The 70,572-nt window shown below is 35.8% G+C and overlaps 1 protein-coding gene, 1 long non-coding RNA gene and 1 other non-coding gene across 3 annotated transcripts; 2 read left to right on the top strand and 1 right to left on the bottom strand.

Annotated features, from left to right (window-relative positions):
• The first annotated feature begins 12,773 nt into the window (after positions 1–12,773).
• LOC145045768 (uncharacterized) lies at positions 12,774–14,091 on the top strand. Its single transcript, XR_013681881.1, has 4 exons — positions 12,774–12,885; positions 13,012–13,067; positions 13,779–13,820; positions 13,907–14,091. It is a non-coding gene; the product is annotated as an uncharacterized LOC145045768 (long non-coding RNA).
• Positions 14,092–14,246: 155 nt separating this feature from the next.
• PDX1.2 (pyridoxine biosynthesis 1.2) lies at positions 14,247–15,454 on the bottom strand. Its single transcript, XM_078994089.1, has one exon. The coding sequence runs from the start codon at positions 15,317–15,319 to the stop codon at positions 14,387–14,389; it is 933 nt and encodes a 310-aa protein (XP_078850215.1). The 5' UTR covers positions 15,320–15,454; the 3' UTR covers positions 14,247–14,386.
• Positions 15,455–32,817: 17,363 nt separating this feature from the next.
• On the top strand, positions 32,818–32,924 carry LOC144998996 (small nucleolar RNA R71). The gene has a single exon (XR_013660526.1). It is a non-coding gene; the product is annotated as a small nucleolar RNA R71 (small nucleolar RNA).
• The last annotated feature ends 37,648 nt before the right edge of the window (positions 32,925–70,572 follow it).

Genomic DNA, 70,572 nt, shown 5'->3' with positions numbered 1-70,572 from the left:
GGGTGTACTCCCTTCGATCGTATCCGAAATCTCGGACGTGTTCGACACGTGTCGCATGCGAGGAATAAGGCGACGTGGGCAATCCGATGCCTATTCTTTGAGTATGTTGGACGTACTCCTTGTATGTGGGGCGTACTTCTTTTTTTCAAACTTCAAAAATTCATATCTTTTGCATACGAGCTTCGTTTTTGACATTCTTTATATCCACGCGTAGGTGAGACCATGCACTACAACTTTCGTTTAAACTCTGTCGGTTAATTTTGAATTTATTTTTAAAGCTATATTTTTAACAGGCCGGGACAAAAAAAATCCATTAAAATTTCATAATTTCTTCATCCGACGTCCGTTTTTGTCTGTATTTTTACCACTGGATTTCTTTTGATAAGATCTCTGATTATCGTTTAGTTTGTTTTGGCCAAATATTGATCAAACTAAATTCCGAGTTTCAGGTTGTATACTGCTATGTCGAGACTTAGAAAAATCATAAATTCTTCATACGAAGTCAGATTTAGACTATCTTTTTATGGATACTCTCGGTTTAACATATACTATAACTTTTATTTAGATAGTTCAGGCTAAAAGGCATTTTATTGAAAAATCACTTTTTACGTTAAACAATGTTTTGTGGGTTTTGTCGTTGATTTTCGATAGGTCATTACTTCTTTGTTATAACTCGAATTTGGGCGTTCTTTTTGTTTTTGGAATCCTTGACACGATTTCAACCACTATATTCATCCCAAATAAGTTTATTTAATATTTCATTTTTGAGGGTCGATTATGTAAATGCACATAGTATACGAAAATTTCTCTTTATTATTTTAAAAAGAACTACTAATTGATCTATACTATTACATAGATTTGAAATAACGGGTTGTTACACTTCAATCATACTTGTGAGTTTGATTTTTGGTTTCTATTTGTTTGAATATGCAAAGATGTGCTAACTGTAACAACTAAAGTACTTGAGATTGAGTCAATGTTTTGATTTATCCATTTGATTGTAACAGGTGTTGATTTATCTTTTGATTTTTAGTTTTTTTTTTTTTCTTATTTTATGTATTTGATTGTAGATGGTTGCTAATGTCATATTAGACATTGTTTAGAATGAGGATATCCACTCAATATTTCAAGTTATTGTTGTGTAACACCCTGAATTCAGAAGACCTAGAAAGGAAAGAAAACCTCAAGATGAGGAAATGACTCGTCAAGTAGATGGGTGACTCGACGAGTAGGAGCGCGAATTTGGTCGCGAGATAAGTGACCTACTCGATGAGTTTGATAGATCTCTTTAAAGCCCTATTTATGAAGCTTATGGACCAAGAATGATTTCTTGTGGGATTTGGACGTCCCCAAGATAGAACCTTTCATGTCTAGGAGTATTTAGAGTAGTAAAGGCATAAAGGTGGAAGCATTATGCCAATAGAACTCCCCATGCAAAGTTTAAGTGGTTATTATGGCCTTTTAAGAAAAAAAAAGGGCCATGCAAGGGTGCAAAGGTAGCAACTTTGTGTGATATCCCGACCCTAGGAGGCCAGATCTGGGTCTTGGACGCCTTGAGCTTGTCTGAAATCGTCTGAATAATGTTGGACATAGAGAGAATCGGCGAGTCAGTTGTGGGACTCAGCGAGTCAGGCCAGTTCTTGCCTCAAAACCCTTATGTTAAGGTATGAATAGAGTTTAGAAAGGGACTCGATCGGCCCGAGTCCATGATGGTCATGAAGTTTATCGTACTCGACGAGTTCAAGGAAGAACTTGGCGAGTTTAAGGCAATCTCCTTAGTTTATGCAGATGGACTTGACGAGTTGTTCATACAACTCGGCGAGTCACAGACTAGACACATCATATGTGGGTGATGAACTCGATGAGTTTAAGGATGAACTCGACGAGTCGGTTGAAGATGGTCCCGATAGTATGGTTGAAGGATAACTCATCGTTTTCTTGCTAGACTCAACGAGTTGAGTCGAGGGATGTATTGGGTTGTAGGGGTATGGATTCGACGAGTTGGTAGAACAACTCAGCGAGTCAAGTCAACTGGAGGTTGACTTTGACCATTGACTTTGACCAAGTTTTACCAAGGTTGACTTTTGGATTATTATGGTCTAAATGTTGTTTGGGTATTGATAGTTCGGGAAGCCAAAGGGTCAGCAGTTCAGAAGGGTCGGTTAGCAGTCAGAAGTGTTCAATGAATCTTCAGCAGTGCAAGGTCAGTCTCCTCACTGTGTGCATGGGTCTACGGCCATAATATCGGTCCATTGTGTTCATGTTTATGTTTATGCTTATATATAGAAGGAAGACCCGGGGGTTAGCCCTAAGCACTTATCTATATATGTTTCGGGTTACGACCTGATGTCGGGCGAGGCCCGAGGAATGTTAGGATGCTAGAGGTCTTGGTGATTCTTGCATGTATCGGTATGATAGGATCCGGACCGTGGGTCCGATGTAGGGGTAAGACCGAAGTACGTTAGATAATAGTATGTTTCTGGGTCGGGGGTCCGATGATTGGGTATTCCCGAGGAAGATTCTTATGTAGTGCGTTAGATTATACTTGTTGTCTTTGTGATACTTGTATGTGCCTGGTAGGGAGGTGAGTGTGGGCGAGGTCATGTATCTTATCACTTGCTGCGTATGGATGGGGTTCCATATCTCAATATTAGCAGAACAGGGGCGAGGCCCGTGGTAAAAAGGATGTGAATGTGGGCGGGGGCTTGTATCTCACTACTAGTAGGAGTGTGGACGGGGTTCCACTACTTCGGTAGCAGACCAGGGGCGGGGCCCAAGTTAGGCGAGGCGTTAGATCATGGTATGGTTAGGGAATGTTTATGTATGTTTCAGTATTTTATTTGATCGTATGTATGTGTATGGCGGGCGAGGCCCAGAGATAGGAGGGGCCTAAGGGGTAACAGATCTGTATACCGAGCGGGGCTCGATGCCAGGTGGGACCTAATGTTAGGCGGGGCCTGATGATAGACGGGGTTCGATGGCGGGAGAGGCCCAAAGCAGCGGCCGGGGGCCCAGTATGTGATTATGTGCTCACGGTTGTATATGGCATGTTTGGATCAGTAGATATGCATTCTATGTGGTAGGTTGGGGAACACACTAAGCATTGTGCTTACGGTTTTCAGTTTTGGTTTCAGGTACTCTCGATAGAGGAGGGAAGGGATCGGGATGATCGCATGGCACACACCAAGAAGTTTAGCCTAGGATGTTTGCTCTGATAAAATGAACAGGTGTTTTGAAAAGATACTCTGATTGGTCAGAAAACCCTTGTAGTATGATTGAAATGCTTTAATATTTATGGGTTAGTAATGTCTTTAAAAGAAATTTTTGGGATGTTACATGTTGTAAGCAACGCATAATAATTGATAATGAAGTTGTTGCAAATGATATGTTAGAAGAAGAAATTAGAGAAGAACATGATGAAGAAACTTTTGAAGTTCCTTCAACTTTTCTCTACTCTAATAAATGAAGGTTTTTTTTGTCACTTGTTACACTCTCATTTAATTTGTCAAACGTTATTTTGTGGTTATTTTGAGTTTTTTTTCCCCATGTCATTTTATAAGTTTTTCTATTATTTTAAATTTCACATAATATTTTAATGTAATAATTGCAATAAATATACTAATAAATGGATATCAATGTTATTAATGAGCTTACTTATTAATTTCAAAATTCTCAAAATTAAACCTCGTTAGTTTTTTTGTTTATTTATTTATATTATTTGTTTAAATTTATAAAGATAAAAAACATTTTCTTTATAATAATTAATTATTTTCTTATTTTCTTATAAATTCAAAGATCTCAAATATTTAAAGCTTTATATATATATATATATATATATATATATATATATATATATATATATATATATATATATATATATATATATATATATATATAACACCAGTGTATTACATAGATCTCACAACTAGTTTTACTATTATAGAGGAAACAAATATGACTATGATAGTATTTGGAATGTTTCTTATTTTCTTTTGTCTTTTGTAACAAATGATTATGGTTTTGTATTTAAAATATTTTACTTATGAATTTTTTTAGTTTAAAGTGATGTTTGTTGGTTTAGATTTATAAAGTTGATTTTTGGTTTAAAATTTAAAAGTTGTTTCTTGCTTTTTTAAGAAGATTTGTTAGTTATAATGATGTTAGAAAAACAAATTAATAAACATTAAAAACAAAGCAAAAAAAAGATTATATTAAATAAATAAATAATTAGTTACACCGAAGGTTTTACAATGCTTATGAATATGACTTTACTTTTGGTTCATGGCCGTGTGAAATATAGAAAGAAATGAGCATCACATATTTTAATAAATAAAGTAAAATACTAAATAATTCTGAATGGCAAATATGTTTATAAGTATATTAAATAAGTTTAAAAAAACGCTATTTATATCTATCTATCTATCTTATAAAGCTTGCATTTTTTTTTCTGAACCTCATGCATTTGAAACCCTCAAGACAATTTTTCCTTGAACCTCATATATTTAGAACTCCTAAGACTATTCAACTTATACAAATTAATTTCTGATTAATTGAAATACTATGATTTGTGACTCTTAAAATTCTTCAAATCATGCTATTTAATTGATAAGTTAAATGGAATATTTAGCCCATATAATAAATTTGTAGATTACCTATTGCATGTATGTCAACACAAAATTATAGATTATATTTATAGGGTTTGAAGAGTTATGTGTGACATCCCCAAAATCTCGGCCAGAAAAGATCGATTTTCGTTTATGCTTTTAAAATAAATTCAGAGTAAATCATTTTGATTTGAAAGAGTTGCGGAATTTGTTCCCAAAAACAAAACATGATAAAACAATGTTTACCAAAGCATTTCATAAAAGAAATGTAGTTTTCATTATATAATCAAAACTCGGGGTGTCATGTTCCGATATAGACCAACAAGCATAAACGGTAACATTACAAGTCATTCAACAAATATTTACATATACAGACTTGTAAACAAAACAACTTGATGGTTCATCCATCTTACGCCCTTGCGCCGCTTCCTGTAATACAAATAAAACTGAGTGGGTCAGGCTTGGGAGCCTGGTGAGCATATAGGGTTTTCAACCCACAATAAATAATTAAATTAATTATTATCAACCAACAATAACCCAGTTACCCATTCCTGTTATTCTCACTTTATGTCCCTAAAATAACTAATACAAGGGACCTAATCTAAGAATATTTTCATCGGGGTGACAACACATGCTGCGGGGGGTCCTCAGCAATATAAGTCAAATAAGGCAACCATGAGGGAGATGGAATACAGAGAATGAACACCCAAGTTCATTAACACCTACAAGTTATGAGCCTGATAGCGTTCCACAGAACTGTCTAGAAAAGTCCGTGGTCGTCATCTAAATTCCGCTAGATGACTGGATCAAAACAACAATGAGGCCTCTCATCTGTTTATTACACACCAACTATCTACCCATGTTCTACCCAACATATTAGTAGATAAAAACATACATTTTTATACATATTTTCAAAACTTGTATAGCATGCTTGATCAATACATTTTCCATATATGATATAACAGATGAGGCACAAACACACATAACACGTATTTCATATAGAAATAATCATATCTGTAAGATAGGAGAAAGTGAATATACATTCACACACATCACAACAAAATATACACATAACACGTATCTCGTATAAAATACTTCATAGTTATACGTTAGGAGAAAGTAACAACACATTCACACGTATAAACGACAATAAACTTAGTACACTCAAACCATACTTGTATTATTATTGCGTTTATGAAAGGTAGTATACACTCACTTGATCAGAAGATGATCAGACAGCACTACGGCTCTAAGAGTAGTACTTCTTCGGTGAAACCGGGATCACTTCACACACCGGGTTTCTCGCGGACAGAGCTTCGACTCGGAAACTCTTTTTCTTCTCGGGATCTTCGGGCTTCGGGATTTGCTTCAGGTGTTGGGATGATACCGGGGCTTCGGGGGGGGGGGGGGGTAAAATAGGGCTTAGAGAAGGTATCGGGAGTGAGAGAGCAAGGGAGGAGCAACCAAAATCGGCTGACCCTTGATAATTATTTATAGGGTGAAATTTTAGGGTTCACGTCGTGAGTTTTAAGGCTCACGTCGTGGGGATTGATCGTCACTGCATGCGTCACTCATCCACTTGTGTCTGACAGCTCCGGAAGGTCAAATCTCAAAATTCACGTCGTGAACACAGTGTTCACGTCATGAACTCTGACATAGTACCGGGTTTCGTGCCCCGAACTTCAGAAATTCATAACTTTCGCATACGAACTCCGTTTTCGATGTTCTTTATATCGCCGCGAAGGTGAGATTATGATCTACAACTCTCGTTTAGACTCCATTGGCTAATTTTGACTTTATTTTTAATATATTATAAATATATTACTTTTAGTAGGTCGGGACAGGAAAACTCCGTTCGAAATTCATAACTCCTTCATCTGAACTCCGTTTTCGTCTGTCTTTTTATCGTTGGACTAATATTGATGAGATCATCAATTCTCATTGAGAAAGTTTTGGCTAAATATCACTCGACCTCAATCTCGAGTTTCGGGCTGCATACTACTAATGCTGAAACTTCGAAAAATCATAACTTCCTCATACGAAGTCAGATTTAGACGTTCTTTTTATGCATGCTCTCGGTTTAACGTATTCTATGACTTTCATTTAGATCGCTAAGGATAAATATCGATCTAACGTAAATTCACTATTTACATCGGCTGTGTCGTGCCGGTTATGTCGCGAAACTTCGATAGGTCGTAATTTCTTCGTTATAACTCAGATTTCAGCATTCTTTATATCTTCGGAAACCTTGTTTCAACTACTACAACATTATCTAAAGATATCAAGTTTATTATACACTTAAATTTTGATGCTTATTTTTATTCTTAATTAATCAAACCACATAATTAAGCAATTAAGCACAAAACACATAATACTCAAATAATACACTTCTATAATTTCAAAACGGGTTACAAAGGTTAACCTAGACCATTACATTGCTAAAAATAGCAAGCCCGGAAACACAGGCGTTACATTATGTGAGTGGTTCCATGGATGTAAGAAATCAATTGCAACTTTTCCAAATATAAATTCATGTAAATTCAAACTGAGTGCATGTAAAGTTTTAGATATCAACCAAGGTTCAAATTTAGGTATGTTTGTAAAGGTATACTTGAGATCATTTTTAAGTTTATGTGTTATGCATATTTTTATAATCACGGGATGATGAAGTGGGATTGATAATTACTTCTCACGAGCTTTTGATAAATCAACCATCAAGCTATTTATCAGATATAGAAATTAACTTTGTTAACATGTATGTATCTTTATGTTGTCTCTTTTTTTTTATGTTAAAAAAATATATTTTATGCACAAGAAAACATTATTCAACATGTATTTTATGCTATGTATATACTATGTTAGTTTCTATCGCTTATTTTGTTGTAAATAACATTGGTGAAGCTTTTTTAGAACTGATTTTGATTAAAGGGGTTTACAATTATTATTACAAATTATTGGTGATAATGACGAATTAGAATGAATGATTTTTAATATGATATAACTTTATTGTTGAAAACCATTAATTATGTTTGTTATATAAATGAATTATTTATGTTCTACCAAAAATTATATGGATGTACCCAATTTTAAATGTTTTTATAGTAATAAAAACAAATTATCTTATTACATTTGTCAATTTTCTTTTTCTCTATTCGTTCTTTATCGTAAAGGAAAAGTAAAATAAATAAATTATTAATATTTCCATAAGAAAATATAAGTGATAAAAATATACCTCAAGTGTAAACACTCTTCTTCCCCTAACCTACTATTAACACACACACAGATATATATATATATATATATATATATATATATATATATATATATATATATATATATATATATATATATATATATATATATATATTGGTCGTAGTAGCTAACAATTATTATAATTTTAAAATTCAAATCGCCATTTATTTTGACCGTTTATTCTCTTCCAATATTTCATAGCTTTAAGGAAAAAATAAGAGTACAATTAAAAAGTATGATAGTTTTTTGTAAATATAATAATAAATTTTTTCAAACAAGTAGTTTTAATTAGTAAAAAATAATAATCGTTTAAAATAACGTAAAACTAAATAATAGATTATATTATATTAAAAAAATTATTGTTATTTATAATAATAATAATAATAATAATAAAGGAAATAAAAAATATTTAAATAAATTATTTATAAATTAGTTAAAAATACCTATAGTTTAAAATATTTTTAAATCAAAAACATAATTCAGTTTGATTTGGACACAACTTTTTATATCTTTCTTATCCTATACATAAATTATTACAATATTAGTTACAACTAGTATAAAAATCATTATTTCAATGATAAATACTTATAATATTGTTTTTATACCATATAATTGTTAATATTTATATTATATTATTGGGCACAAATCAAGAGTTTAAAACTCCCACTACAACTCAATAACTTTTTTTTTATTTAAATGACATTATGATTTCATATTTGATGTAATTTGCCTTTATATTTTCCACTACATTCAAATGTTTTTTAAACTAATGGTTATTAATTTGCAATCTTTTTTTATTTTCTGTTTATTTATTATATGTATTATAGCTATATTAGTAGTATATAAGTAAGTTTTGATTAAAAAATCATATGTTTGAAATGATTTATAATTCAAAATGAAAGAGTTGAAAAAAATAGGTTTTATTGCATTAGTGGTTATTTCAACACAATTTTTTATAACAATGTTTCTATATATCAAATGTATGTTGATTTCTAAATATTTATTTTAAATGATTTATAAGTGTTTAATAAGTTTTGTTTGATGTAAATGTTATAATGTTGTAGTATTTTTATTTTATTAAAAGCTATAATATTTTTAATGTTATTTGTTTTATATACAAATTGGTATATATTTTATATATAATTTTCAAAACATAAGATATTCTATAAAATCATCAAAAGTTGTAGCATTTTTTTATACTACTTTGTTTTCTTATACATAGAAATCAATATAAGTTTGATATATAATTTACACCACATAAAACGGTCTATAAAATCATGAACTAATAGTGAAAATAACTAATGATATAAATTTATTAAAATTAATAAAATCATTATGCTAATATAAAGTTTGTTTTGCTATTGATATTGGTTTTACATGTATAAATATTAAATCATAATTTTTTAAATGTTATTATTTTTATTATATATTTATATCCACGAGCAAAGCACGAGGATTCAGCTAGTCATATTATACTTATAAAATATGTATTTTTGTTTTTACCACATCAATTTGAAATTTTTAACTTTTCATATTTCCATATAATATACTTTCTAACTTAAATATGTTATGAATTAGAAATATTATCATAAATGGAAGACTACTTGAATTATCAATAACTTTAATATAGTGTTAAATATAATAAACGTAAAAGAACACAAATCTAAAAGTAAATTTTACTAAAACATCATAAAAACTATTTTTTGTAATAACTAAAGTTCAGTTAAATTGTTTTTAAATTAATTTATAATAAGAATAGTTAAAATAACATAAAGTTATAAATTAAATTATATTACATCACACACAATGATTGATAATTTAAATAATCATCATGATAAAATTAAAATATCGTCAATTTTTTTTTTGAAAGTTAATAAATCATAACATTAGTTGATTAAAATAGATGAGAAGTATAATCAATTTTATACATACATAAAAGGTGAGTAGATACCATTAAATAATTCTATTTTGATAAGTGTCATATTATATATTGTTCAAATTAATTATAATGTTACATTAACTAAATACCTAAATGTGATAATAATTATTTTTTAGTTAATATAAATGACATAAATATTTTCAATAACATATGATTACTAAAAGGTTAACTATATAATCCATGACTTTTCAGTTTCTCTTTAATAATGATATATACAAATTTCGCAACTTTTTTAACAAATTTGGTGAAAAAATTTTTGAAAAAAAAATCGACTTTTTATTATTTTTTCAGCGAAATTGTTAAAAAAACCTGCGATTTTTTGATGTGTAAAATAAAAAAAAAAAAGTTTTGTGATCTCTAAGTATTTTTGTATGCATTTTTATGATTTTTAGGGTTTTTTGTTTTCCATAGAACCTAAACCTATATATATATATATATATATATATATATATATATATAGATATATATATATATATATATAGGGTAAACTGAACCAAAATACTTCAGTTGTTAATTTAAATATAAGATTAAAGTGTCAACTTAAATATAAATTTCAGTTCCACTTAAAAAAACTAAGAATATTTTGTAAATAGTTAAAAGTGATAAATTGTTGTGATAAATGCAAAAACTAAATTGTAATATCAATTCGACTAAAATATTTTCTAAAGATATTTTTATAATCGTTATTAGTCTTCAAATAAGTAGCTTAGAATAATTTACAATAGCAGTAGTTAAAAACAACTTTATATAAATGATTATATTGTTATATTTAAAATAAAAAACAATGTTTGATGTTTTAAATAATTATAATGATAGAATTAAAACATTAAGCAAATAATTTTTAAAAAATTAATAAACAATAACATAAATTATAAATAACATTAAACCATATATTATATTTAATTTTATTCATGTGCAAATCGCGGGTAGAAGTTATTCAAACGATTAAGATTGTACAATTATAATAGATGTATTATAGAGTTATTATACCAAATTTAATAACAACGTTATTGTTATTATACATATATTATATATTATCATATCATTCAAAATAATCAATATATTATAGAGTTATTATACCAAATTTAATAACAACGTTATTGTTATATTTAAAAAAAACATATATTTGTAAAGACTTCAGATATATAGGTGTTTCTACGCAACGTGCGGGCATTCGCCTAGTTGCATACTAATCACTGACTGCTATCATTTTTTCTGACATGAAAGTTCTATTATAACCTTGTGTGAATTTTAAAATTATATTGGACAAAATTGCAAAAATAGTCCCTATGGTATGCATTTTTTTGGGAATTTAGTCCGAACCACAATTTTTTTGGATTTGTGGTCCTTTTGAGCTAGTTTCGTTGAGTTTTTGGTCTCTCCAAATAGTGAAATGATTGTAATACCCTTGGGGTATTTATTTTTTATTTTTCTTTCATGTCTTTTTAAATCTAATACTAATTTATTTATTTTAATAATAAAAAAAGAACCCCCCCCCCCACACACACACACTCTCTCTCTCTCTCGATCTATCTCTCTCCACCGTATACCCAGATGTATATTTTTTTCTTCATCTTCTTCCTATTTCCTTTGCATATTTCTTTATCCTCATGTTGCAGTAGGATTAGCAAAAATTAGAGAGATTTTAAATACTAACACCCCAAACACCAAAAGAAATAAAACCCCAAATCATCTTCATTGGGGAGACGAATATCACAGATTCAGGTTCTAGAAAGAACATCGAAAGCTACGAAAAGACCCAGAAGAAACTCAATTTTTGATCCGGGTCCAAATCTTTCTAGAATGGTCACTTATGCTCCCTCCATGGGTGTGGAGGGTTTACGCCTAGCAGTGACGATGACATACCAGAAGCACACATTTTGATGGAATTTGGTGGGCAGGTCGTTTACCGATGGAGGAAGAGTAACAAAAGATCCAAAATCATTAGTATAGTCTCTCAAGCTCTCCCTCTCTTTCCCCCGTTTTTTCTTTCTTTCTCTATCTCTTTCTCTCTCTCTCTCTCTCTCTCTCTCTCTCTTTCTCTCTCTCTCACACACACACAGATCCATTCCCACACATCCTTCACTACAATATGAACCTCCCTAATTTGTATTTTTGTGTGGCAACAAAAGAAAATCGCATCCCATTGTTCCTAAATTGAGAATCGACTGTAGCCCTTGTAGGTATTTGTGCTCTGATATCATCAATCGATTTTTTTTTTGGATTCTATATGTTTATTTTTAATCTGATTTTAGCATTTTTCTCATTCTTGGTGTTCTTGAGTCTTTTTCCATATTTTACACAAAAACTTAATGTTAGTTTAGATGGATTATTATGGGTGGAATCATCTAAACAATCGATTTGAGTGTCTTTAATTGAAATTGTTTTGAAAATCAACTTTCTGGGCCATTCTTATTGGTTGTTCTTCATGTGGTGAAATTGGATTGGACGAATAATCAAATGGTTTACTGCGTTTTTCTTGATGTTGTATGCTCCGACAGATTTAAACTTCCAAAAGTATGTTTGGGAAAATCGATGTTACGAATTAATGATATGTTGGATGATTAAAGGAGGAAATTGTTGTGGAGATTTGAGATTTGATACATTGGAACATGAGGATGAAGAAATACGTAGAAGAAATAGGAAGAAGACGAAGAAAAAAGTGTACATGTGGGTATACGGTGTGGAGAGAGAGAGAGAGGGCCCCTTCTTATTTTATTATTCTTAAAATAAATAAATAAGTATTAGATTTAAAAAGAATTGAAAGAAAAATAGAAAATAAATACTCCAAAGGTATTATAGTCATTTCACTATTTGGAGAGACAAAATTAGCAACGAAACTAATTCAAAACGACCACCAATACAAAAAAAAATCATGATGTGAACTAAAACTTAAAAAAAAATCATACCAAAGGGACCATTTTTGCAATTTTGTCATTGTTATATTACATAAAAAATAAATCGTACTATCCTCGTATAAATAGTCCCAACCTTACCTTCCAAAAACCATCAAAGATTTCTTCCGCTTCGCGCATTTCTACGGATCAGAGCAAACCCTAACCCTAGATTCGATAATGTCGTCCAAGCAAGGTACCCCCAATTGTTCTCAGTTCTCATAGGCGATCTAATTTTCATGAATTTTCAGTTTTGTTGAAATCGTGTTTGTTAATTTTTGTTATGGTTGAATTTATGGAACAATTTATTCGTATTGAGCAGGTGGAAAAGCGAAGCCATTAAAGCAACCAAAGTCTGAAAAGAAGGAATACGATGAGGTATTATTTATCATCATGAGCAACTCATTTTTCCTCTATTTTGTTTGTTCATAATTCTTTACTTTGTCGATCGACGATCGTCATTTTGATTGCTCGAAAAAAAATATATCTAACATGATTAGTTCTTGTGTGATGGTTGTAGTTTAATATCTCAATCGATAGGTCATTGTAGCTTAAGTTCTCTTATTAGTTGTGTTTTGATGGCGATTTTTTGTTTTCTAAGCTTAATCGTGCCTTGTTTATGATGCTATTAAGATCCGTTTCCCTGCTTAAGTTGTAGATTGGCCTTATGATCTTATCTAGTCAGCAATCATATGATGTTTCAAACTTTTGTTCTTGAGCTAAACTCAAATAATTTTATAAGAAAAAGGTTTATCCTCGAGGCAAATCTGTAGCTGCCATCAAAATTCACCAAAGTTTTTTTTTTTTTTTTCATATTAATGCTTATCAGCTTATGTGCATCCCTCTAGTCGTATTGTTGGTCTTGCATTGAATTGGGGAAACTTAGGTTTAGAAAATATAGAAAATATAAAATCGGTTAAACTCAACTCTATAGTGTTGTGATACAAAAACAATATCTGCGAATTGAACATAAGCATACAATTTGCAAAACTTATTTGCTTAGAGCTTCAACTATGGTACCAAATTGTTAATTCCTTTCAATTCATCTGGGCAGAATCCTAACCTTGCTAATTCGTTTTGTTACTCCAGGTTGATAAGGCCAACATTCAAAAGAAGAAAGATGAGGAAAAGGTGCATCATTTTCTGTTTTTTTTTTTCTTTTTGTTGAAAGTACATTAAAATCTAGGTTGCTAAAATGTGATATGCATTTTGATCAGGCACTTAAGGAGCTTAGAGCTAAAGCTCAAAAGGGAGCTTTGGGAGGTACTGGTCTCAAGAAGAGTGGAAAGAAATGATACCAAGTGATTGTTATGTGCACTGATTTCTGTATCAAGTTTTCTGTGATTGTTCTTGTAGAAATTTAAGTGGAACAATATATTGGTATTCTTGTTTTCTGGTTCTACTTGTTTGTGTTCAATATGCAACTTTTTTTTCTTTGTTTTCAATTTGAAAGATGTAGCAAGTTTAAATGGGTTGATCCACATTATGATTCAAAAACAATAACATATTACAGAAATCAAATTGGATAAGCAATATGTGAAACAGTCTAGGAAAAACTTCACCAAGGATTATTCATATTTCTTATTTCTATTCTCATCAATCAAAGATTGTACATATCAATTCACCATTTTTCAGTCTACAGATTTTAGCATCTTTCTCCCTTTATATCAAAATAAAAGTGAACAAGTATAAAGGATTTAGTAGCGACTGCCAGTGTTCTCATTAAGATTCAAACCTGTCATTGCATCAGAAGTGGTTGCGATGGAATCATTTAGCCCAGAGCTAACCTTCGCTAATATATGAGCATCATTGTAGTTTCTAACAGCTTGCACGATTGCCCTGACGCTCTTATAAGGATCAGAACAATCGAACACTTCAGATCCCACAAACACACCATCGCACCCAAGCTGCATCATCAGGGCGGCATCTGCAGGTGTTGTAATACCTCCGGCAGCAAAATGAACCACCGGAAGCCTACCCATTTGCTTCGTTTGCGCCAAGATGTCGTAAGGTGCGCCTAATTCTTTCGCGAATGTGAATACTTCATCTTCATCCATGTTTGTTAAAACCCTAATTTTCCCCATTACTTCTCTCACGTTTCGAACAGTTTCAGCAATGTTCCCTGATCCAGATAGATCTCCTTGAGTTCTGATCATCGCCGCACCTTCTCTCACCCTCCTTAACCCCTCTCCCAAATTCCGACATCCACACACAAACGGAATCCGGAAGTTATGTTTGTTGATGAAGTTATCCTCATCAGCTATCGCGATAACCTCGTTCTCATCTATGTAATCAACGCCGACAGCTTCGAGAATCTGCGCTTCAACGAAATGCCCCACCCGCGCTTTCGCCATAACCGGAACTCCGACAGCCCGTTGGATTTGTTTAATAAGGGCCGGATCGAGCATCCGTGAAATTCCTCCGGATTCCGATGGCTCTGCGACAATGACACAACAAGCTCCGGCGGATTCAGCGATCTTAGCTTGGTCAACATTTGTGACTTGGACAATCGCTCCGCCACGGAGCATTTGGGCTAATCCGACCTTAACTGAGAACGCATTCTTGTTCTTCTTGTTGGGATCAGATATGGCGTTGCTGCCATAAACAGTGACTGCTGTGTCGTCGGCCATGTGTGAAGTATTCGACAGAATAGAAGCGAAAGAAAACTGATTCAAGAGATTTGAACTGCGTTAGAATGTATAGAGATCGAGAAGATTTATATATAGAATTTGGAAAGTAGCAGCGATGGAGAGAGATCGAGAAGTTTCTGTAAGGTTCGTCGGTGGCTTCTTCCAGGGAAATTGCATAAAGTGTCCTCCCTTGTCTCGCACAGAATTTGACCAATTTCACAATAACCGTGAGTCCGTGACCCGCCACATAACACCATTTCACCGTTGTTAAATTTATTTTCAGATTTTGAAAGATGAATTTGGAAAAATAGAAATATAATTTGTTTTTTTTATCAATAAAGATATATTTTTAGATTTAATAATAATAATAATAATAATAATAATAATAATAATAAATCAAAATGTCCTGTCGCCTTTAGAGTTTAAACAATGGATTGTTGACCAGTTATCTAACTTTTTTTATATGTTGAATATGGTGACATGACATTGATTGAATAATGACATTGTATTTTAATTTATTTTAAAACAAAAAAGCTTAATTTTGGTAATTATAATTAAAGCCTTGTCCTGTTACCTGTATTATCTATCATATGCAACGCGTCGGCCTTTCAAGTTTCATCCCCTCACACATAAGCAGAAATGATCATGTGCATGAACTTTTGCTATTTGATCATTACAATGAATTCCAGTCCCCCAACTGGCCGCCCTACCACTAGTCCTGAGGACCATTTACAAAAGATAACTGTGGACTGGACTGGACTGCCACATGTCGGTTTTTCAGTTTCATTACCTGCAAATCCGATTTCCACATGATGACCAGTGTTTTATTAGTTTAAATATGCCACTTATAACAAAGTAAAGGAAAAAAATGTCATTTGGGGTAAATAGTAAAAAATTCAACTTATTTTTCATTTATCATACTTTCAACACTAAAAGAAACAATAAGCCAAACAATAAAAGTTCAAACATAATGTTTTTATTATTATTATAAATTTTGTTTAAAAAAGATTAAGACCCCTTCACTTTGTTAACAACAATCATAATAAAATACACAACTCGATGAGACCCAGATTGGAAACAAGCATAAAGAGGAGACCCAAATCACCGGCCAGTCGCTGACCACCAACATTGTCTCCACCTCCAGCCGTCCGGCGAACCTTTTATCACCATCTGTCACCATCGCCACCTGTTTTGTGAGCTAGCATCGCCACTATCGATCTGCGTTGAAATCTAATGCCACATTAAACCCTCACTATCGCCACCTCCATTAGGTATAAATTGATGGTTCTTTGATGGTGGTGATTGTGGCTCTTCATATTCACATCAAAAAAGACGAAATGATACGACAACGATCAAGGATTTGGGTTTCGACCCTTCAGATGGTAACGACGATTTAGGGTGTTCAGAAGAGAGGATCGTAAGTGGGGGTTTGATGGTGTCGGTGGGTGAGGTTTTGAGGCGGTGTTCTTCTCTGTGTGTGTGTGAGAGAGGGGGAGAGGGGGGGGGGGGGTGTTGCTGATTTGTTATCATCAATGTTATTTAAATATAATGAGATTACTTTGGTGACAAAAAGTGATCTTGATAAACATTAAACAAGTGACGAATGTGTGGAGTACATACTTGTTTAAGTTTAATCAATTTTCAAAGTACACTATCATTTAGGGGCGAAGCCCCTGAACGAACGGGGGTTCGGGGGCAGCGCCCCTAGGAGAGGGGTCCAAGGGGCGGAGCCCCTGGATGGATATTTGGCTAGGGTATGTTACTATATTAAAAATGCATCAGAAATTTGTTTTTTCGGATATTGACCAATGGTTTGTGTGACATCTCCATTTTCACGGCCATAAAACACCGATTTGCTTATGCTTTGTTTTGAAAATCAGAGTAACATTTTAAAGAAAAGTATTGCGGAATTTGTTCCCAAAAGATTTATCAAAACATTTCTGAAGAAATATATTTCATTATAATAAAACCTCGGGATGTCATGTTCTATACAGATCAAAAACATAAACAAAACAACATAGAGCTTACAACATTTATTTATATCTACTGGCGTATAATCCGTAATCCATCATCAAGTCATCCAACTATGCTCTTGTGTCACTACCTGTAATATAAGGAATTGAGTGGGTTAGGATTGGGAGCTTGGTAAGCACATAGGGTTTTCAGCCCACAATAAATAATTTTATTAATTTCATCAAACCAAACAACCCGATTACCCGTTCCCGTTATCCTCACTTTACGTCCCTAAAACATTTATCATAAGGGATATATCCTAATCGTGATGGACACTACTGTTAAGGGGGTTCTTCAGCAATAAATGTCTGTAAGACAACCATGAGGAGGATGGAGTACATTGGTGAACACATCGTTCACAAACACATACAGGATGCAAGCCTACTAGCATTCCACTAGACTGTCTATAATAGTCAGTGGTCGTCATTTATACTCCGCTAGATGATTGGATCATCGTCAACATCGAGGCCTCTCATCATTTTATCACACGTCGTCTATTTCATCTACTCATGTTTTACCCAAATATTTTTGTAGATATAAAATACATATATAGTTTAAATCATTTAAAACTTGTATAAAAATGTTCATCCAGCATAGATATCAAGTAAGCAGATAATATGCACAGATAGCATATAATTTATATAAAATACTTAATATCTATGTGTAAGATGAAAGTAACTATGCACCCACCTGTTAAAGTGGTGATTCCAAACTCAGACAGCGCTTCACTTAATTTATTTTCCTTCGACGAAACCTAATATTATTACCACTAGATTTTAATCTAATATTCATTGTGACTAATTATTAGTCTAGATTCATCATTAACTCAGAGTCTACTTCATGATCTATCAAGTAAGGAACAACCAATTAGGATCATATCGGAGGTAGGTTCCGTTTGGTATACAAAGTATACTATTTGGAAATCTCACTTTAAACACCTCACTAAATCACAGTCTATACATCATCTTCGTAAGTAGATCAATCAGTATAACGACTTTGAATCACTAATAAATCTTATTTATAGGTTCATAATAACGATATTATATTTAAATATAGGCTATATTTAAAGTAGGGTAGGCGTATCTCAATTACAGTGGGTTTTACTAAAAACATGGCTCCGCTGGAGTAGAGCTTCTGAGCCGAAAAACTCTTTTTTTCAGAGTCGTCGTGCGCTCCGGGGCTTCCTTATAGTGCTAGGGATGTACCCTAGGCTTGGGGGGTGGGGGTGGGGGTTTGCGAGGCTAGAGAGAGAGAGAGAGAGAGAGAGAGAGAAAGAGAGAGAGTAGAGAGAGAAAGAAATGGATTTGAGGTGTGAGAAATGAGGTTGCCTCGCACCCCCTATTATAGGGTCGAGGCTTCGGATTACAATGGGCGTACCTTCGGTAGTACGTTGCGCGTAGAGGGCAGGTGTCGGCCTTCGCATGGAGCATCGTGGCTAGCTTCGGACTAGAAGGAAAGAGACTGTTGGGTGTACCAACTTCGTACGCGGGGCGTACTTCGATACGCGAGGCGTCCGAAGGTACGCTGGGCATAGTCCTCGCACTAGCTTCACTTTTTACACCTTCAACTTCTAAAATTTGTAACTTTTGCATACGAGCTCCGTTTTTTATAATCTTTGTATCCACGCGTAGGTGGGACTGTACTCTACAACTTTCATTTAGAATCTGTTGGCTAAATTTAACGTTATTTTTAAAGTTATATTTTTTAACAGGTCATGACAGAAAAAGTCCATTAAAAATCCATATAACTTCTTCATCCAACGTTCGTTTTTGTCTGTCTTTTTACCGTTGAACTACTATTAACTAAACCTTTGATTCTCATTTAGGTTGTGTCGGCTAAAAATCGGTCAATCTACTATTCTAACTCCAGGTTACATAATGCTACGTTGAAACTTAGAAAAATCATAACATTGTCATACAAAGTCAGATTTGGACGTTCTTTATATGCATGCTCTCGGTTTAACGTATGCTACGAATTTTGTTTAGATCATTAAGGCTAAAAATCACTTTATCGTAAACTCACTTTTTACGTCACGCAGTGTCGTGCTGGTTCTATCGCGAAACTTCGACGGTTCATAACTTCTTCATTATAACTCGGATTTCCGCATTATTTATATCTCCGGAATCATTGTTACGACCACTACAACTTTCTTCATTGATATCAGGTTTATCTAACATTTTATTTTTGACGCTTATTTTCATTCTTGATTTATTGTATCTTTATAGAAAAATATATAAGCACATAAAATCATATAATATACATAATATTCAAGTAATTCATCTTTATTACTTCAAATGAGTTACAATTGTTGCCTTGAGTATTACATTATCGTTCTAATGCTTAACCTAGAAACACGGACGTTATATTAATCGACATGAACTGTCTGATTCTTCGACTCTTACAAATATTTTTACTAAAAATATTTCAAGTATGTAATTAAATAATAGACCATAACCTGAGGCCAAAACGTTCTCTAAATTTCCATCTAAGGTGTGCAAGTGCCTCAACGGATCGAAACGGTTTAGATAGTTAAAAGAAAATCAATATTTTATTCGTTTGCATACGAACTTCGTTTTGGGCGTTGTTTATATTTCTAGACTAGTGTGAACATGTACTACGAGACTAGAGCGTTTGCTTCGCTCACAACTGCTTAATACGAAATTTTAGTTTTTCAGATGCATTAACTAGGTTTACAGTTTGTGATGCATGATTTGTTTGAGATTTTCCACGATTGAAAGTAAGATACCATCTCATACTTTATTTTAATTCTAATGACACTTGATGTGTGTAAAATGCACTAGTTTTAATCCTACTACTTCAAACACAAATAAACACACGAAAGACAGTGTACGTATCGTTTAACAATATAGTTCAAGCAAGCAGGGTATCGAACACAGAAACGGTAACAATTAAACTAAATACTAGAATTACCTAATTAAAACAAACAATAAAAAGAAGGGGTTTTCTATAGTTTTGCAAGACTAGAAACTTAACAGTTAAATAATACTTAAACAAGAACAACTAACAGTTAAGGAAATTAAAGATAACTAGATTCAATATTAAAAGAGACTTCTGTTTAGGTTCGACTCACTTGTTTCTATAATTGATTTTATGGCAAGTGCAATTGATTATTTTGTCATTGGCTACCGATTAATGTGATTAGATTCATGTTCACTATTACTAATCCTTAGATAAAATTAATTTAAACCGTGGTCAATTGGTTAAACTAATAAATTTCCTAGTATTTTGATTTGGGTTAAGTAAGACTTGTAGTTGTAGCTAATTAAATGACTAATTTAATCAACATCTTCTTATATGGTTGTTCATCACACAATCTTACACATTAACTTACCTATTTTCTATTAATCCTAGGTTCATATTCAATAATACTAGGCATATAATGTTGTTTTCACATAAATCATATGAAGCAAGTAATTAAGAGGATGTTCATGCAACTTAATAGACTTGATAACTAACAGAAAATAGTTATTGTCAACACATAAGGATCGTTTACAAGCTTAGCAAAACGATTTTCACCAAATTAAATAATCCATACCATAAAATCAATCCATATTAACAAGCTAGTCTGCCCTAAATAGAAGTTATGAGTTTTTAGCTTATGTTTACAGCAAATAATATCTCAAAAACGAAATCTGTAAGTAAAAACATAGTTTTATGCAATAGATTAAGAGAAGAGAGTATATGTTGCCTTTGATCTCTTTCGAATTGATCTTTAGGGTTAATCTTCGAACTCCAGAGTTTCAATAACCTTTACTTTTCACAGCTAAGTCGCCAAAGGATCTAGAAGAAGTCTTTGCCTCAGGCTATTATGTCATATACATAGTTTTTTGAAAACAGGGGCGACTTGTCGAGTCCCATAGCTTGACTCGACGAATCAGTCACTTAAATCCCGTGTGCAACAAGTCTTCAAATGTTCGCGAATATTCATGTCTACTCGATGATTCGATGGCCAACTCTCCAAGTTCTTCACCCTTTTAGCTTCATTTTCTTCTTTCTTTACTTCCCGAGCTTTCGTTTGCTAATCCCGCTTCCTTTTTAACTCGAGCATGTCTTTTAGGCTGAAAATACAATTTAAACACAATTAAGTACCTTTTGTTCAATAACTAGGACAAATTAGCCAAAAAGTATTAAGATTTTGGACAAAATATATAACTAAATATGCACATATCAACACTATTTATTTTTCAAAATATGCATTAAATCTCGAAAGGTCGGGTTTCAAAAAGATTCGAGGTGAATTGGTCGTCTACAATTTTAGACCTAAATGTGACATCCCCATTTTCACAGCCACAAAAGACCGATTTTGTTTAGTCTTTATAAAAATCAGAGTACCTCTTTTAATAAAAATGTTGCGGAATTTGTTCCCAGTAAAATATGATAAATACGTTATCAAAGCATTTCCGAAGAAAAGTATTTTTATTCATATTAAAACATTTGGGATGTCATCGTCAATACAAAAACATAAGCATAAACAGAACTTACATTCATTATCACTAGTGATTTATATCTCCTTAATCTCTCAGTGTAATGTGACTTCATATCAACACCTATGATACAAATAAACTGAGTGGGTCAGGTTGGGAAACCTGGTGAGTACATAGGGTTTTCAACCCGCAATAAATAAGTTTATTAACTTTATCAAACCAAACAAACCCAATTACCCGTTCCCGTTATCCTCACTTTACGTTCCTAAAACACCTAACACAAGGGACCTAGTCTAAGGACTTTCGTCAGGGTGACAACACATGCTTCGGGGGTTCATCAGCAATTCATGTCAAATAAGGCAACCATGTGGGGGATGGAGTACTGTTGGTGAGCACATAGTTCAAATAAACACACAATTCAAATAAACGCCTACAGGTTGCGAGCCTGCTAGCGTTCCACTAGACTGTCTAGAATAGTTCAAATAAACACACAATTCAAATACTCCGCTAGATGATTGGATCATCAAGAACATCTACAACGAGGCCTCTCATTATTTTATTTTGTCACACAGAAACTATTACATCTACCTATGTTTTACCCAACACATTTTGTAGATATAAAATACATATACGGTTTAAATCATTTAAAACATGTATAAAATTGTTCATCCAACATAGATAACAAGTATACAGATAATATGCAAACACAACACGTAATTTATATAAAATACTTCATATCTATGCGTAAGCTGAAAGTAACTATGCACTCACTTGATAAGGTGGTGACTTGGTACTCGGACAGTTCTTCATTTACTTTAAAATAATTTCCTTCGACGAAACCTAGTATTATTACCACTAGAGTTTAGTATATTATTCGCCGAGACTAATTAATAGTCTAGCTATTATTACTATTATATAAGCGTTAAACAATACTTATATAACCCATAATAATAGCCCAAGTACTCATTATAAGTTCCTAATAACGTTACTATAATTAAATAAAAGCTATATTAAAAATAGCGTAAGCGTAGCTCACTTACAGCGGGTTTTATAGAAAACCGTGCTTTGCTTGGAGCAGCGTTCCCGAGCCGAAAATCTATTCTTCTCGGAGCCGTCGAGCACTGATGTGTGTAAAACCAACTAGTTTTATCCCTACTTTTTATTAATAATTTGAGCACACAAAGGCAGTGAACCTGTCTTTAAGTGGTATAGATTGATAAGTAAGGTATCGAACTCAGGGAACGGAAAATTAAACTAATAACTAATTTTAACTAAAACAAATAATAAAAGTAAAGGGTTTTTCTCTAGTTTTGCAAGACTAGAAACTTAGACAAACTAAATTAACTAATTAACTAAAGCAACAACTATTCACCAAATTTGATAAAGATGTTTCCATTTAGGTTCAACCAATTCACTCCTATGATTATTTAAGTTTAAGGTAGATTAATTGCTATTGGTTACCAATTATAATAGTTAGGTTCATATTCATTACTCCTAACCCTTAGAAAATTAACTAATTTAAGCGTTGATCAAGTGTTTAAACTAATTAATTCCCTAGATTAATTATTTGGATTAAATAAGATTTGTAATGGTCAATTAAGTTATTAATTCAATTAACCTCTTGTTGATGGTTTCTCAAACAAGCTCACACATTAATCTTCCTATTTTCTTATTAATCTTAGTTTCATAATCATTACTTCTAAGCATATGGTTTAGCATTCACATAGACATATGAGGTTAACAATTAAGTGATGTTCATGCAACCTAATTGCCTTCCAATTAACAGAAAATAGTAGTGATTAATACATAAGGTTCTTTAACAAACTTAATTTAATAAATCACCAATAGACAATTAAGCAAGAATCAATAATCAAACCATAGGAGTTCTTTGGTATTCCCCAAACAGAAATAAAAACGAATTTAGCTCATAATTGCAGTAGAAACAAACATAAAAACAAAGTTTACTAAAGCAAACATATTCAATTCCTAGGTCTAAGTGGTAGAATTAACCTAATTGCTTGAATTCTTCCAAATATTGAAGCTTAGGGTTCCTTAGCGTCTTCTAGGTCTCTTAGTCGCAGCTAAAACCTTCAAAAATCGCCAGGAGTCCCATCCCATGAGATAAGGATTCGTGTTTTATAGATATCCCAAAACAGGGTGTACTCGGCGAGTAGCAGAATCAACTCGCCGAGTAGATCCATACTTATCCGTCTTGAATCAGCAGTCGTATTTATCTTCTGGAATATCCTCGTGTACTCGCCGAGTAGGGTCGATCTACTCGCCGAGTATATCACCTTCTTTCACTCTTTGATCTTCAATTGCTTCCCTTTTCTCCTTTTTGCTTCCAAGCATATCTTTTGGACTGAAAACAAAATTCACAACATTTTAAGTACCTTTTGTCCATATTATTCACATAATTAATCAAAAATAACTAAGAATATATGCTAAATAATTAACTAATTTTACACATATCAAAATACCCCACACTTGACTTTTGCTTGCCCCCAAGCAAAACTAAATTTTAAACATATTAGAATCACATATAACTACTCCAATCCAACCCAGCCATTATGCCAAGACCGCAACGCATGCATTTGTGTCTAAAATTTCCTAAAAACCCCCCATACTTCAAATACTCACAATCCTCATAAACATTCGCCCACTCACCCCGAACTATGCTCATTTTATGCAACCCTTCGAATCCATCCTCAGAAAATCTCTTTACCCTCAAGGTATTCTTAATTGAGCAACCCAAGCATACATATTCTAGAATTACAACTTTTTGATACCACTATGGAGCTCTTTGAATTCTTCACTTTCTTGATATTTGATCTTTGATATCTTTGAATTCACCAACTTGTATTGACTTTTGGTATCTTCAACTTTTTGGATTTCTTGGAACTTTGATCTTTAGATCTTCACTTCATTTGCTTCAAAATTCCTATAACTTTTTCTAGTAATTCTCTTTTTTTTTTCATGTATTTCTTAATTTTTTTTCACTCAAATCCCTACATGCTTAAGCAGGGGCGCTCAATCTCATCCTTTATTGGCTAATGATAAAAACTTTCCTGGATACATTTCAGGTTTACGCTGCTAATCATATTGCATCCCTCAAGCTGAGCAAGGTCGTGTTTTTGTCTCATGATTTCACAGAAGTAAGGAAGCCACAAATGCACTAGAACGTATATAGGCTCAACTAAACATTTGGGTTTTCATGCAATTATTAACACAATTCTAATATGGAATCCTAATTTTTTACCAAAGTTTTCTAATTTAAGACCTAAGCATTTTTTGGTATGCAACAATTTTTAAAAATTAGCCTAAATTAAGATTCTAAGTGTTCTAAGATGTGACTAACCCCCTACCCCACACTTATTTTATGCAATGCCCTCATTGCATATTATACCAACTAAAAATGCAAATAGAGAGAAAGTTGGAACAAACTCCCCTGGGGTAGCAGTCGCTAGGTTGACACTCTCCTCTTCAACTCCTTCTTCTATTGACTTTAACCATGGGAACAGCTCATCCATGGCACGGCGTCATACGTCTCGTGTGGTTGATAGCTTGAAAAACTCCAAGGAAAAGGGTTGTTGAACAATCTTCAGTAGTAATTCATAAAGAGTTTATGAATGGTGCAGAAAAATTAGCCAGAGGAATTCAGAAACTCCTCCTGCAGCAGGCTACTCGGCGAGTAGGCGTGAAGACTCGGCGAGTAAAACTCGATGGCAAATCAGTTCGTGTAAAAGCAGATGTACTCACCGAGTAGTGTTAGTGCACTCGACGAGTATGGCGTATACTTCCAGATTTCTTTGAACTGCTGTCTCTCTTGACTTTGGTGTTGAAATGGAAATATAAATGTACTCTCACGCGAATTTCCTAAGCAGCAACACTCCATAAGACTCTTGACTCGTACGGACTCAATCCTAGGAACAAGACTCCATAATCACTCATAAAGACTCTCATTCCTCTCTTGACCCTTCCTAATTAGCATGCTTCCTAGCTTCAATACCTGAAAAGAAAACTAACAGTAACACTAATATTTCAACCACATAACCAAATCCAACATGTCTACAATTGTCTTAAAACAAAACATCATAAAAACAAAACAAAGCAAAGCAAAATCTTCAATCTTCCTCTTCCATTCTGGCTCCTCCAGCTCCACTACCTCCTTCTCCACCCCTTCTTCGCATCCTCTCGTCCCAATCCATAATATAAGGGTAGCCGGGTCCAGGTCGCGGGGCAATGTGCATTTGTTGGAAAAGATACTCGAAGGATTGATTGGTGTAATTAACCCCTCGCCCAATATCATCCAAGTAGTGTCGGTACTCTACTTGGTTCCAACCCTCGTTATCCTCCACCGGAATAACCGGTGGGTCTTCCCGTACCCGTTCGCTCCTTGGCCGAACCCGCCTTCCCGGCTCCTCGGGGACCGCCGACTCATCTTCATTCGGAATAGTAAAGGAATCACCAAAATTTTCAACTATCCGAGCCCTCCTATAAAGTGCAGTGTTGAACGGAGGAGGGTGGATAATTGTTAACACTTGAGCTTGCGGCAAATCCAAGATCCCAAATGATTTAGCAAGCCGAGTAATGAACATGCCCCCATTTATCTTCAAATTTATCTTCTCCTTGACCGCCCCCTCCGCAAGAAATTTAGCAATGCAGTACGGAAGGTTGCAGAAGACGTCGGGAGTGATGATACTCCACAAGTAGAAGATGTCAAGGGTGGGAACTTTGTCCCTATCCTTCCGCATGTTGATCGTGCTTGCAACGAACCGGTGAAGGAGTCGGTGGATCGGAGAACGGATATGACCTTCTTGAGCAGTGGAAGGTTGTACTCCACCATGTCGATGCCACCACCTCCTCGGGAAGTTCTTTGTAGGTATTCTCCAAGAAGGCTTCAAAATAATCCGTCATCGCCATGTCTTGGTCGTAGATGCCCAACCGCCAAGAGAACTCAACCATGCTGCATTGTCGCAGCTCCCCACCCAAAGAAAACGAGATCGTGTTAGGATTGTAAAACTCACTACCACCTCGGAATGAGATGGTAGCAAAGAATTCCCAGCACAACTCCACGTATACCGGCTCTTGGATTTTGAACAATTGCAACCAACCATCACAAGTGATGTTGGCATAACCCAAGTTACAATCTTTCACCAAATATGGGGTGAGTTCCTCTTCCAAGCCAACATTTCCCATCCATCCCCAATCCACTGCATTCGGTAGGTGGATTTCTTTCTGTCGAAGTGCTTCCAACCTGTTTAGGGCTCGAGTTTTGGATGATTTGGAGGTGATTTGTTGAAAGGCTAACCATGGCATATCACCATGGCTTCCCCCATGTGAGGATTGACCTCTTCTTGCCATGCTATCTGCATACACATATCAAAAACACAGCAACAAACAACACCCAGTAATTAAAATAGGAAAATATATGATCTGATTGTGACCTACTCGCCGAGTACACGAACCTACTCAGCGAGTAGTATGAACTTCTTGATAGATCGAGATCGGATCTGTGTAATCTGTGCAATAGTCCAAATTGTTCATAGGGTTTTGTTGTAATTACTTTTCTAACCATAGATCTTGAAGAAATTACTCCTAACAACATCTAATTCATGACTAAATCAAAACCCTAGAAATTGGGAAAAACTCCCCAAATCCGAAATCACATCAAATATGGGCAGATCTGTGATAAAGATTGAACCTTTCATGAAATTAAAGGGTAAAGATGTTACCTTGTTGCTTGAATGAAGAGAAAAGAGTAGAAATTTGGAGAGTTCTTGAAAAATGCTTAGGGAGGCGGCTGAGAGGAAGTGCTCGGCGAGTGTTGGGATGAATTGGTGAATAATAACATTTTTTACAGGTTTTATTTTACTGGGTTTGAACCGGCTACTCGCCGAGTAGAATGGGTCTACTCGCCGAGTAGACACGCGTGTTATCAACTTTTGGCTGCAATTGGGCATTTACTCGCCGAGTATAGTCGATATACTCGCCGAGTAGATGTCACAGGTTGAAAGCCAAATTTAATGTATCAATTCATTTGTTTAGCCCCTCCACCCCACACTCAAAGCATAGCTTGTCCTCAAGCACTTAGAGACATAGAATAAACGAAGAAGAATGAAAAAAAACAAAATGAAAAATAAAGAAAAGGAAAGAAAATGCAAACTTGAAACTCGGGTTGCCTCCCGAGAAGCGCTTCTTTTGATGGAGTCATTAGCTCGACTCCGCCCCGTCTACGTGTTTGCAATTCCGCACAGTAGCAGCTCCTCCAATCCTGCATTTCGGGGGACACCTTCTTCATATTTCTTCACTCTATGACCATTGACTTTGAATGGTGTGCCGTCTCTTGATATCAATTCTATAGCCCCATGTGGAAACACCGTCTTGACCAAAAAGGGACCATCCCACCTTGATTTGAGTTTGCCCGAGAAAAGTTTTAATCAGGAATTGAAAAGCAATACTTTTTGGCCTTCATGAATGTCTTTGCTGTTGATTCTTTTATCATGCCATCTCTTGGTCTTTTCTTTATAGAGCCACGAACTAGAATAAGCATCATTTCGGAGTTCTTTAAGGGCATTCATTTTCATCAAACGGTTGGTCTTCAATTCTTCTATATCGAAGTTGCACCTCTTTAAAGCCCAATATGCCTTATGCTCGATCTCAACCGGTAAATGGCATTGCTTTCCATAAACTAACCTATATGGTGTACTATCAATAGGTGTTTTGAAAGCGGTATGAAATGCCCATAGCGCGTCATCTAATTTATCCGACCATTCCTTGCGGTTGCTTCCCACCGACTTGTCTAAAATACGCTTCAAGGCTTGATTGGTCACTTCAGTTTGTCCACTAGTTTGTGGATGGTATGACGTGGAGAACTTATGGGTCACCCCATATTTCTTGAGCACCTTTTCCAATTGATCATTGGCAAAGTGTGTGCCTCGGTCACTAATCAGGGCCTTCGGAACACCAAACCAGGAGAATAGTTTCTTTAAGAATCGTACCACTACCCGTCCGTCATTTGTAGGTAAAGCCTGCGCCTCCACCCATTTTGAGACATAATCGACCGCCACTAGTATGTACTTGTTTCCTTTGGATGTGGGAAAAGGTCCCATGAAGTCAATACCCCATACGTCGAACACCTCGCACACTTGAATGCTATGTTGTGGCATTTCATTTCGAGATGAAATGTTTCCCACCCTTTGACAAGCATCACATTCTTTGACATATTGGGCTACATCTTTGAAGATTGTAGGCCAATAGAACCCAATGTCAAAGATCTTCTTTATGGTATAGTGTGCTCCATGATGTCCTCCCGTGGGCCCGCTATGGCAATGTTCTAGTATTCTTCGGCTTTCCTTCCCGAACATACATCTTCTTATAATTCCATCCGCACAGCTTTGAAAGAGGTATGGATCGTCCCAAAAGTAATATTTGATCTCCGCAAAGAATTTCTTCTTTTGTTGACTACTATAATCCTTCGGGACATAATTTGTAGCTAAATAGTTAGCTATGTCTGCGAACCATGGCTCCTCTCCCACGGACACCATAATGTATTCATCCGGAAAGTCGTCTCCATCCTTATCTTCTTGCAATTGCGGGTTCTCGAGCCTAGATAAATGATCGGCCGCTACATTCTCCATTCCTTTCTTGTCTCGTATCTCTATATCGAATTCTTGAAGAAGCAGCACCCATCGTATTAGTCCTGGCTTGGCATCCTGTTTGGAAAACAAATACTTGATAGCCGAGTGGTCAGTAAAAACAGTGGTTTTAGATAAAACCAAGTAAGGGCGAAACTTGTCAAAAGCATAAACCACAGCTAACAATTCTTTTTCAGTAGTAGTATAATTCTCTTGGGCGGGGTTTAAGGTCTTGCTAGCATAATAGATGGGTTGAAAGTGCTTATCAACCCTTTGACCAAGGACCGCTCCTAATGCATAGTCACTAGCATCACACATGATCTCAAAGGGTAAGTTCCAATTTGGTGCTATAATGATCGGGGCATTAGTTAATTTTTCCTTTAGAAATTCAAATGCCTCTAAACACTCTTTAGTAAAATTAAAGGGTGCATCTTTTAGTAATAATTGTGTTAGAGGTTTCGTGATTTTGGAAAAATCCTTTATAAAACGCCGGTAAAAACCTGCATGTCCCAAAAAACTCCTAATGCCCTTCACATTAGTTGGTGGGGGTAATTTGGCAATGGTGTCTATCTTTGCCCGATCCACCTCAATTCCCTTTTTAGAGACTTTGTGTCCCAAAACTATACCCTCCTTGACCATGAAGTGACATTTTTCCCAATTTAGGACCAAGTCGGTTTTCTCACACCTAGCAAGCATTGAGTCAAGATTTGTGAGACAGTCATGGAAAGAAGATCCGAATACAGAAAAGTCATCCATAAAGACCTCCATGAAATTTTCCACCATATCATGGAATATGGCGGTCATACACCTTTGAAATGTCGCAGGTGCATTGCATAGTCCAAAAGGCATGCGTCTATAGGCGAAAGTCCCACTTGGGCATGTGAAGGTGGTCTTTTCTTGGTCCATTAGGTCTATGGGTATTTGAAAATACCCTGAAAACCCATCTAGAAAGTAATAGTTATGGCCCGATAGTCTCTCTAACATTTGATCTATGAAAGGAAGGGGGAAATGGTCTTTGCGAGTGGCATCGTTTAGCTTTCGATAATCGATGCACACTCGCCAACCGGTTACCGTTCGCGTTGGAATTAACTCGTTCTTTTCATTGGCGATGACCATCATTCCTCTTTTCTTGGGCACCACTTGGACCGGACTCACCCATGGACTATCGGAAATGGAGTAGATGATTCCTGCATCTAAGAGCTTGACCACCTCCTTCTTGACGACTTCTTGCATGTTCGGGTTCAATCGTCTTTGGTGTTGCACCACCAGCCTTGCTCCTTCTTCTAAATTGATTTTGTGAGAGAAATAGGATGGGCTTATTCCTTTGATGTCGGAGATGCTCCATGCGATGGCTCTTTTCCTTTTCTTCAACACGTGTACAAGTTCTTCCTTTTCCGTCTTGGATAGATCCGAGGCTATGATCACAGGCTTCTGATTTCCTTCTTCCAGAAAGGCATACTCCAGATGGTCAGGTAGTGTTTTAAGCTCCATTTGGTTGTTCTTAGTGACGGACTCGCCGAGTGCAGGTTTGGTACTCGGCGAGTTTGTAGCTGCATTCACGACTTCTGGCTTTTCTTCAGATGTACTCGGCGAGTAGATCGGGTCTACTCGGCGAGTAGGGCTCTCAGATTGCTTCATTATTTCTTCATACTCCGCTTCTTCCAATAGTCTTTCAATCTCTAGTAAGTCCTTTTCTGGTTCAAATGCTTCATCCAAAGCTGCAAACTTGCTGGAATCTTCAGGTATGTCTTCCTCCAATAGTTCGTCGAGCATGTCGATTGAGAATGCCGTGTCGTCACTACTCCTAGAGTACTTCATGGCTTGGTCTACCCCGAATGTTACTGAGTCGTCCCCAACTCGCAATGTGAGCTTAGAATCTCTCATGTCTACGATGGCGCTAACTGTTTTGAGGAAAGGCCTTCCAAGGATAATTGGCACTTGCGGATCCGCCTCCTTGTCTAGAATGATGAAATCAGCCGGGAAGACAAATTTGTCCACTTTCACTAGCAAATCTTCACAAATGCCTCTTGGGAAGGTGACAGTCTTGTTTGCCAAATGAATTGCCATGCGAATTGACCTTGGCTCCGGGAGGTCTAGCTTCTTAAAGAACGAGTAGGGCATAAGGTTCACACTTGTTCTAGAATCAGCTAAAGCATGAATTGCAGCCAAGTTGCCAAATTGGCAAGGTAAAGTTAAGCTCCCCGGATCACCCTTCTTCTTTGGTAATTTGTTTAGCATTGCGGCGGAGCAGTTCTCATTAAGCACTACCTTCTGCACTTCCTCCATCTTTCTTCTATTGGTGAGGAGTTCCTTAAGGAACTTAGCATACTTGGGCATTTGCATGACGGCTTCAATGAAAGGAATGTTGATTTGAAGAGTTTTAATGTGGTCTAGAAACTTCTGATATTCTTCTTCCTGCTTCTCTTTCTTGGCTCGGGCTGGGTATGGCATTGGAGGCTGGTATGGCTTCAAGGGAGGTTGTTCATTCGATTTTGTTGGGGTACTCGCCGAGTCCATCAGCCCTACTCGGCGAGTAGAACTCTCAGATTGTGAATCTTGGTTTTCTGCTTGTTCTTCCGTTCCTTCCTTCTGCGAGTCCCTGGTTGCTTCAGTTCGAATGGGGGCCAGGGGAGTGATGATCTTCCCACTTCTCGTTGTGATAATGTTTATTTGTGCGCCTCGTGGGTTTTTCTCGGTTTTGCTAGGAAGCTCACCCGGTTACCTTTGGTTAAGTTGTTGAGCAAGTTGCCCAAGCTGAGTTTCTATGTTGTGGATGGATGCTTGCTGGTTCCTAAGCATGGTTCTTGTTTCTTGGATAGCAGCATCATGGTCACTATGTCTTTTCTCGGAAGCAGCCACAAATTTAGTAAGCATATCTTCCAAGCTTGGCTTCTTCTCTTGCACCGGCTCCTCCTTTTGATAAAAGCCTCTCCCTTTTTGTCTATACTTCTCCTCCTTGGCCTTCTTGTACTCTTCGTAAGGAAGCCACTCTTTCTTTTGTTTGCGCCAGTCCTCATCATACCGGTCACCGCTCGAATAACATGCTTGTGCCTTCTTGTTTCCATTCTCATCCAAATCGCAATCTCTAGTGAGGTGAGGTCCATTTCAGTTTTCACAACCCACACGAATAGCATGGATAGTTTGATCCATTTTGTCCATTCTCCTATCCATGGTTTTTAACATGGCTATGACCGCGGATAAATCTTCAGTAGCAGCATACGCGGCTCCCCTCGTGACATCATTCCTAGGGTTGTGGTATTCTCTAGAGTGTTTAGAGAATTCTTCAATCAATTCTTTAATCACCGGGGGTGGCTTCTTTGTAAGTGGGCCTTGCGAGTCTAGCAACTGCCGTGTTGTGACATTGACTCCATCATAGAAGATGGAAACTTCTTGCTGGCTGTTTAGATCATGGTGTGGGCAGTTTCTTAGCAGACCTTTGTACCTCTCCCATGCTTCATATAAAGACTCTCCAGCTTGTTGTTCAAAGTTTGCAATGGCGTTCTTCAGTTTGGCTATCTTGGATGGTGGGCAAAAGTGATCAATAAATTCTTCCTTCATTCTGGCCCAAGTAGTGACTGATCCGAGGGGAAGTGACTTGAGCCAGTCTTTAGCAGCACCCTTGAAGGTTACCGGAAGCATACGAAGTAGTTGAGTTTCGCGGGTTACATTTGGAATATTGAAGTAATCAGCAACATCATTGACTTCATCCAAGTGTTTGTAGGCATCTTCATGATCTTTCCCATAGAAAGGTATTTCCTTGAGTGAAGCTAGGATATGACCTTTTAGCTCGAAGGTAGCAGTCGCGGGAATTGCGGGTTGCACAAGTCCCGGGCCATGGTCGTCGCGCATCCTCTTCTTCCATTCTCCCATGGGGATTTCATCTATGTTATCCATAGTGAACGCTAACTCTTCCTCCGACTCGGTTTCTTGCTCGTACGTTGCCTCCTTTTCTTCCTCGGTCTCGTACCCAATATCTTCTTGAATTGGCTCCTCAATTATCAAAGAAGCGCTAGAAGCTCCTGATTTACTGTTCTTCTTTTTCCCAAAAACAGTCTTCAAGTTGGACAATGATGATTTCTTTGGTGTGCTTGAACTCTCCACGTCCTTCCCTTTGTTTCTTTTCAATGCGGATTCGGGGTCTTCAAACGGGGTACCAGTGGTGTGTTTGCTCCTCTGGTCATGAAAGTCCTGAAATCAATCAAATAAAAAGCGTAAAAAGAACAAAAAGATTGTAAAAATAAAGAAAATCTACTGCTGACTAAACTGCTACTCGCCGAGTAGGTGCGATTGCACTCGGCGAGTATCAGTGGTATTTCAAAAAAAAATTCTAAGTTTTAAACTAACTAAAACAGATACTAAAACCTAATTACTAATTACTAAATTGCAATAAATGAACTTTATGCAAGTAAACTCACACAAAGGATCGAAAAAATTAGGAATTAGCTTAATTATTTAGAACCGTTTCCCGGCAACGGCGCCAAAAACTTGATGTGTGTAAAACCAACTAGTTTTATCCCTACTTTTTATTAATAATTTGAGCACACAAAGGCAGTGAACCTGTCTTTAAGTGGTATAGATTGATAAGTAAGGTATCGAACTCAGGGAACGGAAAATTAAACTAATAACTAATTTTAACTAAAACAAATAATAAAAGTAAAGGGTTTTTCTCTAGTTTTGCAAGACTAGAAACTTAGACAAACTAAATTAACTAATTAACTAAAGCAACAACTATTCACCAAATTTGATAAAGATGTTTCCATTTAGGTTCAACCAATTCACTCCTATGGTTATTTAAGTTTAAGGTAGATTAATTGCTATTGGTTACCAATTATAATAGTTAGGTTCATATTCATTACTCCTAACCCTTAGAAAATTAACTAATTTAAGCGTTGATCAAGTGTTTAAACTAATTAATTCCCTAGATTAATTATTTGGATTAAATAAGATTTGTAATGGTCAATTAAGTTATTAATTCAATTAACCTCTTGTTGATGGTTTCTCAAACAAGCTCACACATTAATCTTCCTATTTTCTTATTAATCTTAGTTTCATAATCATTACTTCTAAGCATATGGTTTAGCATTCACATAGACATATGAGGTTAACAATTAAGTGATGTTCATGCAACCTAATTGCCTTCCAATTAACAGAAAATAGTAGTGATTAATACATAAGGTTCTTTAACAAACTTAATTTAATAAATCACCAATAGACAATTAAGCAAGAATCAATAATCAAACCATAGGAGTTCTTTGGTATTTCCCAAACAGAAACAAAAACGAATTTAGCTCATAACTGCAGTAGAAACAAACATAAAAACAAAGTTTACTAAAGCAAACATATTCAATTCCTAAGTCTAAGTGGTAGAATTAACCTAATTGCTTGAATTCTTCCAAATATTGAAGCTTAGGGTTCCTTAGCGTCTTCTGGGTCTCTTAGTCGCAGCTAAAACCTTCAAAAATCGCCAGGAGTCCCATCCCATGAGATAAGGATTCGTGTTTTATAGATATCCCAAAACAGGGTGTACTCGGCGAGTAGCAGAATCAACTCGCCGAGTAGATCCATACTTATCCGTCTTGAATCAGCAGTCGTATTTATCTTCTGGAATATCCTCGTGTACTCGCCGAGTAGGGTCGAACTACTCTCCGAGTATATCCCCTTCTTTCACTCTTTGATCTTCAATTGCTTCCCTTTTCTCCTTTTTGCTTCCAAGCATATCTTTTGGACTGAAAACAAAATTCACAACATTTTAAGTACCTTTTGTCCATATTATTCACATAATTAATCAAAAATAACTAAGAATATATACTAAATAATTAACTAATTATGCACATATCAAGCACCCAGGGCTTCTGCCTCGTGCTAGGGAGGTTCCCTAGGCTTTTCGGGGGGTTTCGGGGCTAGAGAGAGTAAAGAGAAGAAAGAATGGGAAAGGTGTGAAGAAAATGAGGATGGCAAGGTTCTATTTATAGGGTGAAAATGGTTGAACTTGGTGCCACATGTCACCATCTAGTGGCAAGACTTGGGGAAAAAGCATGGCCAAGATTGTGTCACATCAGCCATTTTCGCACAACACACTTCAGACTTCTAAAATCCGTAACTTTCACATACGACCTCTGTTTTTGACGTTCTTTATATCCACACGTAGGTAAAATAAGATCTACAACTTTAATTTTGACTATGTTGGCTAATTCTTGACCGATCTTAAATTTAACAGCACGAGGAGATTATACTGTTAAATGTCCGCGTAAAACTCATAACTTCTACATATGGACTCTGTTTTCGGCTGTCCTTTTACCGGTGAGTTCCTATTAATGAGATCTTCAACTTTCATTTAGGTCGCATAGGCCAAAAACTGCTCAAACTAAAATTCAAATTTCGTGTCGTGCACTGCTATGCTAAATGTTAGAAAATTCATAACTTCCTCATACGAAGTCAGATTTGGGCGTTCTTTTTATGGACGCTCTCAGTTTAACATATTCTATGACTTTTGTTTAGATTACTAAGGCTAAAAAGTCCTCTATTGTAAATTCACTATTTATGTCTCCCGGTGTTGTGTCGGTTTTGCCTAAAAACTTCGATGAGTCATAACTTCTTCGTTATAACTTGGATTTCGACATTCTTTATATGTACAAAACCCTTGAGACATATTCTAAGACTTGGTTAAGATTATTTATCCTAAATAAAATTTTGTCAAAAAGTCATTTTCGACCCTTATTATCTCTAAATTGACTAGCCCGGATCTACGGGCGTTACACTAAATTTCGAGTTGTCACACTAAACATCCTTTATAAGTCGTATCTCATCACTAGGCAAGACTATAATGCTTATAATCAACTTTCAATACCAAATATGTTTAGGAAACACTAGCCTAATTTAGTTTATACAATTAATAAAGAGTATCAGGTATTAATATACATTTATCTTCTCAGAAATAATACTTTTATTATTATCATGTAACTATATCATATACATATATATACATCTTAACACATATATAATCGTACCTACTTCGCACAACTTATAACATAAAATATACCTCTAACACATATTCTGGTCAATAAGCATATAATTCACATATAAACTTTCAACATATATTTAATACTTTTATTAATACTTGTATTAAATCATGTTCATGAAAGTAACTATGCACTCACCTGATTTAGTTGGAATATCCTTGGTTAGGAAAACTTCTCAGCTAACACTTCATCTTATCTCTTTTAAACAACCTAAATACGAATATTACTATGCTTCAGTATTCGTTTGTATTTACAAGCTTATAAATTAATTATGGATTCTTAAATAATCCCAAGAGATACTTCAAGTTCTATTATCAACTAAGTTCATATTGGAGGTAAGATATGTTTGGTGTGTGTGTGTGTGTGTGTGTGTGTGTATATATATATATATATATATATATTGTTTGGAAAATCCACTTTAAACACCTCACTAGATCTAGTCTAGACATCACTCCCGTAAGTAGATCAGTCAGTATTATGATTTAGAATGATTGATAAATATTATAAGTTCATAATAATTTCTATGAATATAAATGTAAATTACACTTAAAACATAATAAGTGCAACTTAACTTATAGAGTTTTTAGCAAAAAGTCGAAAAGGTCACAGGCAAAATTTCAACTCTGAATACTTCATCCAGTTGGGATTGCCAACTTTGCAACGCCTCGCTAAAGTTCTTAAAGTCTTAGAAATATCGTGGCTCAATGGTGGGAAAACCAACGAGAAAGAAGGTTTGGAATTGTGAGCAAATGAGCCATTTTCGACTCCTATTTATAGTAGGCTTCAAAGGGCGCGCCGCACCCTAAAACCCTAGGCGCGCCACCTCGTCGATGACTCTGTTGCCAAACATTGCCACGTGTCATTAAATCGTTAAGATGCGTTATCGATACTTCATCATATCGGCGGAAGTTCCGGTCTCGGCTTCACCAAGTGGAGCACTCCAGGGCCACCATTGTTAATAAAACATCCAATACAAAATCATAATGTTGTATTTCAAACCATAACATCATAAGTATTGAAAATCAGAGTACAGTCCCAAAACTTCTTGCGGAACATGTGAGTGTGTGTGATGCGCTGCTACGCCGGCGACTCTTTCCCTTTCGACGAAGAGGTACCTGAAGCCAAAACCAAAACTGTAAGCACAAAGCTTAGTGAGTTCCCCCATCATACCACATACCATACAATATCGTCGATATCTTTCAACCGGTAACATTCATCGGTATCTTTCAACCGGTAACCTTCATCGGTATCTTTCAACCGGTAACCATCATCAGTATCTTTCAACCGGTAATCAACATCGGTATCTTTCAATCGGTAACTGGGGACTATTTGACCCCTACTACTATCATGCAATCGACAGATATAAGCATACAGTCAGACATATCCGGGTACTGTCCTACCCTTGGGTCCTACGGACCACTGTTAGGGAAACTAATCCCTACTAAACACATAACATATAATCCAGATAAATCACATAACCAAACCAAGATAATTATCACAAAGACCATTATCTTATAAATACCTCTTTTTGGTGGGCCGGCATTGTGGCCTTAGACCCACCCCTACTGGAAGGTAACTCACATCAATGTCGTGCAGTGTCTGAACTATCCTCGGCGCACAAGTCGACTTCCTACGACTCCTCGATCCCTAAACGACAACATCCAAGTCAACACCAATCACATACAACCCTAAACAGGGTCAGTCCAAGTTCATTCAAAGTCAACACTGGTCAAAGTCAACATTCAGTTAACCCGACTCGCCGAGTTCATGCTTCACTAAACCCACACAAAACCCCGGCTCCACTCATCGAGTCTAGCGAAACTTGATGGGTTCTCCTTCAGTCATAACATCGGGACCATATTCATCCGACTCGCCGAGTTCCTTCTTGAAATCATCGAGTTCATCTCCCACTTAAGAACTTTCCAGCCTATGACTCGCTGAGTTGTATGAACAACTCGTCGAGTTCATCTTCAAAGATTGGGAGGTTGCTATGGACTCTCCGAGTCTGCTCATACCACTCGCCGAGTCCCATGGCTTCAGGTCCCTTTTCGCGTCTAAACCCACAAAGGACTTCCTTCCTATCATTTACCCATTCACAGGAAGGGTTTGGTGCACAATGGTCACCGACTCGCCGAGATCCAAGAACAAATCATTGATTCCAATCTTGAACAACCCCATACAGTCGATTTAAATGAGGTATAACACACCAAAACCATATATTTGGCCTCCTAATGTCCATTTTATACGTAAAGTTCCAAACTTGATGCACATGCATGGGGGTTTTAGCTCAAAAATCCATATAAAGTGTCCTACAATGTGCATGGGGCTATCATGGCCCTAAAGTTGGCACCTTTATGCCATGAGACCCCTTTTAAGGCCCATATCTAAAGCTAGAGTCCACATAACACTCCTTAAATCCGAAAATGGATTGAAAAGCCCTAAATGCACCCAAGATCGACATTCTAAAGATGAACAACCAAATGAAAGACCAAATCAGGAGCATTTTACCTTGATTAAGCTGAAAATGGAATGAGATTTCTGGATCTAGAAGCCCCAAGTCGAATACTCAAGCTCCTCTTCCTCCTTCCAAGATTCACAAGTCAACAAAAGCACCAAAATGGCCTTAACACACACACATACGGTTAGGGTTTTGATATGCAGCTCTAGGAGAGTGTTAGGGATAAGGGAGGCTGATTTAAGGTGTTTATATAGGGTGAAACCCTCATATTAGGGTTTTGTCCAGACAACACGGACTCGTCGAGTCCGATTTCTGACTCGCCGAGTCAGCCACTTGATTCCAAGGTCCAATTCGCTTCTACTCGACGAGTTGGGCCACACACTCGCCGAGTCCCAGGCCAAAATGCAAAATGCTTAATTTAAAATACGTATCAGGAACCAGGTGTTACAAATCTCCCCCACTTATCTTAGACTTCGTCCTCGAAGTCTGCTGCTCGATCCTGAAATAGCTCGGGGTAATGTTCCATCATCTTGCCCACCGGCTCCCAAGTCCACTCCGAGCCCTTTTGGTGCTTCTACTGAAACTTTACAAGCTCTACTCTCTTGTTCCTCAGATCCCTTGACTTCCTATCCAGGATCGCCACTGGCCGCTCGATGTAGTTCAGGTTGTCATCAACCTGAATGCCCTCTAAAGGCACTACTGCCGAATCGTCCACCAAACATTTCCGCAACTGGGAAACATGAAAGGTATTATGAATCTGACTGAGTTCAGCTATCAGATCCAGCCTATATGCCACCTTGCCCACCCGGGCTACAACCCTGAAAGGTACGATATACCTAGGGCCCAACTTGCCTCGCTTCCTGAACCGAATGACACCCTTCCAAGGTGACACCTTCAGGAGGACCATATCCCCGACCTAGAATTCCAAGTCGGATCGTCGCTTGTCGGCATAACTTTTCTACCAACTCTGAGCAGTCTGAAGCCTTCTTCGGACCTGCTGGATCCTCTCTGTAGTCTGGAGTACTACTTCGGTACTCCCCATAACCCTCTGACCAACCTCACCCCAACATATTGGGGTCCTGCACTTCCTCCCGTACAACATCTCGAAGGGAGGACGGTCAATACTCGCGTGATAGTTGTTGTTGTACGAGAACTCAGCCAAAGGAAGGTAAGTATCCCAACTATCTCCGAAGTCTAAGACACACACCCGCAACATATCCTCCAAGGTCCGGATGGTCCGCTCACTCTGTCCATCTATTTGCGGGTGAAAAGCGGTGCTAAATTGCAGACGAGTTCCCAGCTCATCATGGAACTTCTTCCAGAACCTGGAAGTAAACCGAACGTCTCTTTCCAAAATCACTGATACTGGCACCCCGTGCTGCGCCACCACCTCCCTGATATAAACGTCGACCAACTTTTCGGACAAAATACACTCCTAGATCGGGATAAAATGGGTGCTCTTGGTCAATCGATCGACGATGACCCAGATCGAATCTGCTCCCCGTGCGGTCCTGGGAAGCTTTGTGATAAAATCCATCGTGGTGTCTTCCTATTTCCACAACGAAATGTCCAACGGCTGCATCTTGCCGTGAGGTATCTGGTGCTCGGCCTTGACCTTCGTACAGGTCAAGCACCGCTCTAAGTACCATGCCACATTCCGCTTCATGCATGTAACGCCCGTAGATCAGGGCTAGTCAATTTAGAGACGATAAGCGTCAAAAATGACTTTTTGATAAAAGATTATTTAGAATGAATAATCTTAACTAAGTTGTATTATATGTAACAAGGATTTCGTACATATAAAGAACGCCGAAATCCGAGTTATAACGAATAAGTTATGACCTATCGAAGTTTCGCGACAGAACCAACACGACACAATGCGACGTAAAAAGTGAATTTACATTAGAGCGATATTTAGCCTTAGCAATCTAAATGAAAGTTGTAGAATACGTTAAACCGTGAGCGTGCAGAAAAAGAACGTCCAAATCTGACTTCGTATGAGGAAGTTATGATTTTTCTAAGTTTCGACTTAGCAGTATGCAACCCGAATACTCGATTTGAGACCAAGCGGTTTTTAGCCGAAACAATCTAAACGAGAATCGAAGATCTCGTTAATTGTAATGAAACGATAAAAAGATAGGCGAAAACGGACGTCGGATGAAGAAGTTATGAATTTATAACAGAGTTTTCATGTCCCGGCCTACTAAAAATAAATAATAAAAATAAATTCAAAATTAGCCGACAGAGTCTAAACGAAAGTTATATAGCATAGTCTCACCTACGCGGGGATATAAAGAACGTCTAAAACGGAGTTCGTATGAAGAAGATATGAATTTTTAAAGTTTATTAAATATTTTCGATATTAAATTTAAATATAAATTTTCGATATTATCCAATGGGGGAGTCAGCGAGCTGATCCACATTACGCCCAGCGTAAATCGCAAATCCAGACCCTATAAAAGGGAGTCGAGTGCAGCTGATTCAATTGCTCATTTCTTTTCTTTCTCTCGCATTTTTGCATCGTTTTTCGTGCAAGAATTATCCCGAAGCCCCGGTATCATTCCTGAGGCCCCGGAGATCCCGAGAAGTGAAATTCCCGAGCCGAAGCTCTGCCCGCGAGGAGCACGGTTTTTGAGAAGATCTTCCAGATCTACCGAAGAATACTACTTTTACAAGCCGTAGTGCTGTCCGATCATCTTCTGATCAAGTGAGTGTATAGTTACTTTCTTCTAACACATAAATATAAAGTATTAGCTATGAAATACGTGCTATGTGTTATATATTATTTGTCTATTTGAGATGGGCTTGGAATTGATGTTTTTATACGGGTGTTAAATGATTTAAATTGTGCTTGTATTTATATCTACAAAAATGTTGGGTAGAACATGGGTAGATGGAATAGTTGGTGACGATGTGACTTCGTGCCTATTGAGTAAGCCTTGGTGACGATGTGACTTCGTGCCTATTAAGTATAGCTTTGGTGACGATGCGACTTCGTGCCTATTGAGTAAGCTTTGGTGACGATGCGACTTCGTGCCTGTTTGATAAACCTTGGTGACGATGTGACTTCGTGCCTGTTGTGTAAACCTTGGTGACTATGAGACGTAGTGCCTATTGTATGAACCCCGGTGACTATGTGACTTAGTGCCTGTTGTATAAACTGTAGTAGCAAATAGACCTTGTGTCAATTCCTTAGGTAAATCCTTAGGAATGAATGAATGAAGGATAGTGGATTCTTAGGGTAAACCCTTGAAAATAAAGGAGATATTGGGATGGGTATTTGGGTTGATTGTTTGATAATTGAATATAATAAATGTATTATTGTGGGTTGAAAACCCTATATGCTCACCAGGCTCCCAAGTCTGACCCACTCAGTTTTCTTTACATTACAGGTGATGGCACAAGAGTATAAGTTGGTGGACTTGACGAGAGATTTTGGATTATAGATCAGTAGTTATAAATAATTGTCGTAAGGTTTATTTTATATTGTTTATGCTTTTGGTCTGTATCGAACATGACATCGAGAGGTTTTATTATTTAATGAAAATACATTCTCTCTGAGAAACGTTTTGATAAATTTATCATATTTTATTTTGGGAACAAATTCCGCAACTCTTTTAATCAAAAGATTACTCTGATTTTATAAGAACAAAACATAAACAAATCGGTCTTTTCTGAGTGTCTACCATATTTTAAGACACGAGCACTAGTATATTTTAGGAAAATTGCCTAAAATGCTATTATGTGCTAATTGTTCTATGTTTGCCATATATGATATTATTTGTTCGGATCTTTGGTCTGTTGCTGATCGGATCTGGAAACCTTATGTGTTTAGGATTCTAAGCGTGTGTCTATGATATTAGAACTAGCATGTAAACGTTTCAGAGTGATAAGGATGATTTGAATATCTATCGTGAATAAGGATCTAATTTCACCTTATTCGGTGTAAAGATCAAAAATGGTGAGGACGAGGAGTGGAGTTGGAAATGCTGATGAAAACAGGAATCAAATACCAGTGATTGAACAAATACCTGTTGTAGCGGCATCGCCTGAACTAATGACAATGGCCGGAGTTCAAGTGATGATCCAAGCAATGTTGGATCATTAGATGGAAGAAACCAGACGTCTGATTAGGAAGAATAGCGAAGAATTGTCAATTCAAGTTGAAGAACCCGAAGTAAATGGAGTGCATTTTGAAGGACGAAACTACAGTGGGACCGTTGGTCAAGCCAACCCACCAATAGTTCGCCAAAACAACCAAGATGGAGGAAATGACGGACATGGATGCATGTACAAGGATTTCATGGCATCCAAACCACCGTGTCTTTCTGGGAGCCCGGGATCGGTGCAAGTCATGGACTGGATCTCCGAGATTGAGACAATGTTCGAAAGTTGCGAGTGTAGCAACAGACAGACGACCGCTCTTGCAATTCCTCTGTTAAAATCTGGAGTACTGAGCAGGTGGAAGTTACTGGCTGGTTTGATGCCTAAGGGGGGAGCTAGCAAGATGTCTTTGGAAGAGTTCGTGGTGCAACTGGAAATGCAATACTGCTCTGAGTAGGATCTTCTGGAAATCAACAATGAGTTCCAGAATCTGAAGAAGGGAAAATTGAGCGTCACTGAGTACGCTACAAGCTTTACAAAGAAGATGAAGCTTATTCCATACCTAATTCCAACGGAACTTTCCAAGGTCAACAAGTTTGCCAATGGATTACCAGCGGACTTTGATCCGATAATCAAACAAGCAACCACTCTGAAAGCCGCCATCTGGGCAGCCAAAAATGTTGAGACCCAAATAAAAGAAAAGGTCCTGGAGAGAGCTGAAGTTGGAGAGAAAAGGAAACAGGAAGGATCTTCAATGATCAACAAAGAAACAAAATTATCGAAATCTGGAGGAAGAGATGAAGCTAAGTGGTGTGAGAAGTGTAAAAAGAAACACTTCGGGAAGCGTAACGAGGAGACAATCTACTACAAATGTGGGAAGACAGGGAATTTCACCAACAAATGTGCAGCTAACAAAAAGGTGTGCTATGGATGTAACGAAGAAGGGCATGTTTCTAGAGACTGCCCAAAGAAAAACGCATCGCCACAGCCAAGGGCATTCCACATGTTCCTCGACGAAGCAAAAAACGATGGGAGGATTAAAAGATGAAGACTTCATATTAATATATAAAGTCTATATCATGAAGCATAGCCTGCTAGAGGCATAGTATAGGGTGAACTTGAACTTTTGTGTAATAGTTTCAAGAATTAATATAAACCCTGGTTTTGTTATCTGATGTGTTGAATGATTATATGATTTATGTATGGTGACTTGGTTAACTACGAGACAATACTTGGGACGAGTATGAGTAGGTGTGAATGGTAGTAGAAATCTATACTACCGGAAGCACAGGACTCACACTTGGATCATGGGAAGTCACAAAGTTACCAAGAAGCTAGTAATTGATTCCGTTTTATTCAAGTATGTCATTACCATTGTTTCGGTAATGACTAGTAAGATAGTTGTTATTTCGACCCTAGTGGTCATATCAATTGAGTCCGACTACGATGAGAGGTCATCGGGACACGACCCATTGGTTAGTTACAATAGATAAATGAATGTATTTATCCTAAGAAGAAGAAGGAGTCCACAATAAGGATTTATTTTGTAACTTGAAGGTTACGATTGAAAGTCCAACATAGTATGAAAAGCAGATGAAAGATCTTCGATCACGGTGATTAATAAGGATGGAAATTTAACGTAAGGACTGTTTCGTTGATGATTCCGGGACGTAATCATCCTAAGGGGGAGATAATTGTAACGCCCGTAGATCAGGGCTAGTCAATTTAGAGACGATAAGCGTCAAAAATGACTTTTTGATAAAAGATTATTTAGAATGAATAATTTTAACTAATTTGTATTATATGTTACAAGGATTCCGTACATATAAAGAACGCTGAAATCCGAGTTATAACGAAGAAGTTATGACCTGTCGAAGTTTCGCGACAGAACCGGCACGACACAGCGCGACGTAAAAAGTGTATTTACGTTAGAGCGATATTTAGCCTTAGCAATCTAAATGAAAGTTGTAAAATACATTAAACCATGAGTGTGCATAAAAAGAACGTCCAAATCTGACTTCGTATGAGGAAGTTATGATTTTTCTAAGTTTCTACTTAGCAGTATGCAGCCCGAATACTCGATTTGAGACCGATCGGTTTTTAGCCGAAACAATCTAAACGAGAATCGAAGATAACGTTAATTGTAATGAAACGATAAAAAGATTAGCGAAAACAGACGTCGGATGAAGAAGTTATGAATTTATAACGGAGTTTTCCTGTCCCGGCCTACTAAAAATAAATAATAAAAATAAACTCAAAATTAGCCGACGGAGTCTAAACGAAATTTGTATAGCGTAGTCTCACCTACGCGGGGATATAAAGAACGTCGAAAATGGAGTTCGTATGAAGAAGATATGAATTTTTGAAGTTTATTAAATATTTTTGATATTAAATTTAAATATAAATTTTCGATATTATCCAAGGGGGGAGTCAGCGAGCTGATCCACATTACGCCCAGTGTAATGTAAGATTACGCCCAGCGTCGCAAATCCAGACCCTATAAAAAGGAGTTGAGTGCAGCCTATTCAATTGCTCATTTATCTTCTTTCTCTCGCGTTTTTGCATCGTTTTTCGTGCAAGAATTATCCCGAAGCCCCGATATCATTCCCGAGCCCCGAAGTAAGTCCCGAGGCCCCGAAGATCCCGATAAGTGAAATTCCCGAGCCGAAGCTCTGCCCGCAAGGAGCCCGGTTTTTGTGAAGATCTTCCAGATCTACCGAAGAATACTACTTTTACAAGCCGTAGTGTTGTCTGATCATCTTCTGATCAAGTAAGTGTATAGTTACTTTCTTCTAACACATAAATATGAAGTATTAGCTATGAAATACGTGCTATGTGTTATATATTATTTGCCTATTTGAGATGGGCTTGGAATTGATGTTTTTATACGGGTGTTAAATGATTTAAATTGTGCTTGTATTTATATCTACAAAAATGTTGGGTAGAACATGGGTAGATGGAATAGTTGGTGATGATGTGACTTCGTGCCTATTGAGTAAGCCTTGGTGACGATGTGACTTCGTGCCTATTAAGTATAGCTTTGGTGACGATGCGACTTCGTGCCTATTGAGTAAGCTTTGGTGACGATGCGACTTCGTGCCTGTTTGATAAACCTTGGTGACGATGTGACTTCGTGCCCGTTGTGTAAACCTTGGTGACTATGAGACGTAGTGCTTATTGTATGAAACCTGGTGACTATGTGACGTAGTGCCTATTGTATAAATCGTGGTAGCAAATAGACCTTGTGCCAATTCCTTAGGTATATCCTTAGGAATGAATGAAGGATAGTGGATTCTTAGGATAAACCCTTGAGAAAATAAAGGAGATATGGGGATGGGTATTTGGGTTGATTGTTTGATAATTGAATATAATAAATGTATTATTGTGGGTTGAAAACCCTATATGCTCACCAGGCTCCCAAGCCTGACCCACTCAGTTTTCTTTACATTACAGGTGATGGCACAAGAGTATAGGTTGGTGGACTTGACGAGAGATTTTCGATTATAGATCAGTAGTTATAAATAATTGTTGTAAGGTTTATTTTATATTGTTTATGCTTTTGGTCTGTATCGAACATGACATCCCGAGGTTTTATTATTTAATGAAAATACATTCTCTTTGAGAAACGTTTTGATAAATTTTATCATATTTTATTTTGGGAACAAATTCCGCAACTCTTTTAATCAAAAGATTACTCTGATTTTATAAGAACAAAACATAAACAAATCGGTCTTTTCTGGCCGTGAAATTGAGGATGTCACAATGCAGGGCCACCAATAGCCCAGACGAAGATCCCTATACATCTTCATCTCCCCGGGGTGAATGGAGAATCGAGATTTATGCGCCTCCTCCATCAATACCTGGCACACACCCCCATGATACGGGACCCACACCCTACGGTGCAGAGTCAACAACCCCCGGTTGTCATGGTCAAAGGAGGAAACGTGACCCACAATCCGCTCGCTCTTCCGATGTTCCTCCTTCATGGCCTCCTGCTGGGCCTGCCGAATCCGCTCCAACAGCCGATTCACCACTGTGATCCTCAGACAGATATCCCTGATCGGTGCTGCCTTGCGGCTAAGCACGTCGGCCACCACATTGGCCATCCCCGGGTGGTAAAGGATCTTGCAATCGTAATCATTTACCACATCAAGCCACTGACGCTGCCTCATATTCATATTTGGCTGGTCCATGAGATAGCTCAGGCTCTTGTGGTCCATGTAAATCGTACAACGAACCACATAGAGGTAATGGCGCCAAATCTTGAGGGCGAACACGACAGCCCCCAACTCCAAATCATGCGTCGGGTAATTATCCTCCTAATAATATTTCTATTATCATTATATATATATATATATATATATATATATATATATATATATATAAGCATATATGGTTGACATATCGTATATACTCAAATACATTTCTAACACATAAACCAAGCGATACACATATAGCTCACATATAAACTTTCAAACATATATTTAATACTTTAATTAATTGTAATAAAATCATGTTCATGAAAGGGACTATGCACTCACCTGACTTTGGTGTGTGATTAGAGAATTCAGCAGCGCTTTGCCTGACACCTTGACTTTTTCTTTGACCTGAGCTTTTTGTATGATTAATACAGAGTCATAGTCTAATACTCCCAGCGACTAATAATAGTCTAGATTCCTCACGAATACCAATGTTTACATAAAGATCTATCAAGTAAGGAACAACCAAGTAGGATCATCGGAGGTAGGGTCCGTTTGGTATGCAAAGTATATAGTTTGGAAATCCCCGTTTTAACACCTCATTCAATCCATCCCAGACATCATCCTTGTAAGTATATCAATCAGTATAATGACTTGGAATTATTGATAAATCTTATTTATAGGTTCATAGTTACACTTGAAATAAATTAAGTGTAGCTTACCTTACAGAGAATTAGTGAAAATCGAGACATTACGCTGGCAGGACTCCGACCTAATAGGTACTAAATACCTCAGGGCTTCGCCAATAACTAAAATACTAAAGATTTTTGAGATTATTACTCAGAGGATCAGAGTGATCGTTTGGAAATGTATGGGAAGGAGAATGAGATGAGTTCAGTATTTATAGGTTGAAAATGACCAAAGTGGGCCGCGCTCATACTGTGCATGCAACGCACACCTAAGACGTTCTTCTTCCTGTTTTCTACCATGTATCGCAAATATGGTGGTCCAAACCCCACCTTCTAGAAGGTGTGTGCCATGCATACCTACCCTGTGCGTTGTGTATTTAGAAAAATTCAAAATTTCATATCTCTCTCATATAAGCTTCATTTTCGACGTTCTTTATACCCACATGTAGCTATCGATGAGTACTACAAGTTTCATTTAGTATTTGTCGGCTAATTCTCACTTTATTTTTAAAGTTATATTTTTAGCGGGATTGGATTGCTAAAGTCCATAAAAAAGTCATAACTCTCTCATATGATATTCGTTCTCGAATGTCTTTAAATCGACAAATAGGTATTGACGAGATCTTCGACTCTCGTTTAGATTATTTTCGTAACAATCGACCGATTTGAATTTCGGTTTCTATACTAACATAATTGCACTGAATACTTCGAAAAATCATAATTTCCTCTTATGAAGTTAGATTTGGACGTTCTCTATATGCACAAGTTCACTTTTACGAATACTACAACTTTTATTTATATTATTTTTTATAAATAATCTTCTATCCATAATTCTCATTTATCGTCGTGATGAAAAATTATTCTTTTATACCTTAATCATCTATGGCTTTCTTGCAGGCGTTACAACTAACAATCAACCGATTTCAATCTCGATTTATATGTTGCACACTATTGTATTTTGTCACACCGAAATTTCAAAAAACCATAATTTCCTCATACAAAGTCATACTTAAGCGTTCTTTACATGCACACTTTTGTAAGTTTGATTATTACAACTTTCATTTAAATTGTTGAGACTAATAAGAAACCTATCTCCGATATATATATATATATATATATATATATATATATATATATATATATATATATATATATGTATATATATATATATGTGTGTGTGTGTGTGTATATATATATATATATATATATATATATATATATATATATATATATATATATAAGCATATATGGTTGACATATCGTATATACTCAAATACATTTCTAACACATAAACCAAGCGATACACATATAGCTCACATATAAACTTTCAAACATATATTTAATACTTTAATTAATTGTAATAAAATCATGTTCATGAAAGGGACTATGCACTCACCTGACTTTGGTGTGTGATTAGAGAATTCAGCAGCGCTTTGCCTGACACCTTGACTTTTTCTTTGACCTGAGCTTTTTGTATGATTAATACAGAGTCATAGTCTAATACTCCCAGCGACTAATAATAGTCTAGATTCCTCACGAATATCAATGTTTAAATAAAGATCTATCAAGTAAGGAACAACCAAGTAGGATCATCGGAGGTAGGGTCCGTTTGGTATGCAAAGTATATAGTTTGGAAATCCCAGTTTTAACACCTCATTCAATCCATCCCAGACATCATCCTTGTAAGTATATCAATCAGTATAATGACTTGGAATTATTGATAAATCTTATTTATAGGTTCATAATTACACTTGAAATAAATTAAGTGTAGCTTACCTTACAGAGAATTAGTGAAAATCGAGACATTACGCTGGCAGGACTCCGACCTAATAGGTACTAAATGTCGAGCTCTCAGGGACCTCAGGGCTTCGCCAATAACTAAAATACTATAGATTTTTGAGATTATTACTCAGAGGATCAGAGTGATCGTTTGGAAATGTATGGGAAGGAGAATGAGATGAGTTCAGTATTTATAGGTTGAAAATGACCAAAGTGGGCCGCGCTCATACTGTGCATGCAACGCACACCTAAGACGTTCTTCTTCCTGTTTTCTACCATGTATCGCAAATATGGTGGTCCACACCCCACCTTCTAGAAGGTGTGTGCCGTGCATACCTACCCTGTGCGTTGTGTATTTAGAAAAATTCAAAATTTCATATCTCTCTCATATAAGCTTCATTTTCGACGTTCTTTATACCCACATGTAGCTATCGATGAGTACTACAACTTTCATTTAGTATTTGTCGGCTAATTCTCACTTTATTTTTAAAGTTATATTTTTAGCGGGATTGGATTGCTAAAGTCCATAAAAAAGTCATAACTCTCTCATATGATATTCGTTCTCGAATGTCTTTAAATCGACAAATAGGTATTGACGAGATCTTCGACTCTCGTTTAGATTATTTTCGTAACAATCGACCGATTTGAATTTCGGTTTCTGTACTAACATAATTGCACTGAATACTTCGAAAAATCATAATTTCCTCTTATGAAGTTAGATTTGGACGTTCTCTATATGCACAAGTTCACTTTTACGAATACTACAACTTTTATTTATATTATTTTTTATAAATAATCTTCTATCCATAATTCTCATTTATCGTCGTGATGAAAAATTATTCTTTTATACCTTAATCATCTATCCCTTTCTTGCAGGCGTTACAACTAACAATCAACCGATTTCAATCTCGATTTATATGTTGCACAGTATTGTATTTTGTCACACCGAAATTTCAAAAAACCATAATTTTCTCATTTCAAAGTCATACTTAAGCGTTCTTTATATGCACACTTTTGTAAGTTTGATTATTACAACTTTCATTTAAATTGTTGAGACTAATAAGCAACCTATCTCCGATTCACATTTTACGACTTAAGTTGTCGTATAAGGTTGAACGCGAAACTTCGAATAATTATAACCTATTTATACGAAGTCAGATTTAAACGTTCTTAATTTACTTCAAATATTATTTTTACACCCTAGTCACCGCTACTACAAATAATCTTTTATTTTTACACTTTTATTTATCGTAATTCGTTAACTTTTATATTAATGTTTTATACAAATATTATAGGTCCACAATATTTGTCCATAAATATGTACGCAATATATAAATAACAATTATATAACTCATGTTGCATACAAATGATTTTTATCTATTTATTCTTATTCTATTTGAGGGTTTACTTATTTGTTAAAATGAATCTTTATAATCTATAATCCTTAAATCGTCTAGCCCAAATTCGCAAGAGTTACACCATCTCCCAATGAACACCAGCCAGGGCCGGTCCAAGCATATATGGAGCCCTAGGCAAAAAATGTGAAAAGGACCCCTTAGGTCACCGGTCCTAGCATATATGTTAGCGTGTCGTGTTTGTGTTAGAAATTCGACACAATTATAGCACGTAACGTCGTATTCGTGTCGTGTTCGTGTTCATGTTCAAAAGTTGTGTATATTTAGTAACATTTTATATTGTTTTGTGGTCATTTTTCTTGTGTTCTTCATGTTTAAATCAACTTTTTTACAAAAACTTATGTATGACGTTAAGCAAATAGTTACTTTTTGTTATTTTTGTCGTTCCATACCGGTTAAACAAAATATTGTGAAAATCTCATTGAAATAAATATCCTATTAACTTCTTAACTATTAAAAAATAGGTGTTAGATTCATGTATTACATGAGTTTATATATATATATATATATATATATATATATATATATATATATGAAATTTCAATAATTTAAGAAGTTTGAATTTATAAGAAAAATAAGAAAAATTTTAAATTATTAAAATTAATGAGGCTTTATTACATTGAATACATTAAATATATAAACCCTTTTAATAAATATTTTCCATATATATTACCTTAAATGTTAAATGTTGAATTTTAATTTAATAAAATAAAAAATATATATAATAAATAACAGGTGGAAAATAAAAAATTCAAAAATTCTAGAAAATACCATGTGGCAAAATGAATGAAAAGAAGACATGTGGCAAAAAAAAAACCTTCATTTATTAAAAAGATCCTTCAATTCAATATGTTTTTCAATTACATATATTTTTATTGAATAGCATACCAAATTTAACGTATATGAAATCATTGATTAGATTGTTGTTTAAAATAAAAGAAGAAGATGAAGACGTTAAATGAGACTCTTAAAAAAAAAAAAAAGGTTTATTTTTTAACAGTAAAAGTGTAAAACAAATACAGACGATTTGCATACAAAAACAATAATTAAAAAACAAAGTCTCACATTTGTGAATTCAACGGACTACAATGTTTATGAACTTTATTAGTTTGTCACCTACACTAACATTTTAATAGTATTATTTTTATATAATTATTAGTTTAAAAGAAAACCTTTTGTTACTATTATACAAGATCTTAAAAATAATTACCACTAATATAAAATTTTAAGGTATTTTAAAAAGTTGCGTATAAGAAGAATCGAACCCAAACCATTTGTTTACATAAATGTAAGGCATGTTTCCATCATCCAAGTGAAAGTTTGTTTACCATTTTAAAATACAATAAACATATATTAAAATACCCGACAAAATTAATTTTGGGGCCCCAATCATCGTGAGGCCTGGGGCGGTTGCCCACCTTGCCCACCCTATTGGCTCGGGCCTGACACCAGCCAACACCGCTAAGAACAGATATATCCGGTGAAGAATAGATCTAAACCGAGAAGCGTGACGAACATATCTGAATCGAGAACTCAGAGAGAGGGTTCGCAAACCGTAAACTTGTGAAAGTTAGAGCGAGATCTAGCGGTTGGTTTGTTATAGATATGGTGAAAGTGCGAGGCAACGACGGTGTTGGTTAGTTATAGATCCACTGACGTTGCAAACCTACGCTGGAGGTGGAGAGAGTTGCTTCATATCTACGGCGGCGACGAAGTTTAGTGTTTTCAGATATGGCGACATTGTAGATCCTGTTGGATGGAGGTGACTCTTTAGATCCATGTTGTCGAATATGGTTCGGGTCATATGACGAAAAAGAGTCTTCGATGACTAGGGTGGTCCGAAAAGTGGCGGTTATCTGGACGGTAGCCTGACAAATGGCAGTGGTGGTCTAATCAAAGGTGATGGTCCGACCACAATGAAGAGAGAGAGAGAGAGAGAGAGAGAGAGAGAGAGAGAGAGAGAGAGAGAGAGAGAGAGATTAAGCTAATGTATTTAAGAGTAAGGGATGAATAGGTATGTTAGTAGTAGGTAGGGTTAAATATCTATTTTTTGTTATTTTAATAAGAAAAATATTAAAGTAAATAAAAATGGAATAAGAAAATAATAAGGAAAAACCGGTCATTTCAAATCCTTTTAAGTTTCAGAGGGACCAAAACCGCAATAAAATTTATATTTTGAACTAGTGGTGCAAACTTCAAAATATTTTGGACAAAAGTTAGAATTTTTGACAGCCACATGGACCAAATTTATAACTTTGTAGTTCTTTTAACATGGAGACTAGTAAGAGGTAGTGGTTTCCTAATAAATGAAGTAAATAATTAAAAAACAAAAATATTGTTTAATAAGGAAAAAAATAATTTATCCCTAACAATGACGTAATGCATAACAAAAAATACCACAGAATAATCGGAGTGAAAAACATAACAAATTACTCCAAACTTACACACACACAAACTTTTTTCACTGTGAATTGGGCATGTTAGGAAATTGTCAAATATCAGTTTCTATAAAATATGGCGCAATGAAATGTTGTATTATATAATGGGAAAATGTTATGAAATATCTCAAGTTTAAAACTTTTTATCGGTTTTATCCTAAGTGGATTTTTAGGTCCGTTAATACCTCATATTTGCCGAGATTTTATATTTTTGGATTTTTATCAGGTTTTCTGTCATCCTATATTAGATGCTTGCTTAGCAGTAACTGTTGACATGGCGCCATATCAGCTTGGTATGTTGAAGAAAATAGAGGGAGTCGAGGATCAAACTCGTGACCTCTTACAAAAGAGGACAATGCCTTAACCACGAAGCTAGCAGTCGATTCATGCTTTTATTTCTGATTTTGTATATATAAAACAATTAACTGATGATTCATTTTATTATTGTTGTTGTTGTTTTTGTTGTTGTTTTTGTTGTTGTTGTTGTTGTTCCTGTTCTTGTTATTAATAAAAAAAAAACCTTATTCTTATAGATCATCACTGAACCTACAATACCACCACCATTGTCGTTGTAACCCCTCGTTTCGAAGAAAAACCCTATAGTCCGAGAATGCATTTTAAGCATTATTTTATTTCGATAAAAGATTTTTAATGAAAAAGTGTGTAGTTGGCATTATAATTTGTTTTGGAGGTCTAAAGAGTGCTTTTGGGGTTTGTGGTGTAAAGAATATTTGAGCAGGTGGCTAAAGAATAATCGATTGGACTTGTCTGATAAATATTGGACTTAAATTGAAAGGATTTTGGAATGCTGAGGGCTGAATGGTAATATAAGGACTTAAGTTGAAAATATTTTGTAAAGGAGGGGCTATTTTGTTAAATTTGTATTTAATTTGAAAGAAAAAGAGAATGAGGGGCTGAAAGTGTTAATACGTCTGAACTTTTGATTTTGGACGAGCGCATATAAACCTGTCACCCTTGTACCGTAACCCTAACCCTAATGATTTCTTCCAGCCGCCACCTTATACCTCTACTCCCTCCAGCCACCACTCCTTGTCGCCGCCGGAGAACCATCATGTAGCCACCATCGTCGTCCTGCTGCCGACAAAGACGAAGAGTCGCCATCGCTCGATTGTTGCCGCTGCTGGCCTATTCCGACGAGATCGTGGGTGACACGAGACTAGTGTGGAGATCGGATAACATGGCCTCTTCAATCGTTCCTCCTCCTTTCTTCTGTGCCGCCTCAGCTTTGCCGATGTTTGTCGCCTCCCATGCGGCCGTCAACGACATTGTTTCCTCCAGCCACTATTCGGTTCACTGCTCCGGCTGCCTCTCTACCGTCGTTAGAACTGTTGTTCGGACCGTTGTCATTGCCATACACCACCAGGTGGGTGATTGTGTCATATTCCGAGTAAGCATACGTGTGTGTGTTGGTGCGTGTGTTGGGTAATCGGGAATCAAAAGCGAACCACCACTACCACCGTGAGGTGGTGGCTATCATCTCCGACCACCGCCTGCCGCCACAAGGGTGGCTAAGTGTGTGTGTGTGTGTTTATTTTGGATATTATGTTGTAATCATATTTTTGGCCGGAATAATCAAGGAAATCGCCACCACCGCCACTGTGAAGTGGTGGCTTCCACCTTCTACCGCCATCAGCCGTCGTGTTGGGTGGCGGTGTGTATTTATGTTTGATTGGATTGTTAATTAAGTTGCTTGGACATGTTTTGGACTAGAATCATAACCACCACAACCACGAGGTGGCGGCCACCGCCGTGAGCCACCATTAACCACCACTACCCGAGGTGGTAGTGAGTGGTGCTCGACTTATTTAACACAAATTGACCTAAAAACTTAACCAATGGACTAGTTGGCACGCGACTGGGTTGGAAACCCTAATTATGGTTTAGAAAACTCTAATTTTGGATATGTTACTTTGGAATTGTCGGGACCCGCGTTTGGACCATTGGATTGAGGATATGAATTATGATCGATTACATTGTATGCTTGGCCTATTGGGGTGATGGACTTAATGGATTAAGTCTTTAATAGGTTAAGTAAGAACACTTAACCCTAATCGTCATTTTATGTGAAAAACCCTAATGAAATTTGAGCTCTTGTTGGGCCATTTCTTAGACTAAGTTGTTGTGGGACTTTGTGGGCCAATTGGGAACATGTTTATGGATTAAAGAAATTATTGGGCTTTAGGATAAGGCTCATTGGAAAGGCTTGGGCCCAATTTAGAAAATTAGGCCATAAGGTGGGCCGTAATTAGGCCTTGATGACTATGAGATATTGGACCATCGGAATGCCAAGTGTTTGGACTAGAATAAATGGTCGGGCCTTAAGGTAAGACCATGTAGAGGTTTGGGCCTAATTTGGAAAATTGGGTCATATGTTGGGCATTGGTTGATTATTTGGCTTTTGGGCCATCAGTGTGTGAGTTTGGGCCTTAGTCTTGGACCAAGCTATGTTATGGGTAAAATGGTCCTTTTACCCCAAGTGTGGAGTTATGGTTAGGCATTGAAACCCAAATGGTTAATTGGGTGTTGTTTTGATGTTGACAGTTCAAAAATATGTCATCCAGCAACTAGAGTTTTGTCCGCGGGACTTCAGCAGTGTGAGGTGAGTCTCCTCACCATACCAATGGGTCGAAGGCACCAAGGCTAGCCCATTTTGTGATACGTGGTACACTAGTTGGTTATATGCTATGTGGTATGTTAGTGGTTTTGTGATACTTGCATGAAAGACCTCGGGGGGGGGGGGGGGGGGGGGGTCCCGAGGCACTTGGGTGTAAGACCTTAGAGGGTTTCCATGACATCCTAAGTAAAGACCTCAGGGGGTTCCCGAGGCACTTGGATGTAAGACCTTGGAGGGTGTCACACCCTGAAAACCTAAGGCGGAAACATTTACGGGGCGGACTCCACGTTGAGTATCAAGTCCAATGCACATAGTAAGCAAAGTAACAACCATTACATTACATATCAAAGTTTACATCTGTTCAAAAGTAAAGTGTTACAGGCGTTATACATATATCATACGAACAAAAGTAGAGACGAGTCTTCTGTACGCTCCGTCTTCTCCAAAAGTATTGCTAGGTACCTGTCTAATGTTGACCTGAGAATACAAGCAGTTTGAAAATCAGCATAAAGCTGTTGAGTTCATAAGATGTTTGTTTGTGAAAATGTACGAGTTTCTTTTGGTTTTCCGAAAAGTTTGTTATCCAAGAAAATCCCATATTTTCTTAAAAGTAATGTTTGATTAATTGTTGGTTACGCGCTTCTGGTTATGTTTAACTATGATCCCAAAAAAGTACCATACTTTCCTGATTGTGTGTTACCAATTGTGAAAGATGTAAAGTTATCTAGTTTATTACACTTTTCTAGTTATGTAACGTTCCCCAGGAAAGTCCCACACTTTCCTAAAAGTAAGTTTAGTTATTAAATTTCGATGTAATGATTGATTTCCATTTGTACCTATTATATTAACTAGGTATTCTGATATCCTAATGGTGTTACACTGGAGTGTACCTAGATACGTGTCTTCGTATTCGTATTCCTATTCTTAATCATATTCATATACTTATTCGTATTCGTATTCGTATTCGTATTCGCAGTCGTATTCCTATCCATAATCCTACTCATACCACTATTCGTATTCGTATTCGTATTCATATTCATATTCGTATTCGTATTCGTATTTGTATTCGTATTCGTATTCGTATTCGTATTCGTATTCGTATTCGTATTCGTATTCGTATTCGTATTTTCAGTCGTATTCGTTTACCTAATCCTACTCCTAATACTTTTCATATTCGTATTCGTATTCGTATTCGCAGTCGTGTTCCTATCCATAATCCTACTCCTAACACTATTCGTATTCGTATTTGTATTTGTATTCGCATGATTACTTTAGTATTCCTATTCGTTGTATTCCTAATTATAGTTTCGTATTCGTTCTGTTCCTAGTTATAGTTTCGTATTCGTTCTGTTTCCAATTGTACTTTCGTATTCGTAGATTATAAAATATAATTTAGATTGTAGCATTTTGTCATGAAATCTGTGACTAGTCTGAAAGCTACTTCGTAATTCGAACTATTTGATAAACACAGTTTTTAATATTAGAACATACATAATGAAATTAATTGAACTGAAAACAATAAGTTGGAGTACAAGATTTTTCTTGTACTTTTGCTTGTATTCCCCCTGAAAACAGTGAAAAACATTTGAAAAAGGGTAGGGGTATGAACTCACCGGTTGAGAAACGCGACGTTCCGGATGCTAAGTGTCGATTCAAGGTTTGATAACACGCGAGGTTCCTATGTAATACGAAATGGTATACAAATATATCTAATTAGATTTATAAACTCTAATTAGATATGATATTACACTCCAATGAGCGAAAACACTTCAAAACAAGTGTTTGGAGTGACCCGGGTGACATCTACGGACGTGTATTGATGCGTGGGACTTGGGAATTGAGTTTACTCTTCAAGAGTAGACTTTTTAGGGAGTTTACAACCCTAAACACCTCATCCATATGAGTTCACGGCCGTGAACTCATGGAGTTTGATTTTGGGTGCAAAATGGCTTCATAACACTCGGGAATAATTGCTAGACGTGGGTTTTTGGCTTTGGAATGGATTCTATCACATATAGGGACCATTTATTGGAGTTTACGGCTGTAAACATGGATTTTATGGTCGTAAACTCCCCCCTCACTTCCAATTCTTAAAGTTTTGGTCCTAAATTAATCACACATGATTCTAATGATTTTTCCTAAGCCTTGTATGGATTTTTAGGGGACTTTTGGCATGGTTTTTTTGGAGTTTACGGCCCATGAACCCCCTCATGGCCATGAACTCATTAAAAAGGGTGTTTTTATATGTTTTAAGGTCCAATACTTGTTTGTAAACACTTCTAGAATTTATCCCAAGGCTTTAGGTGTGTTAAAGTGGCATTTTAACACATTTAGAGGAGTTTACTCTCCAAGAACAATGAGTTTACGGACCAAGCACGTTCTTGGGAAGTAAACTCAAGTTTAATCCTCTAAATTTATGTTCAAGGTGTTCCAAGGCCAATTCCATAATTCTACAAGTCGTATCTAAGCCTTTTTGGTGTTTTGGAAGGGTTTAAGGGCTTAAAAACCCCTTTAATATGTGTTTACTCTCCATGATATGGAGTTTACGGCCCAAGCTTGTTCTTGGATAGTAAACTCATGTTTACTCTTCAAAAATTATGATTAGGGTGTTCTAAGTCCGAATTGGTAAGCCATATAGTCGAATCTAAGTCCCAAAATTGCTTAGGAGGGGTTTAAAGGCATAAAAACCCTCTTATCATGAGTTTACGGCCCAAGCATGCTCCTTGGCCGTAAAATCATGTTTGAGGTCCAAATTCAAAGTTTAAATTCTGATTTGAAGGCTAATGAGGTTGTACAACAAGTTAGGGAAGGTACCTTGGTGATTAGAAGCCTTAAATTTGAGATTTTGGACCCTTAAACTTGAATTTAGGAGAGAGGTTAGAGAGAGTTGTGAGAGAGAGAAAAAGATTCAAATGATAGCTTGAACATGTTTAAATAGGTCCCAAAACTCGGACATGGTGGAATTCTACCCGATACCGGCACTAAACGGGGCTTTTGGTCGCACCCGATTAAGTTTCCGTAACTCGGCGGGGACGTTTCTAAAATTTCTGAAATAAATATTTTGGGCTAATTTCATGAGTTCCTAAGGGGTTTAGACACTCATTAGTATCAAATAAACATATAAGTTTAAATAATTTAGCCCAAAACGAAATCGGAACGAATCGATAAATGGCGAATTTTACAGGTAGAACGGGTTTTCGGCGATGTAAAATTTCAAGTTGTTATAGAGGGTTTCCATGGCATCCTAAGTAAACACCTCAGGGGGTTCCCGAAGCACTAGGTGTAAGACCTTGGAGGGTTTCCATGACATCCTTAGTTAAGACCATGTGGGGGTTCCCATGACATTGGGCTAAGACCATGGGGGTTCCCATGGCACCTAGAGTAAGACCCATGAGGGTTTTCAGGGCATCCTTATATGTTTGTATGTATGATTTATATGGCAGTGGGCTAAGACCATGTAAGGGTTCCCATGACACCCAGTGTAAGACCCTGGAGGGTTTCCACGACATCCCTATATGTTTATATGCATGGCTTATGCGTTTGATATGGATTATATGATTATGTGGATTATGTGGGGTATGTTATGGGGAACTCACTAAGCTTCGTGCTTACAATTTTATTTATGGTTTCAGGTATCATCGGTTTGGAAAGGAAGGGCCCGACTTGATCGCAGCGCACACACCCGTGTTTTCCGCATTATGTGATTTTGGGATGTAACTCTGATAAATGCTTTTTGTGACATCCCTAATTTCAAGATCAGAAAAGACCAATTTATTTATGTTTCGTTTTAAAATCAGAGTAATCGTTTAAAGAAAATGGTTGCGGAATTTGTTCCCAAAACAAAATATGATAAGAATTTATCAAAACATTTCTTTAAAGAAATGTATTTTCATTATATAACAAAATCTCGGGATGTCATGTTCCGATACAGACCAAAAGCATAAACAGAACAAATTAGACCTTACAATAGTTATATCACTACTGGCCAATAATACATTCTCTCTCGTTATGTCAACCAACTTATGCTCTTGAGCCACTACCTGTAATACAAAGAAAATTAAGTGGGTCAGGCTTGGGAGCCTGGTGAGCATATAGGGTTTTCAACCCACAATGTTATATATATATATATATATATATATATATATATATATATATATATATATATATATATATATATATATATATATATATATTAGAACTCACAAACATATACAATTTCACTATATACAAGCAACTCTTATCCCACCCCATCGATCCTCACAACGACACGATCTAAACTCTCGTATCTAAAATTTTCCTCTTTACCTGATCCCTACTCACGGATCTAAAACTATCCTCTTCACCCGATCCATACTCACGGATCTAAAACTAACCTTTTCACCTGATCCATACTCACAGATCTAAAACTAACCTTTTCCCCTGATCCATACTCCCGGATCTAAAACTATCTGATCCATACTCATGGATCTAAAAACTAACTTCCTGATTTGATCCATACTCCCGGATCAATAATTGTACCTGATCCATACTCCCAGAATAGGGACAATTAACTATACCTTAATCCTGATCTGATCCATACTCTCGGATCAATAATTGTGCCCAATCCATACTCCCGGACTAGGGACAATTAACTTAGTCTTAATCCATACTCCCGGACTAATAACAAGTTTTATCTCGTTACCTGATCCATACTCCCGGATCTAAAAATAACCTCTTGGTCTAATCCATACTCACGGATCTAAAACTAGCCTCTTGATCTGATCCCTACTCACGGATCTAAACTAATCTATTGCTCTGATCCATACTCACAGATCTTATCTACCCATGTCCTACCCAACATATTTGTAGTTACAACATACATATACAATTTAACTCATCAAAACCTATATAGTTCATCCATTCCACCAACATCTCAAATAAACCACAATATATAAACACATAGCACGTATTTCATAGCAAATATTTCATACTTATGTGTTAGAAGAAAGTAACTACACACTCACACAAAACATATAATTAATACATTCAAACAATACTTGTATTAAAATCGTGTTATGAAAGGGACTATACACTCACTTGATCAAAAGAAGATCGGGCAGCACTATGGCTCTAAGAGTAGTATTTCTTCGATGAAACCGAGATATCTTCTCACACCGGGCTTCTCGCAAGCAGAGCTTCGGCTCGGAAACACTTTTCTTCTTGGGATCTTCAGGCTTCGGGTCTCGGGATGATACCGGGGCTTCCGGGGGGGGGGGGGGGGTTAAAATAGGGCTTAGAGAGGGTATCGGGAGTGGGAGAGAAAAGATTGAGCAACCAAACTCGGCTGCCCCTTGAATTCTATTTATAGGGCCATTTTTCTGGATTCACGTCGTGAATCTCAAATATTTACGTCGTGAGTTCAATAGTCATTAGGTGCGTCATGGCAACTTGCGTCTGTCAGGCTCCAAAAGTCATAAATATTGAGTTCACGTCGTGAAATCTGACAGTTTTGGGGTTTCGCGCCCGAACTTCATAAATTCATAACTTTCGCATACGAACTCCATTTTCGACGTTCTTTATATCCACGCGTAGGTAAAAACAAGATCTACAACTTTCGTTTGGACTTCGTAGGCTAATTTTGAATTTAATTTTTATTATATTATTTTTAGTAGGCCGGGACAGGAAAACTCCGTTATAAACGCATAACTTCTTCATCCGACGTCCGTTTTCGTCTGTCTTTTTACCTTTGGACTACTGTCGACGAGATCTTCAATTATCGTTTAGATTGTTTCGGCTAAATATCGCTCGATCTCATATTCGAACTTTGGGTTGTACACTACTAAGCTAAAACTTCGAAAAATCATAACTTCCTCATACGAAGTCAGATTTGGGCGTTCTTTTCATACACGCTGTCGGTTTAACGTATTTTACAACTTTTGTTTAGATCGCTAAATCTAAATATCGCTCTATCGTAAATTCACTATTTACGTCGCGCTATGTTGTGTCGGTTCTGTTGTGAAACTTCTACAGGTCATAACTTCTACGTTATAACTCGGATTTCGGTGTTCTTTATATGTACGGAATCCTTTTAATATATATTATAACTTTGTTAAGATTAATCATTCTAAATAATCTTCCATCAAAAAGTCATTTTTGATGTTTATTGTCTCAAAATTGACTAACTCAAATCTACGGGCGTTACACTTTTATTAAACAATGTTTTTGAATGGTTAGATTAAATAACATTTGTATTTGACTATAATGAAAAATGAAATTTTTACCATGGATTTTTGGGTCGTTACAGTCATTCTCCTCCCTCACAGTATCATTACCACCGCCGATCTCCAACCTACAACACCATCATCACCGTCGATTTTCCCTCACATAACCCATTCACCCAAAAATCATCAGAAATCCACTCACAACCCCATCGTTGCTTGAGTCGTCATAGACCTCTGCTATCACCACTCACTATGTCAACACCATTCACACATAGTATATTTGAAAATAAAAACAATAAATAGTGAAGACGATGTTGGCGACTAGGGTTTATGAAGACCACATAAGACGATGAATAGTGAAGACGAAGAACCATAATGGTGGTGCCAGACCTTTTAGGGTCTGAAAACGACGAGAGGGGATGACGATGACTATCGAAGATGGGAGGGGAAGACGATGAACAATGAAGATGCAGTCGAAGATTTGAGGGGATGGTGGTGAAGGCGGAGAGTGCTGGAGATGGTGACGAAGGTGGTGGCGGTTGCCTTTGGTTAAGAAGGTAATGGGTTGTTTGGGTTGTAGTTGTTGTATAATAAAGAGGGATTTAGAAGGTAATGTGTTTGAGTTATATAAAAAAGTTCAGCAACGTATTCACAAAATCTCATCCGACTTGGTGGTAAGGCAGCACCAGATGTTCTGTGTTCCGCTCTCGGCTCTCTCATTTTCCTCCCTAATTCTTTAATTTTGTTTATATACAAAACATGCTGAGATGACAGCCACATCAACTCTGCGTCAACCATTACCGACACATAAACAGGAAAGTCACTTGTTGAAAGGAAACCGGATAAATGACAATTATGAATAAAAGTTTGCAAAAGAGGTATTAACGAACCTAAAAAACCATTTTAGAGTAAAACAGACAGAAAAAAAAAAAAAATGCAAAGTTGACATTTGCCCATGTATGATAGTTAAAAATAATAATTATAATAATAACCGTATGGTGTTTCCCTTTGCCACAGCAGTGTCACCTAGCCATACAGTAGAATCTACGAAACCCACAACCCTTCGTCCTTGCAGTGTAATTGATATTTAAAAAAGAAATACCTGTGCGGCGAACAATAGTATTTAATGAATTTGAAAATAGAACCCCCAGATCCAGGGCACAAAGACGTGGTCCGCATACCATGTGAGAAATGACGCTATCTTTTATGGCGTTTTGTTAAATGTCTTTCATGCTAGTTGCGTGTATAGTCCCTAAGCTATCTCCTGATTTTTTTTTTTTTTCTTTTTAGAAGTCAATATTATTTGTTACATTGCATCTGTTGTTTAGAAATATCCTGGTCTTTAATATGTTCATATGTTTTAAAAACTTTTCTGTTTTCTTTATTCCAACAATCTAATGCTTCACATGGTATGTAATTTGAAAAGATTATTTAGTAATATCCAAAACATATCCAAAATTTGTAAATAAACATCAAATAAAAAATTTGTTGTTATTAATAATTTATAATTTTAATTATAAATGTTGAACAAATTTGAATCTGAATTTTAGTCCTATGGCAACAAATACATTTTGTTGGGGCCAATAAAGAATGTTGATGCCTTTATTTGTCATGGACCGCAATAAAAATCATAGTTTTTGATGATTCATTAAAACTTTGAATTATCATATATAATCTATATATTTAATAATCTACATGTTTTTATTCTTGTTAACAAATGAATGTCTTTTTGCGACGTATCAATCTCTTATGAGTTTTAATACTTGTCATTTTATGGTATTTTTGAAATAAATATTATCCACATGTTAATTTTTGGTTTGTTTTAATTTTTAAAATTAAAATCATATACTTGTATATGTAAAGTATTAAATATCATATATATGGTATTAAATTGCAATAAATACGTTTTTTTATTTTAAAATTATACATTAAAAAATATTTTTTGTTTATACTTTAATGTTTAATCTTTTTTTTTAAATCAATCTGTATAATACACAGATCTCACACGTAGTATAATATAAGGTTCGAATCCATTTTCCAAAAACATATTCCCCTCCTTTTGACCACATTCCAAACCTTGAACATTATTAATGGAAAAATAATTATATACAAATGTTCTCATCTTTTATATATTTTATTCATTCATGTTGATATATTAAATGTTCAAAATATGAGAATGAAAAATTAATCATTAAAATGAGATAGTTGGACGAATTGGATAACAAAATTATTTGTTATATCACCGGAAGAGCGAAAAATAAGTAATATATAAGTAGAAGTGTTTCTTAACCTTGTAAAACTTATACATTTCCTAGAATTAATGCACATGTAATACATATATTATTCCAAGAAAAATATATAACAAAGCATAGTACAACGTCATATTGGGGACATGAGATCAAACTGCTACATTCTCACCTTGATCGTGTAGGATACTACTGAAAAATAGACAATCAAGCAAAATTACATAACTAATTAACCTTAATATATGCTAAGTACAACCACTTATAACTTAATTATATTCAGTTATCTTTTAAACACTCTTATATTGTCTTTGGGAGGCATTGTGTGAAGCCAAATGACCACCAAACTCAAAATGGAAAAGTTGGATGCTTCTTAGCTAGCAGATAATTATACGGCCCGTGGGCACTAAAAACATACAAAAACTCCCAATTAACGTAATCCAAAGTTGTCACAATGACATCCCAATTAAGAGTTTTAAGCTCACACATTAAACCCAAAACTCACAGTTAATGACATTAAGGTCCTAATAAAAAAAATGGCAATATAAATATAGCACCAAGCTTTGATCTTATAACTTCAAAAGTCTTCGTATTAATAAAATTAGAACATAAAAGTTCAATACATATCGATTGAAAGCAAACGGGCAACAAGCTGCGTCGTTAGTCATTTCTGAATGGCAAAACCAATTCTTTTGAAAACAACATTTGTGGATCTAGGAGACATGGCATTAGAATGCATGATCCGTTGTACTATTAAGGAGTTTCACCGCCTCTGGTGCGAGAAAAACCATATGTATCAAATGCAAAAGGAACAAACACATGTTTATTTATCATTTTCCCAATTATGCTACAAAACTTGTATAATTCAAGTATTACTCCAATTGCAAATATCATTAAAAATTACTTGTCATAAAAGTTGACAATCTTCTCAATTTTTTTTTCTAGACTTATTAGATGGTTAGAAATTAATATCATTAAATTAGTAAAAAAATCATTAATGTTTAGATTAGAACCTGAGACCTGACCTTAAATGTAAAAGATAAAGCCTTTATCAAGTGGGTTAGTCTCACATTAACAACAGTCATCTCAATTACCAAAAGCATTTTTGGCTCTTTGCGTCATTTAAGGCCACTTACCATAGTTATAATGTACATCAATTTCTCAACGGAAAAGGAGGTGATATTTTCACTTAAGTTGTTTATTCATCCACTTAAAAATAAGATAATTTGATTTATATCTTCATTTTAATTGATGAAAGAAAAGCATGGTGATGAATATAGAAGTCAAATCATTTTATTTTTAAATAGATGATTCAAAAAAACTAAGTAGAAATACCACTTCTCTTATCAAATCTAGATTTTCATATATGGAAGTTTCCATTATTGTTACTCGTTTAACATTCGGTTTCAAAATCTAATGTCATTTAATCTTTCATTATATTTTCATAATTTTAAAGGTTAAAAACATTTATTCCCAACTCATGGACATTTTCATTTACAACAAAAATCCATTTTCCTTTCTTTTTTGAAACAAAAGTTTTCTTACTCCTACTTTTTGATTTTTTTAATAGAAGATGTTAGATAGGAGGAAACGATGTCATAATAATAAAATGTCAAAACCTTCGAGCTCCATATGAGCTTATCATGACAAAGGAAAAGAGATAGTGTTGTCTTTAAATGTAAATGTCATGACAAAAAAGAAGAGAGGTAGAATAGAAATAATGAGACAATTAATAGATGATATATGAGAGAAGAATGGCTTAGGGATGTTGAGTTGGCTCATGCCACACCCCAAGGACGACAGTGTGCGCCGTGACCACATCGACTATGTTACACTCACTCCCTCAAACCTTAAGATAACTAAAACTCTTTGAATAGCTATAAAAATTTTATCAGTTTTAGAAAAATTATTGTTCATTATATATATATATATATATATATATATATATATACACAACAATTTGATGTTTGTCTAGTGTCAATCTTGACAATTCTATACTTAAATCTAACCTTAAGACATCAACAATTAATAGTTTATTTTAGGGGGAAAAAAAAAAGCAATAAACGAAATTTTATCAAATCGTTTAAAACAATTAAACACGTAACTTCGTTTGTCGTATTCTTGAGTTGGTCCCTCAATATGATATCCTGACAAGTCGTATTCATCGTTCTAAAATTTTAACTTGAAAATGAAAGCAATTGTATGAGATATCATTTTTGGTGGCTTTTGCAGAATTTATTTGAATTAAGTTTAGGTCAAATCAAAAACTTTATGCACGATGGTCTCACTTCTCGTATAGTCGTAGCCATGATATTTGTTTTAAGAGTAATCAATGCAAAATAAAATAGAGGACAAAAACCTATTTGAATTTACAAAACCTAAAAATCAAGTATGTTCCAAACTAATATACGTGGTGTGCTTCTATACTAAAAGAAATAAAATTTTGTTTCAATAAAATTAAAATTTATTATTGGTTTTAATTAAATGTGAAAAGATAATGTAGTCATATGATTTTTAAAGTGAAGTATGATAGTTTTAAGTTCGCATTTCTAAAAATTATTAGTTTCGTAAAATAATAATCAAGTTTCACATTTGCTCTATTTAGGTACTTCAAACAGTTATTAAAAAGGTTTTACCATTCGGATTTTGCTTTTGGGGTGTTCAAGTCCTTAGCCATAAAATTTCGAATTTTGTATAATGACCACCAAATCCGTAGAGGGGTTTTATGGATCGCTTAATGTCTCTGAGGAAATTAACATACATTTGCGGAAATGAGGTGGCAGTATTAAAAGACATTTTTTTTTTGGTTTTTAAGGTTCCGCAGAGAGGTCTCTACGGATCTTGTGAACACCTCTGCGGATTGCTTAATATCTCTGGAGAATGGGTAAATACTTAACACCCCCCCCCCCCCCCCAAAAAAAAAAAAAAAAAAACTTCTCTTAAAAAATTGTTCATACCCATTTCTCAGAGACATTAAGCGATCTACATAGGTGTTCACAAGATCCGTAGTGACATCTCTACGGAAGTATAAAAATCCAAAATAAAAAATTGTCTTTTAGTGTTGTCACCTCATTTCCGCAGAGGCGTGCTAATTTCCTCAAAGACATTAAGGTGTTGTTTGTTTTTCTAAAGCAAAAATTCATAAAGTCTGCGGATCACCTTTGCAAACCTCTACAGCAGAAGAGGTGGACCAAACAGCTACAGAGAAACAAGAAGCGTGTTTGTTTTTGTTAACTTCTGCAGACTGCTGCAAACATTAAAAAAATTATAATAAACTAACTTAATAAACCGAAAATGGTTTTTAAACACAGAAAATTTAATAATTGTACTCTTAAAACATTGAAATAAATTTCATACAACCAAAGTAGTCTTACAATAACATTTTGCAATAAAGTTTATACAACCAAACTTTAATAATTTTCATTCGATATTTTGCATCAATTGCTCGGTAATTTCATCCCGTAACTTGGTCATATATTCACAGGCTGCTGCAATACTATATGTTGGAATCTCATCTTCATCATCATCAACGATTGCATTGTTATTCCGAACCGAAACATTTGGTTTATCATATTGTGCAAAATACTCATCACGTAGTCTCTCTCTTCTTATAAAATTGTGAAGCGCGAAATGTACAAGGGTAATGTTTCATTATGTAACCAACGAGAATGGTGTCATCCCCTTTAATATAGGGAATCGTGATTTCAAGCCACCAAAAGCACACTCAATGACGTTTCGAAGTTTTGCATGTGCATGGTTAAAATTTTCTTTATTCGTTAATGCATGTCTTGGACAGAAATCTCCAAGCCAATACCTCATATTACGGTACGGTGCCATAAAACCTCGAAAGTTTGCATATGCGGCATCACAAAGATACTATTTATTTGTAAAAAGGAAAAATAAATAAATAAATAAATATCATTTCTTTTTCAAACTATGATAATACTATTTAAATAACTATAAACTTACCTGATGGTGGTAACGGGAATGGTGCATGTGGATTTGCTAATGCTTCTGATAATATTCTCGAATCGTGTGTTATCCCTTCCCAACCGGTCATAACAAACGTAAAGATCATGTTGAGTCACATATTGCCAATACGTTTTGGTAACAATCGTCTTTTCCCCTACTTCTATATAAATCTCGTTTGTTTGCAGGGACAACAACATGTATCAAAGTGTCATCAAGTGCACCAACTGCTCATTTGAATATCCGTCGCAGCCTCCTGTTATGGCCCGGAATGTTTGGATTCGGATTAAAAGAAGTTGATACTATAATGTCATGTGCGATAATGTTGAAGACGACGAGGGGCGAAGGGCGAGGGGCTGGAGGCGAGCAATTTTTTGGCGATGTTGAAGACGATGGCAACAAAAATGGTTTTTGGGGCAGCAACCGCGGCGACCGGCGACAGCGAGGGGCGAGCGGCTGGAGGTGAGCGACAACAGCTGGAGGAGTTCTACCATCTTCAAGAGGATCGATGAGAAGGGAGAAGCAACCGAGAAGGAAGAAGGAGAACGAACAGCAACTATACACGTTTTTTAGATTAGGTTAGAAGTGGTGAAAAGAGGCAAGCCCAATGATGTGTGGGGAAGAGGACGGGAAGAGGTTTTTGAGCCCGAAGTCTTTTAAAAAACAAACTGTTGCGAACTTAAAAATGTTACGCGTGTGCTGCGCCGGGCAACACTAAAAGGTTAAAAGAGCTTTTTTTTTTTAAAACAAACACAACCTAAGCGATCCGTAGATCCCCCTCTATGGATCTGGTGGTCATTTTACGGTAGGAACCCAAAAATTGGTCGAAACCGCAATGACTATGCTCCACCAATAATTTCGCCAAGGATACAAACGTCAAACTCATTTACTTGGTTGTGACGGGGCACCGCGCATGGAACGTAATACAGACTCGACAGAATAATCATATATGACGAATATCCATTAAACGTCATTTAAATGAGTTTTTCTTTTCTTTTTCATTTCTTTTTTTTTCCGTTAAAAAAATCAGAAAAAATAAATAAATAGATATATGCTCGGTTTTAATGTTTTTAATTTTTTGTTTTTGCTTTTTTCATTTTTTTTTTTTTTTTTGTTTCTTAAAAAACATTATTTTTTTTTTCGTTTTTTTAATATGTTTACTACACACTTGAAGATAGTAGAGATTTTTTTGATTTTTATTTTTATTTTTTAAACTAAATATAGGATTGAGTTTTTAATTTTTAACATTTATAAAATTTTAAATAAGAAGAATATTAAGGATTATAATATTTTTCGTTTTTTTTTTTTTTGTATCATATTATTGTTGGATCATAAAATTTTGAATCATAGTATTTTAAATCATCATGATATTATACATCATATATTTTAGATCATATTAATTTTGATCATTTTATGTTAGATCATAATATATTGAATTAAATAAAAAAAATTATTCAATACAACATTTTGATCATTATGTTTTTTGAATTGTTTAATTTTAAATCATAAAAAAATATAAAAGTTAAGAATCATTAAATATTTAAATCAAAATATTTTAAGATCATAACAAGTTAAGGGTCATAAACATATTAAATCATAACATTTTTGAATCATAAATATCTTGAATCATCTCTATTTGCATCTTACTATGTTCAACATTTTTTTTTAAAAACTTTTAATCTTTTAAAATCAAGTTTGGTATCTAAAACACCTTATTATTTAAAAAAAAAATACAAAGTCATTAAAATAGTGAGTAAAAAGTATTCCTTAAATTTTTATAATTTTTGTTGAATTTGTTCTCTAAGTTTTTTTTTATAAAAATTAAAAATAATAAAATATATATTTTTTTTCATTTTGTAAAGAATTAAAATTTAAGAACTTTGGTTCTTTCAGATTTTTTTTTTAAAGAAAAAAAAGTTATTGCCGAAAAACTAAACGGGTGGTAAAAAAACACATCAAACAATAAGAGTTAGACACTTGTCATGCGGGAGGGGGGAGGCACGTGTCAGC

The sequence above is a fragment of the Lactuca saligna genome, chromosome 5, assembly GCF_052625555.1.
Source record: "Lactuca saligna cultivar CGN05327 chromosome 5, ASM5262555v1, whole genome shotgun sequence".
NCBI classification, from domain to species: domain Eukaryota; kingdom Viridiplantae; phylum Streptophyta; class Magnoliopsida; order Asterales; family Asteraceae; genus Lactuca; species Lactuca saligna.
The sequence above is the reverse complement of the archived record's forward strand: the minus strand, read 5'-3'. Positions and strand labels throughout refer to the sequence as shown.

Bases quoted from the DNA above. Each gene is read 5' to 3' on its own strand.
- PDX1.2 (XM_078994089.1), bottom strand. From the start codon at position 15,319: ATGGCCGACGACACAGCAGTCACTGTTTATGGCAGCAACGCCATATCT.